Source organism: Muntiacus reevesi, chromosome 7 (assembly GCF_963930625.1).
Source record: "Muntiacus reevesi chromosome 7, mMunRee1.1, whole genome shotgun sequence".
NCBI lineage: Eukaryota > Metazoa > Chordata > Mammalia > Artiodactyla > Cervidae > Muntiacus > Muntiacus reevesi.
Window position 1 is genome coordinate 45,517,139 of NC_089255.1, and position 71,656 is coordinate 45,588,794.

Here is a 71,656-nt window from a genome sequence, read left to right on the forward strand (position 1 = left end):
AAAGAAACGCACAATAATGAGCAAAAAACTTGGTGGTGAGAGTAAATAGTGAGATCAAAGCAGATCTAAACTAACAGAGCTCTTGTTTCTAAGGTTTGAGAGGTAAGGGTGAGTCGTGCATGACTGTGACTGGAATACTCGAGAAAATTATACAGCATGCCCAGAAAAGCCTTTCCCATTGGTTTTAGGTGCTTAAAAATCTTCCAGGAAGGGGGAACAATGCCTGTTTTCCATGCACTTCTGTATAATTTACTCTCATTTTGCCAGACAATCATATCCTATTATTATTATTTCTTAACATGTCTGCATTGCCTCCTGTAGATTACAGACTCTTTGCGGCCAAAAATTCTATACTTTTCCCTCCAACCTCCAACCTATAGTCCCTAAAATAATAGGAGTGCTTCTTAAGTGGAAATGGAAATTCTTAGTCCTGTAAGCCAAATTACTGATGTATTTTTTGGTAAGTTTCTTTTTTATTTGGACCATTTAAAAAAAAGTTTTTAATGAATTTGTTACAACATTGCTTCTGTTTTATGTTTTGGTTTTTTGGCCATGAGGCATGTGGGATCTTGGCTCCCTGACTACGGGTCCAACCCACACACCCTGCATGGGTAGGCAAATTCGTAACCATTGGACTACCAGGAAAATCCCTACTTACAATTTTAATCTCCACATACTCTCTAGCCACTAGAAGACGACAGAGAAACCCTTTCTATGTTTGAAAGTGAGCAGAATAAGAGATTATAATGACAAACTACAGCTGAAGGGGAAAGAGAGAACATAAGCCAGAAACAGGAGAAGATCCAGATAGGAGTCTTCAAGCAGAGGATCAGGGATGGAAGAGATGTCAACAGTTCTGCCAGGATTTGAGATCAGAGACACTTCAGAGTCACATTTTCTTTATATTGATTACATCTCTATTTCTAGGACAATTACCCGCCACATTCCTTTTTAATTTCTTGGGAAGGTGCTAAGGCAGACAGTTCTGGAGTATCCTGGATAAAAAGAGTATTTGTGAGAAAAGAACAGGAAGACACATGATGGAAATGATGGTCATTAGGCTCAAGGAAGCCGCTGATGAATCACTTTCCAGCTGGGTTCTGAGACGCAGAGAAGCCAGTCATCTCCATGAAGCTAGCACTTACCTTGAGGAGGAAAATGAAAAACCCTATTGCCTGGGTGCTGGGTCACACTTCTAATATGCTGATTGCTGGACTTTCAGCAACAATGCCAATCCCTTTGGGATAGCAATGGTGCTCACTTGGGATAATGGTGTCTGTGACCACAGCATGACTCAAGGACTTACCTGTGAAACATGCTTTTCAGAGGAAATGGGCTTGGGACAGGGTGGGTGAGTGGAGGTCCTAAAGCAGGATGTGGCCAGCACATCAAAACCTGGTTCATTAGAAGGCCATTGGGTTATAGGATCCATTGCATCTACTGGGGAATTTAATTTTCCATTTATGAGTCCAAGCAACGAGTTCCACTGAACAGGCAGCATTTCAAACCCTGAGTTGACAGCAGGTCAGGACTCACTATCATCAACTGTACTCCCCTCTTACTTCCATCCCTAGGCAGCATCCATCCAGGGGAGCCCACTCCTTTGTGCCTCTGGCCCAGGCATGTCCAGTTGGCTCCTTGCGAACAGAACAGTATTCTGTGTGTTCCTGGGCCACATACAGAAGGGCTTTTCACCTTTTTCTCATCACGAGCTTTCCTCTGGAGATAGGGATCTACTGCAGTTCCTCAAGAACAAACGAGGACTGATCTGTCTTCACTTACATTTGCTGCAAGGCCAACCATCAGGATCCGATGTTCTGTTCCCTTTCACTCAGCAACACGTCCAAATGCAGTTCAAGAAATGGAGCAAAAGAAATTTTCAAGAGCCAGTATTTTGCTTAAAAATGAGATATGACTCTTGCTACTCTGAAACATTCTTCACCTTCTATGCACAGGTGATTACGCTGAAATTGTTACCTGAGCATTTGTGTCTGGGTCAATCAACAACTATATTGTGAGTGCCTTTTATGTGGGAGTACCACTGCAAAGCCATGAACAGTCTACTGGAGATTGGTGCTCAGGATTTTCATTTCAAAAGGAAAAAGTTATTTCAGTTTCCCCAAGGGCCCAATGCAAGAGGAAGAAAAGGCTTGGTGTCAAGGACCAGAACTGGAGGCAGAGGCAGGGTGGGGGTGGGGAGTCCACACACATCACCTCGTTTAGTTTTTGGCCTTGTGAGGAAGTGCACAGGCAAAGCATCTTTAAGGTTGGAGAAATTGCTGCACAAATGGTTAAGATTAACCAGGGGTTGCTCAGTAAGTGGTGGAGGACTTGAAGCAGGTCCCCCTGGTTTCCAAGCCCCACCCTCTGCTGCCTAGCCTGGAGGGGAACTGGGGTTGAACTCAAGCAATGGTGACCTTGAGCAAGCCACCGAGCTTTCCCTCCAGCCTTGAGGATGATAAGCCTCCTTCCGGCTTCACATCAGCATTTCAGTTATGGCACTAGCCTTGGCAGGCCCTGATAAGGCCTTGACTCCCCTCTTTGTTCCCCATGGCCTTGGTAACAGCCGGAAAGCAAGGACACAGGCAGCAGGAACCAGTCTTATCTTCTAGGTCGATGCCTATTCGTCAAGAAATTGGCAAAAGTTGCAATCACATTAGTAAGCCCTCAACATATCTTCATTCATCGTTTGACACAAAATTTATGACATCTGTCAGAGGAATGTAGCCCTGAAAACCCTCAATGTCAAAAAGTGTATATAATGGAAGTGTATATAATGTAAAACTTCTTGCATTGCCTGCCATTCCTAGCAATTTCTTTCCAAATCCGTCTCCAATTTTCGACATGGTGGCTCCCTGAACACCTCAGCATTTTGTTTTGACTGGAGAATTCAGAGGGCTTTTTTGGTACGTACATCTGAGGGCATTTTTTTTTTTTTTTAATCACATTTATGAATAGTGTTGAAAAGGTAAAAAAAATGGTTAACATAGATTCAAGCAGTCTTTTGAAGTGAAAAAGACTTTTCTTGGAGAAAAAAAAATCAGGCCCAAGGTTTTAAACTCTAGAGGATACATAACAGCATACACAAAAGTTAGATTTTGTTTCTGCTAATGATATCTCTAAGAGCAGTGAGTACTGTTCTCCTCAATGCCAGCCTCAAAAGTTTCAGAATGTACTCACAAAGTGCTTTTCTTTTTTCCTTAATAAGACGTCATAGAATTCCCAGCACAAAATTAAGTATCTTTGGAAGATGCTTATATGCTTACTTTGTAACCTTTCTCTGTGGGGTTTCACATTGTTTTACACTGAACAAAGTAACATCTCTGGCTGTGCATTCTGAAATCTGGGCCTGCTAAGTCTTGACAATGGAATTCAGGGTATGAACCTTGAATTCTTTGTCTGCGCTACATGGTTTTCTAAATGGTGACTGTATCAGCGTCCAGCCTTGGTATTGGCACTCTGAAGACCTGTCACTGCTCTCCCCTGACCTCACAGAACAGCACGTTCAGAGATAATCACGCTGGGTCTGACCTAAGACGTGTGCCTCGTGGGGACAGGGCGTTCTTCCTTTTCTACGTATCAGAGCCATCAGTTAATAACAATTCTATGAACTGGCATGAGGCCACAGTAATCCACTGATTTCATCTGGTCCCTGGAACCCAGGGAGGAAGTCAGGCCCTAAACCACCCACGGGGGTCAGGGCAGCTGCAGGCTGACTCAGCCTCTGGCCTCATCCTCCCACAACTGTACCTGCCTCCTCATCTGGTTCTATCCATGTCCAGGAGCTGCTTTTCTTCTGCTGCAAAACGTCTGAAACAAGCGGAAGAAGAGCCCAAACAGGGCTTTGGAGCTGCACAGGCCTGAATTTGATGTCTGACCACACTGCTTGCGAGCTCTAGACCTGAGAGCAGGTTCGCTCAGCCTCCCTGAGCCTGTTGTGTAAGTGAAATGGGGCTGAGGTGAAGCTGAAAGGACAGCTGTAAGGCGCTCACAACAGGTTGTGGCCCGAGGTATCTAAGAGTGTCCTCATAGCTACGATCGGCACGTCGGGCAGTTAGTGTCCCAGCAACTGCCAGTCCTCTGTGGTGGTCTCTGGGCACAAGGGGCAGCAGCAGGAGTGGTCATTGAGTCTGCCTGAGGTACTGTGATGCATACCCATCACCTGGTTCACACATTCCAGTCCCATGATAGTAACCTGTGCGCTAGGTACCCATTACATAGATGGAGAATCTGATTTAGGGACCTGACAGGCTAGGCAGCTAGGAAATGTGAAGTCAGATCTGGCTCCCCAGGTGAAAAGATGCTGGCATAGGAAAGCTTTTGAGTGGAGGCAGGGGTATCTGTGTCTAGCTGGGAGTGGGCAGGGGAGTGTCCAGGGCTGGTGAAGATGCGAGAAGGCTGAGACACAGAGTTCATATTTGCTTTTAGCAAGAGGACAGCTTTTTATTTAAATACCAAAAACATTTTGTATCGGGGTATAGATGATTAACAATATCGTGACAGTTTCAGGTGAACAGTGAATGGACTCAGCCATACATACACACGTATCCATCCTCCCCAAACCCCCCTCCCACCCAGGCTGGCACAGAACATTTGAGCAGAGTTCCATGTGCTATACAATAGGTTTTTGTTGGTTACCATTTTAAATATAGCAGTGTGTACATGACCTTCCCAAAGTCCTAACTATCCCTTTCCCTGGCAATCACAAGTTCAGTTTTCTAAGCCTGCGAGTCTTTGTTTTATAAGTAAGTTCATTTGCATTTCTTTTTAGATTCCACATATAAGGGACGTCATATGATATTTCTCCTTCTCTGACTTCACTCAGTATGACACTCTCTAGGTCCGTCCATGTTGCTGCAAATGGCCTTATTTCGTTCTTTTTAACGGCTGAGTAATTTTCCATTGTATATATCCACTGCATCTTTTTTATCCACTAAAAGGACAACTTTTTAGAGGTGGGAACTGTAACTCAGATGCCAGGCTTCTCTTTGGACCTCTGCAGAGAATACCTGACCAGAGTGTGGAAGAACGGCTAGAGATACTGGATCCTTTTCGATGAAAACATCTGTGCATCCAAATGAATTTGTTTTCATTTTACTGTGTTTGCTTTATATGAGAATGTCCTCTTTGTCCCCCTGTAGTACAAGTTTAGCCAATTAACAGTGTAATCTGTTTTTCTTTCTTTAATGTCTTCAAGACTGGCCAGTGATGTTTTCAGTTTCCAAGTCCAATAAAAAGAGGTACTGGAATTCAGAACTCAAACACGAGTTAGAAAGCAGAAAATCACCGAGATTTTCTGTGTAAAGTAAAATCACCTTTACTTCTACTTTAAAAAAAAAAGTTTTATTCATTTATTTGGCTGTGCCAAGTCTTCGTTATGGCATGTGAGATCTTAGTTCTCCAACCAGGGATCAAACACAGGGCCCCTGCATTGGAAGCCCAGAGTCTTAGCCGCTGAACCTCCAGGGAAGTTTTTTTAAACACCTCTACTTTTAAATACAATTACTCTGCTGGGGAACAACACATTTGACACATTAACTTGCAATTTTTTGTTGTGTATGATCGCCACTGCTAAAGACTTAGCTAAGAGTTGAGGAAAACTCCCCAACTGGTAGAACCACAGCAAAAGGCCTATATGTATGTATGTGCAGATATAACCCATAATCTGGAGAAAGGCTGGGACTTGGGAAGGGTCTTCTGTTACTTGTTTTTGCTTAGTCGTTCAGTTGTGTCTGACTCTTTGTGACCCTATGGACTGTAGCCTGCCAGGCTCCTCTGTCAGTGGAATTTCCTAGGCTGCCATTTCCTCCTCCAGGGAATCTTTCTGACCTCGGGATCAAAACCATGCCTCTTGCATTGGCAGGTGGATTCTTTACTACTGAGCTACTGTGGAAGCCCCTTTGCTGCTTGCTGTAACTTTAACAGACAAAAGGGATCCTGCTTTGAGTGCTTCTGGGAAGATGACACAAGAAACCCACTCCCTCCCAGACACTGGGGTATTAATAAGCTTTAAGGAACATGCGTGAGGGAAGGTAGGTCAATTATGTGATCTGAAGTTCACAAAGTAAAAACATACAAACGACAGGACCACCCTGTTTAGAAAATGTCCTACAATGTGCATTTATTCCATATCATTGTACAAGGTTTCCATACAGTTGTAACTCCTAAGACAATGTGTTTTCTTCACCACTGTATGTGGTGCCCACATATTTCACTTGAACATGCTGGAAATCCACATCACATGCTATCCCACAAGTTGTAACGAACTGCAAATGTGCCAATTTAGAAGAGCACGGTGGCTTACAAAGCTTCGGCTTTAGTGATTTCTGGCAGACAGGATCCACAGTGTCACCTCATTGTAAAACTCACGACAAAATAAATTAGTGTTGGACAGACTTCTAAATCATACAATATTTAAGGAGAGACCACAGTGGGACCTTTTGTTTAAAGTAGCACCAATCCATACCCGATCGTGTCTCCAACCTGGTCCCTCCCTTCCCCAGGTTACCCTTCCTGGTCATGCATCATTGGCACTTTGAGTGGAAATCTTTCTGCTTCCTCAAGGATTCCTGGACTGATTAAGCATACTGTGTCACTAAACTCTCTACGGCGTGGCAATGTCAACTTGGGAAATGGCACATTTAAATCATTGTCACCTTGAACACGGGCTTGCCTGTGTGTATGTGTGTGTGTCTTCCCCACTCCCAATCTAGCTGGTATCTTGTGGATGTTTCTGTGACAGTGGTCAAAGTAAATAAAAAATGCATAGGGGTTTCATGGTAAGCATGGTGTTTAAAAACAAAACGAAACAAAAAAACAAAAACAACATGAAAGAATGTGGTCGCAGCTAAGGAGGTTTTCACATGTTGTTTAACTCCAGTAAAGTCTGATCCAGCATCTGGTGCATACTAAGGTTTTCTTCTTTGGCATGAGCCACTTTCTCTGTGGTGGGATTAGAAAATTAAGTCATGAATAGCTGAGCTTTGGACACAGCAGTGGTTTGTACACTTAGGCAGGCAAACATCAATCACAAACACAGGATGAGATGATTAGGACCAGGCATGCTCGTAAGACATGACTCATTTCCAGACAGGGACCTACAAAGGGGAAGCTGTCTTGGACCTGAAGAAATTACAGGCACTGCAGGCTCTCACAGAGCAGCCGGGTGAATCTCCACCAGTAAACCACAGGGAACAAAATACAGGTGGGGCTGGTGGATGTTCACTGGTCATGCGCTGTGGGAACTGGGAGAGGTGCTTGCAGCACTCAAGTTGTAACAGCAGCAGACATTTCTGAGTTACAGGCAGTTAAGGTCTGAGAGTTGCATTGTAACACAATCTCAGAGAAAACACAGATGACATTACTAGGCCTTCTGACAATGTTTCAAGGATTTATTTCTGTTGCTCGTTAAAAAAAAAAATAACCAACATGTTTCATGCACACTCCAGTAGGACATTCTCTTATTATTCTCACAGTGTTCTATTTATTATTAGCATGACATTCTCACCAGATTCCAACAACACTGTTAAGACTAAATAAAAGCATACCTTTCAGACAATCGGGGACTTCTGACATGAACTCCTGTTTTCAAAAGCTATTTTGCCCAAGCATAGGTACATTTAATCATATTTCAAACACTATACCAGATACTTAGAAGTTAGAAATATGAATATGTAATAGGAATATATATTATATATATCACATCCTATATATAATATATATATATATATGCTGATACACACCCCTCTGCTTTGACTTTCTAATTTTAAGCAAGACTCAGTTCTCTGTAAGAAATAGAAAACATTTTTTTTGTTCTCATTATGCATCAGTCCAAATAAGAGGACCTGCTATTGCAAAGATGAGTGCTGAACTGATTATAAACATTGACCCATACACACAGATGTAATTTTACCATAAAAGCAGTTTGGGGATTAAAGAGAACTTAATTATTCCAGATATAAGAGGAAAATGCAGGCAAGCCCAACCTTTCAACTGATTCATGTTGAATTCTGCAGAATTCTGCAGAAAGCAATCATTTTCAATCCTACTATCTGAAGGTATGGCAGTCTTATACTTCCTGACACGGGCTGCATTCCTAGAATTCAGCCCAGGTTCTTCCCCACTTAAGTTTAATCCTCATTCAGGGCCAGCTTTAGTTGGTTAGTTAGGCGGCGGTTTTGCTCAAGTTGCTGGTAGAGTTGATCTGTACAGGTCAGCAAGCAGGTTAGCAGAAGAGAAGAGGCAGAAGGAAGAGAGGTTAGCTGGAGTTGGTGAGAGGGAGTAAACAGAACACAGAGATACCTCAGGTGCTGGTCACTTGCTGAGCAGGTTCCCCTCACCCCATGAGAAGCTGTCCTGTGCCCAGGGAAGGCCTGGCTGACCAAGGAAGAGCCAGGACTCCGCTATTGGCAGGAGGAAAGGGAAACAAGAGGAGGAAAGGGATCCTCCTCCTCGGCAGGATCTGAGGAGGAGAGAGGGGGCATGTTCCTTATGCATCTCACTAAAACCACCATGTGAACTGGGCCCAATGAAGCTTCTGGCAACAGCCTCAGGAACTGGGGCAGGGCTGGAGGTGAGCCTAGTACGCCATCCACTCCTTGTAGGGCTCAGTGACTGAGAGCTTCTTGCAAAAGCTTAACCTACCGTTTCTGCTCATCCCTTCCTGGAACCCTTTCATCTCCACTCCTAGGGCTGGCTTTCCTCTCAGGCGGCCCCTAGAGGGGCCACTGTATTAACAGTTTTGGAAATGCAGAACTAAGCCCCATGTCTCTACCATAGTCACTGTGTTACACAGTGTAAACTCTCATCCAGCTTAGAGATAGGGTGTGTTACTCTACACAAACAGCAAAAGAATAAGCACTTACTCCGCTCAAAACTGATTTAACTGCTGACTTTCTAAAAAGGATGGCATTCTCTGGTGCTAAACGGACATGTATAAAATCCCAAACGTTCACATGGAGACTGGAGTGAAGTACATTTTGCACAAGGGCATGTAATCTTCTCACTTGGCAAAGAAGGCAGCTACTAGTCAGCTTTTATCTGATGGGGATACCAGGGGATGCCCAAACAAGGATAAGAAACTGGCCCTTATCACGGAAAGCTGGAGGTTACAGAACTGTCTTGCATGCCAGAGACAACCTAAACCCACAATCTCTAACTTAATGATCCTGAAGAGCTGACAATCCTACACCTGGGGAGAATAAAAATGTTCAGTTTCTAGTTCCCAGGTCTGTTGGGAAATCAATTAATTCTCATTTTAATATTCTCTCATGTATAAAGAATCTGCCTACAATGCAGAACTGGGTTTGATCCCTGGGTAAGGAAGATCCCCTGGAGTAGGAAATGGCAACCCACTCCAGTGTTCTTGCCTGGAGAATTCCATGGGCAGGGGAGCTGGAAAGGCTACAGTCCGTGGTCACAAAGAGTCGGACATGACTAGACGGCTAACACTTTCACTTTCACATATGGTAGGAGATGAGGAATACCTTATATTCATTGTGTTTTTTTAGCTTGGAATATCTCCACCTTGTCTTCTTTGCTGATCCAAATGTTCTGAATATGTAAAACCCCAGTCAAATGTCATCTTCTCCAGGTAGCTCCCAGTCAGAATTACTGTCTCTATTCCTCATGGACTCTAAATGTACACCATCTGCTTCACAGGTCAGACCTGCTTCACTCATCTATCTTCCCACAAGATGGCCAGCTCACTGAGAACAAAGAACATTTCCAGTTCATCTCCTGACCACATCCTCCCTGCCTTTCACGATGTCCTGCATGCTTGGGGGTTGCAAAATTTAACCCCACTAGCAGCACATTCACACTCTCACGTGCGAGACATCACCATGGGCATGTAGATGTCTTAGCTTCCTGAACCAATGTATAGTCAAGCTGGGATGAAAGAACTCTGCAGAAACCCCAGAGAGTCGATGTGAATACAGTTTAAATGAAAGTATCCTTACAACGTCCTCGTTTGGACGTGCTCTACTTTGGCTGCCACAGAACTGGTATGCCTGGGGGACCTGGGAGTATTATATGTTTGAAAATATTTTTCCCTCCTGTTCTACCTCCCCAGTATCTGAGGCGTCAACTGCCAAGCAATGTTTTTGGGGTTTGGTCCAACCAAGGTTATTGCAGCCGCTGCCTCTATGATGGCATGATCTGCTGAGCTAGAAGCCTGGGCCCCAACAATTTTTTGATAAAATCAACTAGCTATTTATCCTCTTGTGTGCCCATACCTTCTTGGGCTGTTTCAGATTTTTTTTTTTTTAATTTGACTAAACCCTGTGGCATGTGTGATATTAGTTTCCCGACTAGGGACTGAACCTGGGCTCCCTGCACCGGAAGACAGAGTCTTAATCACTGGGCTGCCAGGGAAGTCCTTGGGCTATTCCAGATTTGCCTTTGCAGTCCATCAACTTCCCATTTCTCCCTATAGAATATACCTAGAGAAAGTGTGAGAGTCTCTGGAATGGTTCCCCCAAAACTGGTGTGCCTCCATAATTAACTAAACATCTGCTCCGCACAACTTTCAGACCTGTCATTTCTTTCTATGGCAGGAAGCAGGGTTACTCAGAGAAGGGCCCACTTTTATTACTCTGAATTTTAAAAGAACAAAGTAGGAATCATAGTCAAAAGCAGGCCCAAGGAGCCTTAGGAAAAGAAAAGTAAGAAATTACAGGGAGAGAGACTGTCTAGATTATAAATTTTAAAAAGTCTATTATACCACTACTAAATTCACAGCCCTCTTAAAAGGAGTACTTTTACTCTGTTCTGAAGTCTTTGTAGAGTGACTGACATTTTCAGTTTGCTCAAATTTATTAGAATATAGGGATATATAAGTACTTAGGTTCAGAAAAACTATACATAGATAACAATCACTCACATTTAAAACACAGGAGAAATATAGCCATATTGTTGAGGATGAGAAGTGTTGGGCATTGAGAGAGAAAACTCCACATCATTTTAAAGTTCTAATTTTGTGATGTGTTTTTAAAAAAATCACTTACATGTTATTCTTTAATTTACAAATATAACCAATAAGATAAACTATAACTGAACAATTTCTATTATTTTTAGGGGGTAAAAAAAAGAACCAACTTTAATAGCTATGCTTTAAAAATATTCACAAATAAAAAAAAGTTATCACAAAGATTATGTAAGTATAATCCCTCCTAAGAATACATGATGTGCTTAAGAGCAAAAAAATAAATCTTGACTTGAACATACTCATATGTTCGTAAAACCTAAGAATGTCATTTCATGATCAAAACGAAAGTGGCTGAGGAATGAATATACTTTTCTTTGTGCTGTAAAAGGATGATCAATAATGATCTCAATTTACATTGTTTTTGTATCCACATCCTGTTCATCTTTTCGGATATTCTAGCAGTGTGGGCTGGCAGCCTTTCCTTAGTTAGCTCCCCACTCTCAAGCAGGAGAGTGCTTTTACATTTAGATGTAAATACCAACACAGCAGGCTCACCACATCCCAAACTCAACATCTGCACATGAAGGCCCTGCTCAAGGCAGACCTTCTGGCTTCAACAAGCAAAATCCCCTGTGTGGAGGTTCTCAACCCATTTCACACACCAGTACCAACCCAATCCCTAAAAAGCACAGCTGCCTGGACCTAACTCTAACCTTTGCAAACCAAAACCCAGAGAATGACCCAGGCATGTGTATTTTGAAAAAGTTCCACAAGAAACTACCACTTTAGAGACTGCCGATACTAAAGAATGATGTTTAGGGGAAAAAAAAAAAAAAGCAAAGCAGCAGCCAAAAATTAACCCTCCTGTGTGTGAAGCAGATTTGTGGTTTTATTCAGCATTGAAACTAAAATATCAATAAATAAGAAGTAAAAAGAATAGCAAACAGAAACAGCTTACATAGTGTTTATTTTACACTGAAACGAGGAGCTTCTGTACAAGAGGAAGCACAGTGTGTACCTGGCCCTAAGGCAGGATGTGAAAAGAAAGAATCAGGGTCAGCTGGAGAACAGACAAACTGCAGAGCTCAGAGAGGTGGGACATCCAGCTCGATGAAGGGGTCTTGGGAGAAGTGAAGCAAAGATACTTATCTGCATGAAGAGAAAAGGTGGGAGAAACAGAAAAAAAAAAAAAGTGGCACAATGGAAAACGGAAGCCAAAGGAACAGATGAGAGCAGCTCTCAAAACAAAGGTGAGAAGCAGACATGCAAAACCTGCGGGAGGATGTAAATCCTTGCCCACCAGGGTCTGGGCCGCAGGCCAGCACCAGCCTCTTCTGCGGGAGGGATCATGGTAAGACGACCCATGAGCAGAACTCAGAACCAGATTTTAAGCTAAGCCCACCTTTCAGAGTACATAACCAAACGTGATGCTGCAAGTTTTCCTCATAGAATCACCACATTTTAGCAATCAGAGACAGATGATCTGATCTACCCCCTCATTTATAAATGAGCGGAGAGAGGACGGAATTTTCTCCAGTTTCCATGGTAACAGTCACGTCTCCAGGGGTAGCATGATGATTCTATAAAGTGTAAGGCAGCAGACACATGCCAACACTCTTAAGGCTACCATTTTTCTGCATGGGTAAACGAATGACAGGTGGGCCTGGAAAGCGAAATTCCCAGCTTATGTGGAATTCAGTGCCATCTTATGAGATTAAAAGGCAGCCTCTGTGAAACACTCCAAGTTAGAATTTAGTGGGGCAGAACCGGTTCAGTGTTCAGGCTTGGTTAGTAATATGAAAGTTAGTTGTGTATGCTCCAGGTTCTCGTGCGATTAAGACTATCTACTCCACCCTTACTGCCCAGCAGTAGTAAAAGTCGGGCCATTAACCCTCAAACCCATATCACACAATCTGTGCTTTATGTCCATTTCTTTGACACAGGTTGTGGTGTTTGTATATTACTTTTTATATAAACAGAAAATTAAGCCCCTCCTAAAGAATACATGATGTGCTTAAGAGCACACAACCTATGCTTTATGTCCCATTTCTTTGACATAGGTTGTGGTGTTTGTATGTTAATTTTTTATATAAACAGAAAATTAAAGGCTTGGATACTCAGCAAAAGGTTCATTTTTGTCTAAAATTCTTAAAAGAAAGGTGATGTTTTACAGCAACATCCTTTATGCTGTTCTGGATCAATTTCCCTTCTCTCAGAGCCTCAGTCATCTGAGGGTGAAGGGGTCCTTAAATTTGTAATTTTTTTTATAAAAAAAATGTTCACGTTATATTTAATTGAATCACAGGAAACTGACTTTTGCTATTTCTTGGGCAATTCTTGCACAACTGCATGGCTTACTGATTTTACTTGAGCCTAGTTTACGTTCCTAAAAGTATAGTGCCCGAGTCACTTCTATGCGAGCTCACTGCATGGTGGGAACGATCTAGCTCAGGCACTGTGAAATGAATGGATTCTGAGAGGAAGACGGTTTGTATAGACAATCTACTTGGCCTGTATACTAGTAGAATGTGAAGAAAAAACAATGACTATCCTAGATTGTGCAAAGAGAGTGAGTAGAAACGTGTAAAGGCGGAGATTCTGGAGATACAAGAGGGAGTGGTGGCGAATTGCTCATACTAGCATGTGGGCACGGATGTGAGCAGGCAGGGTGGATGAACATTTACATGGAAGTCATGTCGTTGAGAGCGTGGTCCAGCTCCTCGCTGATGGCTTTGTACTTCAGTTTCTGAGCGTACAGCTCGTCTATGACCAGGAAGTGGAAGGCAGAGGTGCAAGGACATGGAGAGTGATCAAGAGATGGAAGGTGAATGAGGGTGGCAGGGACACCATCCCAACACAGCAGCAAGAAAAGGGCAATGCATGAAGGAAGTGATGCCGCAGCAGGTGGCCAATGCAGGAGACGTGCGTTTTGTTTTGTTTTGTTTTTTTAATAAAATTGAAACAAAAACAGAAAGAACAAAACCCATTAGAAAATAAAAATAAGAAACTCAATATGAAAATTGTAACAAATATGGTAGTAAACCATGTTAAAGCCCTAAACAAAACCACAGAAGGCTGTCTCCCGGTTGGGGGAGGAGCAACAGGACAGCTTTTCTTTTATAGAGCTATAATTTAACTACACTGGAGTAGTCAGCCACCTGCAACTATAAACAGTGGAAAAAACAGCCACGGGCATTGTTTTGGAGGAACAATTTGTGACTACAGTCTGTAATCCTTATCTGGCTCCACCTTCAAACCACTGACTTCCTGACCAAGTTAGACCACTGGGAAATGGATTTCTTGGTGCTATCCAGACTCTTCCTTGCGGCCTTCGCACTCAAGCTTCCTTCACTGGTCCAGGAGGCTTGAAAAATGAGGAGAGCCATGCTCCTCACAGTGTCACTGTGTCAAGTTTGTACTTCGGTTTTTCTAAAGATGGTGTCATACCTTGCTGCACTTTGGAGCCTGTTTTGCCCCCACGTGTCATTTTCTCTTTTCCACCAGCGTGGTTATCATCTGAACCAACACCCAATCCCTTCTCTAGCACCCCCCTTCACCTTTGATGTATATATTTCACATATTTTTTTCTTTCTTTTTTCACAGCCTTGGAGCTCAACATTTGGAATTTCTGAGAGACAGAGAGGGTGTTACCAAAATAAAACCTAAATATCAGCGAAGAAATGTTTACGTATAATGTCCAAGTGCAATAAGGCCCTGTTACCCTCCACCCCCCCATTTCAGGGCACAGAGCATATGCCAAGATGATTAGTAACTTAGAAAAATAAATTCAAACCCTTACATTGAATTCACACTTGGGGAAAGATTAAGTTGTGCCTAAAAACCAAATCCTTACCATTCTGACAATAAGAAGGTATCACTGAAGACAGAAAACACACCAGTCATTCTCACCTACAACCGCCTCACTCACAGTGAAAGATAAACCAGCCACACTTCTAGGAGTGTGCCTTGGAGCCACTTGGCATCTGCTGTTACAAAAAGAAGACGGGCCCCGTCTGGTGGCTAGCGGTCATCTGGTGAGCAGAGAGCTTAAGAGCCCAGAACTCCAAAGGGCAGACCAGAAAAATGTGCAAGCGCAAAGGAGTGTGTCAAGGAGGATGCCATGATTGGAAAGTCACTTTGCCACGTCAGTATTCAGCCATAAGGGCTAAGTTAGAAACAAGACTTCAGATCTTACCTTCCAAGTCATCAATGCTTTTCTCCAATTTAGTTACTGACCTCTCCGCAAACTCAGCCCGAGTCTCAGCCTGCAACAATTCAATTTATTTCAATCAAAATTGGGAAGTTTTAGGTGGCCAGTAGCTACAAAGATAGGGAAACTGAAAGTCAAGCCTGGCACCCACAAAGTGGTCTGAAACCACCCACCAGTGAATCACCACAGTGAGAGGGTGGCTGGCTACCACTGCTGGCTCTCCAAGCCCACCCGGAATACCTCTGGATCATTGTAATATTAAAATGAAAAACGGCTCCACAGAGACAAACTCAATCCAGTTGCCTTTGTTTAAAACACCCCTAATATTACCTCCTTCAGCTTGTCAGAAAGGACCTTGATCTCTTCCTCGTATTTGTCTTCCTTCTGCGAGTACTGTAATCAGAAAGAATGTTCCAGATGTCAAGCCACAGCTCACCCTATACTTGTGTCTTCTAATACAAAGAAAGTGCCAGCCCAGCCAACAGATGTTGAGCATCTCTCGGGAGGTAATGGAGCCTCTGGGATCAAATGGCACACCACAAAGCGGTCTCTGCTTTCCTGCCTATTGTTTTACATGGGATAAGAACAAGATCACTTATCCACTTGGCACTTGGTTTAAATTAAATTGTTATGGATGACTCACATACTCAACACAAAATGGATTTTCCATTGAATAAAAAAAAAAAAAAAAAAACGAATCTGGTATCAATAACCATCAGGAAATCGCCTCAAAATGAGGCCTCTGGCTAAAGTGTCTAATGGACTATCCCTCTGACTGGCAGGGCCTCAGAAGGGAAAAAGGGGGTGTCTCTTGAGTAGCTCTTAAAACGATGCCTCTCCCCCACATGGTGCTCCTGGCCTACCTTCTCAGCCTGAGCCTCCAGTGATTTCAAGTTGTTCGTCACAGTTTTCAACTCTTCTTCAAGCTCGGCACATTTGCTAATGTTTTCGATCAGAGGTAGAAAGGGTGGGAGACAGGCCAGAGGAAGGAGGAGAGAAAAAGGAGAGGGATGGGAAAAAAATGAAAACCAAGTCCTAGAGAACAAAGGGCTGCCTTAAAGAAGCCAAACCATCAGGGGCTGAGATGTCCAATTTCACCATGGACACTGCCCCGGACCTTCCTTCCAACAGCAGAGAGGTGGAGAGACAAAATTCAACAGCTTCAAAGTGTGATGATTTGGCTTCTTTTTTGGCTGCACCAAAGAGCATTTATGAAGGAAAAACAAAAGAGTATAAAGGACCCAAAGAAAGCACTTAAAGCAAGATATAAGATAGCAGAGGGTGTAGTGAAGGTGCAGTCGTTATAAAAACGGACCAGTAGGCATTGGAAGCTGAAAGATGCCTGGGTTGCAGTTAAACCTAAAACCCATACGTGAGCCATCAGTACCTTATCCTCTGCAGCCATTAATGCTTTCAAGGTCTGATCCATTATTCTTAATTGTTCTTCCAGCTGTCGAACTTGGCTGTTAGTGGACACAGGAAATGCACAAGGCCATTCTCAAAATCAGTGTGCAGGTAAGGCATGCAGTGATACACGCATTCATACACAGACACCCCACACAAGTCCTCCATGTTCCAAACTCGTGGCTCATCCACGTCGAATGAGCACATGAGGAGCCCGGAGCTGAAACAGGTAAATGTGCAGCTGCCAGAAGGTCATGCTGTTTAGTCACTGCTCCGCAGCACCCCACACAGGGCCTCCTGGCGCCGGGCCCGCTTACCCTTCTGAGAGCTCAGCCCGCTCCTCTGCACGCTCCAGGTCACTCTCAATGATGACCAGCTTACGGGCCACCTGCATCAGGACAAACACAAAACACATACACCATGGGGCTTCCAAGCTCTGAGTATGGTGTGTGTGGGGGGTGGGGGGGAAGGCAGGGGCTAAACTCAGGCCCTGGGAGTTCTTGCCTACAAATAAGATGATCCTCTCTCCCGTGGACTGGAGGGGAAGCAACTCTCCACCAGGAATGCCCATGGAGAGGAGACCATCTGCTCACAAAGATCCAGAGTGGTCAGTTATGAGTAGGCAGGCACATCTGAAGTCTGACCCAAGTAAAGCCTGTATAATTACACAGCAGCCAGACCAACTGTGGAAAGAGGGGGAGAGATGAAATTCACCATCTCTGAAATAGCAGGATGATGAGACACGATGCCTTTTATGCTGAAAAGGTGGGAGCTGCAAGGCAAGACTGAAAATAACCCTAAAAGAACTTCATCAATTTAGAGCTCTGTACCTCCACTTCCTTTTGGTGGAGGAGGTTAAAAATGCCAACAGAAATAGCAAGAAATGCTAACATGAGAAGTTGGTAAGATGACTAATGAGGTCGAAGGAAGAAAGCACCAGGAAGAAGGGATCCTATGAAGCATTTCAAAATTAGTGAGCATAGCGTAACCTGGAGAGGATGATGATGATGAAGAGTCAGTGGTGTTTCAGGAGAGCTAAAGGGAAAAACTAAAACCTTAAAGAGTCATGTGGGCTCTTAACACAGGAGGGTGCTTTCATGGGGACATGACCAGGAGGTGATTCACCTGTGAGTTGTGAGGAGAGAGGACAGACTGAGAGGTGCCTCCATGAATCCAGAGAGCAAATGTGTGGTCTGTGTCTCTACACCGCCTAAACTGGGTTGCACCAGGCGGATCTCACGAGGGGTAACTGCCTGCGTGGTGAGAGCATGAGAGGCTCCTTTCACAAAAAACAAGCGACCCAACCTTCCCTGCTGTCTGGCCAAAGACCTGTCCTAGTCTTTGAGGGCGGGGGACAACAAAAGCCCTGGTCTTTCCCAGTGCGAATGACTCCCTAGTAGGATCAAAACTAAGAACCATCTTCTGGGGACAAAGGAACTCTCCTTCTCAAACACACCCATTTTTGCTAAGGAAACAGATGGTTTCATTGCTCCCCCAGTCCCCGCTTCTGGGCCGTGGCTGGGGATCCATGAGGCCTTAAGCTCCAGGATCTGACCTCTTCATACTTGCGGTCGGCATCCTCAGCAATGTGCTTGGCCTCTTTCAGCTGGATCTCCTGAATCTCCATCTTCTCCTCATCCTTTTGGGCTCGGCTCTCAATGACTTTCATGCCTCTGAAAAGGAAGATTGGCAGGAAAAGCCATGATTTAGAGGTGCCTTCCATGAACTCCCATTGCACAGCCATGGTTTGTGAGGTTCAGTGTGACTGACAGACTGAAACATAGCTGCTTTCATCTTCCAAGCCATGAAGTGAGACTTTCCAGAACTGAAAGCAGGAAAAGACATCCATTTCCCTCTCCCTGTTTGTTGTGAAGGAAAGCTTACACTCTTGGTACTGCTGACACTGTCCAGGCAGCTCATGTTAAATGAAAGGCACCAGGACATGGTCTTTTTTTTTGAATCTGGAAGAGGTGGAATCAGAAAAGCCAACATGCTTTACTTGCTGTATAAATAATGGGATTTCTTCCTTTTTCCAGTGTGAAGCCTCAGCCTGAAAATGGACCAAGGTTAGAACAAAAACAAATTTACCTTTGTGTACTTTCTTTCCACAAAGAAAGTAACTGTTCTTACCCCTTTAGCCACAAATGTAACTATTAGAGTGAACCAAATGAAACTGCTGATATTTGACCATATCCGACCTGTAAAAATGGCAATTTCATGTGGACAACTTTGGAGAAGAAACTGAGTTTTGCCTATAATGACGCTTTTATATTAGAGGGGTTGAGAGCCAAGACCAACACCATCTTCTGTGTTGATATGTATGTGTGGATCCTTCAGCGTGGCGTAAGCTATGGAAACTGTTAACTGACCTATGATATACTGCAGATTTATGCAATAAAGTTACATTAAAATGAGATTCATTTATCAAAATCTAAGTAAGATAAATCAATTAAAAAAATAAAGACTACAATGCCATTGCAACACAGAATGCTCAGAGAACCTGAATTTTTCAACTCTGAAGGTCTGAACTTTGCTGCTGGCCACTGCTGGGTTAGTCTGGTATTTCAAAGGGATATTGGGTGCTGCAAATAGGAACTGAAGGGGTAAACTTATTAAACCCATTAAATCTATTAAAAAAAAAAGTAAAGACCACAATATATCTTAGGAGACTGGAATCCTGCCTCGGCCATATATTCGGTTCAGGCAGGCCACACCTGTCTCTGAACCCTAGTTTTCTCATTGGTAAAATCAGAGGACTGGAGTAAGTGACTTCTAAAATACTTTTTTTACTATAAAGTTTAACGCTGCCAGATTGCCTTTCAGGTTCACTAACAAGTGTATTTCAGGAAGAAACCAGCCACAAAACCACTAGTTATGTGTATATCATAAGAGATGGTAAGTCATCTTTAAAAATTCCCAAACTCTTAGTTAGAAAAGAGACAAGATGCAATAGTGAATAAAAAGCTGAAAAACTTCAGCTAATAAGCCTTTTTAATCCGAAAATCTGAAATCACTTTTCCCATGGTGGCAGGGAGCAGAAATGCACCTCAAAAACGGAGAAAGGGACAAAATCAGTGACTGCATGTATCTGCCAGGTCACAGCACAGATACGCACTGCCAGTGTCTGAGACACTATACTGCTTCCTCATCTCTCTAAGGACACAACTCTCTCCAGTCTTAAGGAGTCTTTCTTGGAGTGCTTCCAAGCAACAGGAGTATATTAACTTGAGCAGCTGAGCATGAGAGAAAATGCCTGCTGGAATAACATGATGGCTGATATGGCCCTGGTCTTCCTTTACTACCACAAGGCTGGATCTTGCAGTCATTAAGTCAGGGAGAGCCAGGTCACGGGGTGAGTGGGCTCAGAGGACATGCAGATCTGACTGTATTTACTTGTGCACGCATGTCTTACCGGCTTTACTAAGTCCAACACAACTTACTTTTGTGGATTATATTTCTGTTTTATCTCTGCTTTCTCTTTCACTCATTTGTTGGGCTATTTGACAACTGACAGCCCATACTTTATTTACCTCGGCCTAAGCCTTTTGGGTGTATTTTAACATAAAGTTATCTTTTAAACAAAATGCAGAATTGCTCCATGGTCAGCAGGAATGAAAGAACCAAATTACATCCCTAGAACCGCCCGTTTAAACATCCATCTCCCTCGCTGGGTGGTGAGCTCTAGGAGGGCAGGAACAGAGTCTTTTTTTTCTTTGCAACCTTGAGATTTAAAACAAAAGTGTTTCACTAGTGTTAAACAAATAAAACCAGTAGTTACACCTGGATCAAGTGAGGAAATGATGGCACCAAGGTACTGTGAAATCCTCAGACGCCCAAGATCAGAGAGCCCTTTGGTTCCATCAGGAGGAAAGGTTGTGCTAACAGGTGGGCTGGACGATGGGGCCTCACCTCTCACTCTCATCTGCTGCCTTCTCGGCCTCCTCTAGCTTCTGTAGAGCTGTTGCCAGACGCTCCTGGGCACGATCCAACTCTTCCTCAACCAGCTGGATGCGTCTGTTCAGAGAAGCTACGTCGGCTTCAGCCTGGGCAAAGAGAATGAGAGGTGTTTTAGTGTTGGAGAGGACGTGAGGGTAGTGCGTGCATTCAAAAGTGGCTGGACTGAAACGCTGGTTCAACAAGGAAGCCTGGCTTTGTGGTGAGCTACCCTAAAGTGTGCTACAAGCCGTGGTCAATTCTGGGGTTGTTGGATATGTTCATCCATTGATTTATCCAGTGGTGTCCACCTTGGGGTATATGCAAATCCACCTGCATCATCCTCGTGGGACAGAGGGACCATCAGCAACACTTTCTCATTTGGTTCCTTTCTAACACAGATTTCAACATGCTGGCTTTACCTGACTCTCAGAGGGGAGCGTCATCACAGCCACCTCACATGGTGAGGGCTGAGGTGTGGATAGAGGCAACAGGACTGACCCAGGCTCCCTCACACACAATGAGAGGAGCTCAGCGAGAACTTGGGACTCAGGAGTCTCAATTCTCCTTTCTTCTGATCACATTCTCAAAGGGGCATTATTAAATATTTTAGGAACTAAAAGATTTTTAAGTTCAGTGGTTCTAAAATATAAAACCATACAGAGACACAACAAAACCCAGTAAGCCCCCGTGCCCTTCGGCACCTCTTGAGGATAACAGGTCACACTGGAATAGCGCCAAAACAAATTTCCCAAGCGTCTGTGACCTAAGCCTATAGGCATTTCTCACAAGTCAGGGTTGCTACAAGAAGAGTTTCAAGCTCCTTAGAAGAAAAGCAGTACAGATACTGTTTTTACTTGGTATCTACCTCTGAAATATGCTCCTTTTTTGGGGATGTGATGTTTACCTATAGTTAAAAGCATTTGTTACTATGAGCCTCAGGACACTTGCAAGACTGGCTGGGTCCATTACATACACTTGCATTGGTGGCTGTTTAAATATTACGCATGGAAGTGAAAGATGAAATTTGCTAATCTGGCAGCGTTTCCTCATCTACTTTGAAAGTGTGCTTATCCTGCAATGATGGGGTTTTCAGGACACTTGGGAGTTTTCTAAAAATTACAACCTGCACTTAGGGATGATGCTAGCTCTCTACCTACAGTGCTGTCTTCCTTACTCACATTCCTTCTTATGTGCAAGGAATCATGATTCTCTATATGGAGTATGGGCTCCATAAATGTCTACTGAACAAAATAAGCAAAACCAACTTACACAAAAGCAACTTTCTGAGTCCTGGACCCATGGTACATGGGCTTGACATGTACAAGTAGCGAGAGTCTTCGATCACAGCCTTGAACTAAAGGAACACGAGAACACTCTGCTCTCTGCTCATCTAGATTTGCAAAATTTTAAAAGCCAAGTTCTCTCTGGGAAAGAGAGGTGATTAGAGCATCTCCAACCACGGTGAAGGACTCTATAAAAACATTCAAATACACTTTTATCGCGTCAAAAATTAACTAACTATGTAGTAACAACTGGCTGACGGAGGCAGGGAGTAGGGGTAAATGTGAAATGAATCCAAGGTCAGTTTACAACTGTACCCACCCACAAAGTCAATCATTATAGATGCACAGCGAGTAATGGGCCCCACCGGGTCTCAATGGCCAGTGAACGTTGGTTTTTTTTAGGGGGTGGGGGAGGGATGAGGGTAATATGGATAACACATTTCTTAAGTACGGGAACTTTCAAAAGTTTTTAGCCCTGTATTAAAAAACAAAAACAAAAAACTGGAAGAAGGTATACATTAAGGGCATATCTTTGGGTCAGGTCAGATTTCTGTATTTTCCAGTTCCAGAAAAACTCTATTCCGTCCCCCCCACCCCAACAATAATTATAATATTTATTTAAAGCAATACATTTACAGCCCAAACAGTTCTACATTGTACATTTCAGGTTTAACCAACTTCATAAAAATACTTGAGAACAGCTGTATCCACAGATTTAGACTATTAAATTATTTCTTTGCCCATTTCCCCCTCTCTTTTCTTTCCTGAATAACCTCTTCCAGATATCGTTCAAGGTAGAATTTATCTGCCTCATATTTTGCCCACTGCTCTTTAGGCAGGATCTGCTGCCTCATGCTCAGGTCCAGCGCTCTCTTAATGCGAAACACTCTGTTATTATAAAGGTTCTCAGGAAGCCTTCTTATGGCTCTTTCACATCATCATTCTCATATATTGTATCATCTGGCATTAAGCCCAGTTTATTGAATCCAGCAGCCTTGTATACCATTTTTGAATACCCTCCAGCTCCACCTGCTTGATGCTGAAACGGCTGGCCTGCTCGCCATGTTGACCTGAGATAGAAGGAAAATTCTATTCTTTTTATGAACTGGGATGGGAGGACAAGCAAGCAACTCTGAAAGCTGAAAACTAAAATGAAGAGCAAAACAAACCCACCCCCTAAAATACCACCAAGAAAAAAATTCAGTAGAGTGTCTAGGTCATGTACTCAAAAGTATTTTCTTCCTCTTTCTTAAATATGCTTGTTATAGGTGCTGTGGCCAGAGAAATGTCAACAAGATTTTCAAAACAATTTCTGTAGCCACCACACTAGAAGTTTCCAGCTCTGTTTTCAATCTGGGCCCTGACCTCAAGGACTTTGTACTCACAGAAAGGAGACTGTTTATGCTCCAGGGAAAGGACCTTTCAGGTGACAGGCCACTCTGGGTCCCCAGGCTCCCATGTACCTGGGGCGTCAGAGACAGCACTCCATGTTCATTCCTGCCTCTGCACAAAAGATCTCCCTCCCGAGAGGACCCCCATTGATCCAAGTCTTTGCTCTTCCAGCCTCCACTCTGCTGTTTCTTTAGCTCTGGGTGCTGTTTTATAAATGGAACTTCTTTCCCCATTGGAGCATTTTGTAGAATCTACATTAGGGGTTGTGTCCTGTAGGAATACCAGTCAACAGGCCCCATAAAGGGCACCCAAACAACGGCCAGGAATGGAGACTAGTTCCAGGAGCCAGGACTGGGTCAATCCAGAGAACAGACCTGTGAGTGATCCACAGAAACGGGGTCTCAGATGTTTAGCTCAAAGGGTCCTGAGTTCCCATAAGTGGCTGTCTGAGTTCACCTGAAGACACATGTTAAAAGTACACATTTCCAGGCCCCATCCCTAGAGATTTTGATCCAAGAGGTCAAGAGAGGAAGGTGGGAATCTGCACTATAAAAAAGCAACCACCCACCAAAGACGCTGGCAAAACCTACAGGAACCACTGATGGAGCTCTTTGTTGAGAAAATAGGAAGAGGCAGGGACCTCTGACCCTGAGGGCTGAAGCACGCTTGGGTCACACAGCCAACAGTGGGAGGCAGGACGAGCATCCTAGTTCCCTGCTCCTCCTGCAGGCTCACCTGCCTCACTTCTCAAGGCCTCCTGGAGCCTCAGGGAAGCCCTGGGATTGTTGGCTCTCACCTGTGGGGTCTTTCCACCTTCTGACATCAGCGCAGCAGGTTCTCTACAGTCACCCCCAATTCAAACCCCGGACTAAAAGAAAAGCCTTTGGGACAAAACCTAGCCAGGACTAGAACTGTACTCATTATCATCTGCTGAGCAAGTCCTCTCAATGGTTTTTGAAAAAAGGCGTGGTAAAAAATTAAAAAACATCATCAAGTAACACCAGGGGGGGAACAGCTCACACAAGGACACGGAGCATTTGCTCTCAACCCCAGAAGCCAACACCTGCTGCCCCGGGAGGTTTCACAGCAAGATGGGCAAAGGTGCTTGTAGGTTATGACCTGGATTTGAAAGCAGTATCTGGGGAGTATGTATCCCTACAAAAGCTTCCCCAGGGAAAAACCTGGACTCTTACAGGCTTCTCAGGCCTTACAATACTGGTCTGATCACAATTTAATTTGGCTCCCTAGAACAGAAGATACATTCTGTTTCATCAATTAAGGGCACTCTTTTCACTATTTTTTTTTTTTTTTTTTGGATTATGCTGTGTTCAAAAGGCCCACATCTCTCACCTTCACTAGCTTTTATTTCTGGTATGCATTCTCTGAGTTCTGAGGCTTCTTCAGGTATTTTCTAAGGTTGTTTTCATCCCAATACCTGGGCAGTCTACTTAAGACTTCATTGGCTGTTGCCTCAGTACAAACCTCACAGTCACCGGACCATTTGTTATTTAAAAAGCAGATATAAACAACAAGGTGTTTGGGAAGGGTCACGACCCCAGACACAAATTATTTCCAGGCATGAAAATCACCCTCAGTGTCCTAGGTTACCTTCTAACAACAGCCCACTGTTGACACTGCTGGCAAAGTCTTTGTTTGGGATGTTAGTTTCTTTTATTTCAAAAATGCTATTGTGTCTCAACATGTTATGAGCTACTCAGAAAAGAGACTGCTACATTAGTAAAGGCTACCAACTGTCATCCTAGAGAATTGTTGTTAAGCAGCCACCAGGTACCCTGCACGTGTGAGGTGCCTTGGAGCTGTATGTGCCTTGCCCCATCCCCTTCCTCAAGGTGTGTGCTCGCTGTTCAGTCATGTCCAATCTTTGCGACCCCATGGGCTATAGCATGCCAGGCTCCTCTGTCCATGGGATTCTCCAAGCAAGAATACTGGAGTGGGTTGCCATTTCCTGCTCCAGGGAATCTTCTCGACCCAGAGATCAAACCCAACCCTTTTTTGTCTCTTGTGTTGGCAGGTGCATCCTTCACCACTGAGCCACCTGGGAAGCCCTCTTCCACAAGGTACCAGCTACCTATACACAAAATAAGGGCAGGAGCACACCATTCCTATGCACCTCTACAAGATGCTACAAAGCCATCAAAGGCATGGCCACACAATACAGCAAAAATATTTCTCCGAGTCAGATCTGAAAGAAAACTTTTATAGGGCCTAGATTTTCACAAAATCCAGATGTTACAGTCAGTATACCTAGAGACAATTTAAAAATAGCAATGATTTTTACTTTAAAAACAAGTATTCCTGTTAAGACTGTTAAGAAATAATGGTAGGAGAATAATATATTCTAAGAACAAATCCTCTGGAATATATTTTCCAAGTCCTCCTGAACTGGAGTGCAGCATGGGATGATCACAGGTCAGGTCTTTTTATTTCATGCAGACTGTAGTTGTCCAGAGAAGGTTTCACCCTTTACTGTGTAATACCAAGCCACTAAAGCCAAGTTAAACTTCTGCCCTTATATGGTAAGGAAAGTGGAAAAAAAACATAGATGACATTAAGGGGCACTCCCATGGATAAGAGATAAAAACAACCTCTCTATCCACACGAAAGCCTATAATTCCTGAGGCATATTTGTACAATGAGCAAGAAGGGATGTGAACAGGGCATTGTAGTACCTTAGCCTCGTCTATATATGAAAGCAGAAAGCCAGAGAGTACATACACTCCTGTTATTGACACCCTGGGGCGGGGGGGGCAATGTGAGCACAAAATACACTTTTAGAATCCTGGTCTCAGAAATATTTACCAATTCTAAAGAGGGAAAAGGCTGGGATTTTTGTAAGTTGGTTTTTCCTATGATTTAAAAAAGTTACCAATTAAGAACCTACAGGTTGCAACTCTAAGTCCCTTTGCTTGCTGGGTGCCATCCAGAAAGGAGAGAGGAGGACTGGCTTCTTCTCGCTCCCTCTTTTCCTTTGATAAGGACAAAAGACAAATAAAACCCCAGTGGGTCACAAGACCTAGAGTCAACCATTACATCCAGCAAAGTAGCTGCATTCCAACATTTTGAAGGGCCCACACACCTTGGGAAAAACAAACCAGTAGAAAAAGATAGATGACTGCTTTTTCCAAGCTAAGTGCTGGTGCAACAGGGCCAATTAACTAACTACAGCCTGTCTGAACCTTTGAGATTCTGAATGTAGAGCCAAGTCTCCATATTTTTTTTTTGCAGTGGCTCACAACTTTGTCACTAAACTTTTACCTCTGCTGCCAAGAAAAACTGTGACTGCTAGCTTAACTCACAGTTATGTCTGACAACTACCAAGAAACCACCTTAAATTAGCGATCTTCAAGTTTCAGTTTTGTAAGTTAGGAACACCTCTCAATCTGAAATTCTCTCTTCAGTGGTCTGACCCAGGCTTTAAGTTGTTGTCATAAAAAAAGCTCTGTGTCCGTCTGTTCAATCTTCCAGATAGACTATTTTCAAAAATTACTTAAAAAATTGAAGCTATTTAAACCACTTTTTAACATAAGGCTTTGAAAAGAATGAAAGCACTACCTTTAGCCAACTGGCCCAGGAAGAGTACTGTTATAAAAACTAAGCCCAAAAGAGAAGGTGAGTATAATGGTAACAATGTGCCCTTCGTAAAATTTATCTTCTGTGTTTAACATCAATCACCAGGACAGGAGTGCGTAAGAGGCTCTCCTTCACAGGACCACATATATTTAGCAGGGGGAGGGGAGCTCTACCAACTTTAACCACTAACACCGCTTTGACCCACCAAACATTCCTTCCGGCCTGCCTGTGTCCTCTCTGTTCAAGCTGAAACAAGAATTATTGATTCGAAGCATTGAAATGGAGTGTTTTAAGATGCAGTGAAATGAGCATCCCATTTTCAAAGCCCTTTGACCGCTGGAGAACTGAAAGCAAGGAAATAATGAGCGATGCAGAGTGCAAAGCCGTTCTGATACTGACACAAGGCACCAGTGTGCTAAGTACCACGGCAACTTCTTTACACACACTCTTTCCATCCTCACAACAGGCAGGTACTCCCATTATACACATTGTACAGTCCAGGAACTGAGGGGCTGAGAAGTTCAATGATCCGCAGCCTGAATCAAAAGTTCTTATCCATCATCCTCTTCTATCGGTTCTAATGGCTCAAGGACAACAGCGAGTCAGAGGAGGAGCTGGAATTCATTCACTGCCTGGCCAAATGCAGGAACAGCCATGGGACCTTTGCTGTCTTGTCCTCCACAGAAAATGATCTCTTGACTATTAATTTCCTAGTTCCTGCCCATTTTATCTGAAACTGCATCTAGTTAGGCTTTCCTCTTAAGAGGATTCATTTGCTTCTAGGTACTTTATGCAACACAGGTCCCATAGCTTCTACAGCCAACCATAACACCACTACATACACTTTTCATCTCAGTAAAGGCCTCTATTAAGTACTGCAGGCTACAGTCCATGGGGTCGCAGAGTTGGACACGACAGAGCGCACACAGGCCACACGTACGCGCAAGCCCACGCTCCCACCCAAACAAGCAGAAGCACGACCGTGTGTGAGCGCTTGTCCTAAAATTCCCAAGGTGTCTGAGTATCCTGATATAAAACACACACACTCAAAAACCAAACAGCAAACGCCTAAACTACCTCTGAAATCCTGTTCCTGTTTGCTGGATGCGTTTGCCTTAGGAAAAAGGAAGGAAGCCAGGTATTACACTCAAAGTGGGGGAGGGGGCAGCCGGCGGGAGAAAACACCCAATAATCGTAGCCATTTAGCCAACTTTTTCAAGACTCGGTAACAAAGGAACATCTATCTGTACAGGAGAACTTGGGAGGAGGGCTGGTTAAGAAGGGGAAGGGCATAGGGCCGCATACTAAGTCAGAACACGCGCTGTCAGTGTCTCACCCACCCCAGAGAAACAGGCTTTCAAGAAACCGAGGCTGGACAGAGATGGGCGAGTTGAGCATCCCCGAGGCCTCAAAGGCTGGCAATGCCTCAGACGTGATCCGTTAGCGTCCTTCCCAAAAGAACAGATTTCCAAAAGGAGGGACCGCTTTTGTCCCCACCTTCCGAGTAAATAATGCCAGGAGGGCAAAGGGCACATCCCCAGGGACCCGAGACGCCGGGTCGAACGCAAACACCCCAGAGAGAGCCCCTTCTGGGAAAGTGCTGCTTCCAGAACCTTCTCAACACCACTCCTGCTTTCCCCCTCGGTTCTCTGCCTGCAGAGCAGCGAGATGAAAAGGGCCGAGGTGAAGGGGCAGGGCCCCTCCCCAGACGACACCTGCGGGCCCAGGTGCGCCAGGTGCGCCCGAGGCGGGGGGAGGGGTAGAGAAGGTGGGCTCCCGGAGGCCCTGCGGGGCGCCGGGGGAGGCCGACCGGGGAGAAGGCGCCTCTGGTGGTGGGTGATGGGGGGGTCCCTTACGGTCTCCCTCAGCTTCCTCTCGTAGTCCAGTTCGCGCTGCAGGCTGCCCGCGCGCTCCTCCGCGGCGTCCGCCTGCTCCTGCAGGCTCCGAATCTTCCTCCGCACCGCCTCCAGCGAGCTGCTCCCCGCCATCGCGCCGGGCGGCGGCGGGCCGGCAAGCGGGCGGGCTGCGGTGGGAGAGGCGGGCTGCCGCGCTCCTGCTGCTGCTGCTGCCGCTGCCGCACTCCGAACGCCCGCCCCGCCCAGGCCGCAGCGCGCGACGGCGGCGCCCCCTGCGGCCCAGGCTCAGCCCGGAAGTCTCGGCCTCCCGGGCAGCTCAGGCGAACCGCAAGCGGGTGCGCGAGCGCCGGGGGCGGACCCAGCGGGCAGGGCGGGTCGCGCGCCGCGGACCCCGGGAATTCGCCAACCGCGGGAGGCACCGCGCATGCTCGTGGCTGCGGGGCCACCAGGTGGGCAGGAGAGGGGGCTCCTCGGCGCCTAGGATGTTACTTCGACTCCCAGCGCCCAGCCCTGGCACCACGGAGAACCCGGAGTAACGGATTTGGCTGCAAGGGGCGACGGTGCCGCCTACTGGCGGCTGGAGCGCTCCGCTCCGGACTGCCAGATTTCCCCTGCCCAAGAGGGAGAGAAGCCGAGCGAAGCCCCACATTTGGAGCTTGAATGTGTCCCCGAAGCGACTGTAAAGAACCCCAGAACACCAGATCCTAACCCAACAACCCTCCTCCCCTCCAGACTCAGGCCGTGAAAACCACTAACATACTGTACAGAGGTTAAACCTCCTAAATGCTCTCTTGCTAGGTTACAATCTGGGTTTTGGTTCTCTCCTGGCTGTGTGACTTGGAAAACAACGTGACTTCATCTGTAAAAGCGCGGTTAATAGTTGTACGTGAGGATTATGAAATAAAAGAAAGCGCTGAGCACAATACGAGGTAAGTACGTAACTCAATGATAGCTTTAGTTAATAACAGGCATTGACTTAGAGGAGAAATACCGTATGAAACTCCTTAAATGAACTTACAAAACAGAAAGAGACTCACAGACTTAGAGAATCAACTTATGGTTGAGGGGAAGGGATAGTTATGGAGATTGGGATGGACATGTACACTCCACTATATTTTAAGTGGATAACCAACAAGGACAGGAAGCTCCGCTCAATCTCATGTGGCAGCATGGAGGGGAGGGGAATTTGGTGGAGAATGGATACATATATATTTGGCTGAGTCCCTTCCCTGTTCACCTCAAACTATCACACAATATTGTCAATAAGCTATATTCCAATATAAAAAAATTTTTTAAAACACACAAACACTGTCTTAAGAGTCAAGCTATGGCCCATAACCAGCTATGGGACCTCAGACCTGCCTGCCTCTCTGGAACTTATTTTCTTTTCCATAAAAAATTGTCTCAAGGGTCCCTTCTAGTTACAACCTTCTCTGATTGTAGGAAGGTTGTAATCTGTAATATGACCAAGTCAGGGCTGGACTGAGATGCTTTTTAAAAGCAGACCAAGGTAAAGAATGTGACTGCCAATGCAGGTGGGTTCGACCCCTGGATCAGGAAGATCCTCTGGAGAAGGAAATGGCAACCTCTTCCAGTATTTTTGCCTGAGAAATCCCTTGGACAGAGGAGCCTGGCAGGCTACAGTTCATGAGGCTGCCAAGAGTCAGACACTAACTTAGTGACTACACAACAGCAATAAACGCAGACAAGATACTGAACATTTCCTTTACCCCAAGGATCCCTCAAATTGCCTTTTTGAAGTCATGTTCACTTATCTCCTGCCTCATCCCTTATATAAGCCGTGGCATCTACTATTTTTCTTCTCTATAATTTTATAATTGTTAGAATGTTATATAAATGCAACAATACAGTATGTAACCTTTGAGAAGTTAAAAAAAAAAAAAGCACACCAAGGAAGCCAACAAAACCCTATGAGAGCGTCCGGGTGTGGCTGGATGAAAACCAAAGTGGACACAATCTCTGGGAACCAGTCTATGGCCATACTTCCCTTGGGCTATGTTTTTAAATGTCTTCTAAGTCTCAGGACTTTCTTTCCTCACCTTTCTCACAGAAGGCCCTTCAAGTCAGTTCCAATGTGTTTAAGTGTGGGAATAATGAAGAGAAAGAAAACACAGTTGACAACCCCCCCCTCCTCCAAAGCCGTAACAACTGAAGGTGCCTTTCTGACTCATTTGCTAAGGACATTATCACAGTCTCTGCTGAGACTCACAGGGCCCAGCATGGGCTCTCGCATCCTGTAGGTGGAGCCTCTTGCTTGGTTTCCACACAGCTTGTCTCCTCAGGAGGGTGGTCACAGCCGCTTCCCTAAGAGTATAGACAGCAGGTCTCCAACTTTGAGGGTGGGAGAGGGGGCATCTGGGAACCTTCAGGAGCCCTGGAAAACTCTGGACACGTGCACATGCGCCAAGCAGCCAACTAGTGACTTAATGTCTTGTTTTTCAAACACCTGGGAAAGTCAGTTTCAGGTGAGTTCACTTTCATGCTGATGTCATTATACAAAAGAGCTTAGGCCAGTTGCTCTCAGCCTTGGCTGCACACTGGAATCACCTGAATATTTAACAGATACTAACACCTGGGTCCCACTCCCAGCGATTCTAATTGGCCTAGGGTGCAGCCTGGATTTTAAGTTTTTAAACCATCCATGTTTAGTTAAGGTTGAGAATCACTGATTTAGGAAGAAAAGACCTACAGGGAATAAAGGCTCACATATTGCAGATGTCATAGACATCACAGTTATTGAGGAAGGGGGTTGAGGCCAGAAAAAATGGAGCCTTTGATCCCCTCCAGCCTCACTTAGGTGGACTGACCACAAGAAACTCAAAACAAAGCCCTGATTTGACCATGCGAATTACAACCTTTCAAGCTAGGAAGAGCCCATTTCTGGAATAGGATTTGTAAATTGGTAGGAAAATGTTTTTAGCAGTAGAAAAATGTGAAAATAGTTTACACTGGTGAGTAATGACAATACAATGCCCTAGTCCCAAATGTAATATGATTCGACCTCAGGAAGCTGACCTCTCTCCTACCTCCTCCTTCCCCTTGTGACATCTGTCTCTTCCTCCTCAGGTCTTGACTATTTTTACTAGTTAGGAATCATTCTAAATAAAGCATTTCTTCACAATGTCTTCTACATCCCTACAGGTTGCAAACAACTTAAAAGGGGAAGATAATATACTACCCCCCCCCCCAAAAAAAAGTGTACCATATTAGGGACAGTTTCTTCTACATCCCTACAGGTTGCAAACAACCTAAAAGGGGAAGATAATATAGTACCCCCCCCCCAAAAAAAAAGTGTACCATATTAGGGACAGTTTTCCAGTGGGAGAGGGAAAACAGTTTCAGAAACCTCCCCCTCCTCATGGCTCCACCCACTCCCCCCCTCCAACTAGCTTTAAATATCCTCTCTGCTACTTCTGCCTCATCTCATTCCAAAGCTCCCTTAAACAAGATTTTTCAATAAAGACATGATAGCACCACGTAGTTACACAATAATTATGATTTTTTTCCCCCTTAAGAATTGTAGTAGCTTTTTTCTCCTCTTGCTTTCAGTCTTACTGGGCTATTTTCAAATTCTCTGCATTCTTTTCCTTATAAGGAATATCTCTCCTTGATCTATCAGCGGCTCTTTTGAAAAAGCTAAATAAACGTCCTGCTGGAGAATCTGGGGGAGACAGGCATCCTCCATTTAACCATATACGGAGCAGACATCTGATCTACATTATACAAAACTGGTGCAGAGTTATATGTGTTTTCTGGCTCTTTTTCTAAAGCCAGGTAGTTTGTAACTTAAATATTTTAGCTAAATCAGTGCTTCCTTGAACCCCCTCTCCAGGGACCTTGCTCTTCACTGAAACTTTTTCTTTTTGTCAGATTCTAAATGTCCTGTGTCTGGATCTCTCATTTACAAAGCACGCTTGGAGATTACATTTCACACCTTTCACATCACAGAAAGCCTTTACTGATTTCAAAACCCAGACCCTCCATCAATGTACACTTTACTCCCATACAAAAAATTCTGCCGTTGCCCTTGGTCGTTCAACTTTCTGGGCATAGCTTTCCCTGGTACTCATACATTCTTGAAATTGTTGCTCCCTTCCCCAGGAATTCTTGCCTAATTGGGCCTCTAGGCTTAATTAGCTTCCAGAATGGTGTGAAAAAGAAGTCATTCCTTTGGAAATCGAATGCCTGTCTTGACTTATGCAGCAGAAGAGGCAAGCTCTTCAGCTAAGAGATTTCAGAGGGCAGTGGACAAAATGCTGGCAGAGTTTTTGTGGCGTGTGCATCACCCTTGAAACTATGTGGTGGTTGTCGGAGGCTGACAGGTCGGGGTGGGGCGAGCAGGGGAATCAGGGGGCAGCTAGCACACTATACCATATAAAGCACTGAGCTATATATAACTCCCAGCTTACTTTCTGGATCTAGTGCCCTCAGAGTGCAGACCCAAGCAAGTATCATCTTCCCAGGCAGATCTGAAGGGCTGGATTAAGACTTCCCTGGTAAGGAGGCCTCAAGGGTTTCTGAGGTCCACCGTCAAGCTTAACCCTCTCAGAATAAGTAGCACGCACTATGTCATTCTTTCAATATAGAGGCCAGGTCCTCTGAATCCTGACTAGATTGGTCACTGAAAACCAGGCCTTCCCACCCACCAGAGATGGCAAAAAGAAAGAAAGTGGAGAAAACTAGGCATTCTGCTTGCACAAACCTTGGTGATGACACCTCTGAGGTTTTCTGCCACCACGGGGAAGGGTTCACCTCCAGAGTCCAATTTCAGTTGCTGTGTTCTCCCAGATTCTCACCACCCCCACCCCCTTCCAACCCCAGGGGTGAAGGAAAGAAGGAGAAAAAAGAGAGAGGAATGGATGAAATAAAAATGAACGTGTGCGGTAGCAGTTGAGGGCAGCATCCAGTGCTCTGGGCCATGGCAGGCTGTGCGCACGTGTCCAGCTAAGAGGAGGTGACCCTCCTCCGTGGTTCTGCGGCCCCTGTGATGACCCCCAGAGCCCGGCACAAAGGCAGGAGGTGAGCGGGGCAGTGTGTGCGTGCACTTACGTCGGTGGCCTTTTTCTCCGCCAGCTCCAGCTTCTCCTGGGCATCTTTGAGAGCCTCGGAGTATTTGTCCAGTTCATCTTCGGTGGCCTTGAGTTTCTTTTGCAGCGACACCAGCTCATCTTCCAGCTGGGAGTTGGCCGTGGGGGACGGGGACGGGACGGGGTGGGGGTGGGGTGCGGTAGGCAGCGTGATCCCGCAAGGGAGGGTTGTGGGTGCGCAGAGCCAGAAGGACAGGGACAGCGGGAGAGAGAAAGGGAAAGACAGGGAGGGAGAGAGAGAGAGAGACAGAGTTAGCCATTCGTGCGCTGCGCCGCGCGCGCCCGAGGTACCTTGGCGGCGGCCTCGTCGGCGGCCAGGAGGCTGTCCTCTGCCTTGTGCAACTCCTCCAGCACCCGGTCCCGCTCGTCCTCCGACACCCGCAGCAGCTTCTCCTTGGCCGCTATGTCCTCCTCGAGCTGGGGGGCGGCGGCGGGCGGGCGCGGGCGGCCGGCAAGGACCGGGTGTTAGACACACACACACAACACGGGCACCGGGTTGGCTGGGGCCCTTCAGTTTGGGGGCGCCACCGAGTTGTGGCTCAAGGGTCCCTAGGTAACCCCCTCTTGTCCCGAGGCTACTTCATACCCCTCCACCGCTCCCGGGGACGAGGCTCCTACCGAGGTCTCGGTGGACTCAAGCCCACAACTTGGCGTTGCAGAATAAATGGATGGCCACGATTCCGAGCCCGCCATACCCTCTCTTCTGTCCCATCTTTGTTTTAACCAAAAAACTCCGTGACTGTCGCTCCCTCCTCCCTGACTTCCCCCCTTCCCCAGTTGAATGTTTTATATTCCCCGGTCAAAAGTCCAGAAGAACTTCTAACACTTTCTGGACTTGATTCCCTTCAACCCTCCTCCTCTCCCCCACCCCCAGATCCAAAATTGCGTTCTGATCCTCAGAACCAAGTGCCTCTAGCACCTGATGGGACTTCACGGGCTCCCGCAACCCGAGAAGGGAAATAAGCGTCCCCAGGTAAGAGAAAAAGTTAGAATGAGCCAGTCTTGCTCTTCCCCTCCCGCTTCTCAGACGCCCTGGAGTGGGGGGTGGCTCCCGGAGTCCTCGGGTTGAGGGGCCAGGAAGGGGTGCCAGGCCGGGTCCCGGGCCCCAGGGCGGGCGGAGCGCGGGCGACCCGCGGGCGCACGGTTGGGGAGGCGCAGACCTGCTTGCTCCTGTCTTCCGCTGCCTTCTTATCGGCCTCCGCCTGCTCCGCTCGATCCAAGGCGTTCTCCTTGTCGAGCTTGAGCATCTGCATCTTCTTCTTGATGGCGTCCATGGTGGCGGAGGCGAGGGGCCCTGGGGCTGCGGCGGGAGCAGGGAGGAGAGCGCGCGGTGAAGCTGCGGAGCTGGAGTGCGAGCGCAGAGCCGCCTGCTGCTCCCAGATATGTACTTTCCCAAGGGGGCGACCGCATTCCTCAAGACAGCCAATACTTTTTTGGAAGAGCTTTTTTCTCCTGCCCCCTTTCCCCCTTCTCCTCCCTCCGCCCCCCGCGCCCTCCCCGCTGCTCCCGCGGGGGCTGCTCGCCCATTCGCTGCCGCCTGCCGGCCTCCCAGTTGACGGTGGATATGACTATATATGGGGACCCGAGCAGCCAGCCGAGGCAGCCGCCGGGCGAGGCCTCCCGTTTTCCAAACCTGCACGCCAGGGAGAGGGCAGAGGGGCCTCTCCGGGGCCGGGGGCCTCGGTGCTACCCTCCGCCCTCTGCGCCCCCTCCTCCCGGGGTTCACGCTCCGGCCCTGGGGTCCCCTACCGAGCCGTCCTGAGTCACAGGAGGCCTGAGGAGCGAGCCGGGCAGGTAGAAGATGCGCGTCGCTTCCTGGGCCGCCAGACTCAGTGGCGCGCTAAGCATCGGGACCTGGGGTCCCCGCAGCCACCAAAACGACGCCCAGGCCCATGTGCTCCCGGCGCCCGCCCTGCCTACAGGGTGTCAGCCCGGGCTGGCTCTCATGTTCTGGAAACTCAATTGGAGCAGAGAAAGGACAAGTTGGGAGGGAGGCCTGGGGTGCTGTATATGACTGCTGGTGTGGGCCAGAACATCTGCGAAATCTGTCTTAATGCGGCTCCCTGTCCTCCAGGGGAGAGGCAGTTGTATACCTTAGGGGCATAGGACCCGGTTCTGTGTGTGCCTGTATGTGGTACTTCCCCCAAAGGGTGGGGTGTGTTTGTTGGTGTGTGGGTGGGAGCTTGCGAGTTTAACGGGAAAGGCTATTGAGTTGAGAGTCAGGCAACTTAGTTTTTTGGTCTCTATCACCAGCAACTCTGTAACCTTGACAAGCAAGTTGGCCTCTGTGCTACATCTTTAAACCTGGGGATGAGGGGTAGATGATCCCTATGGTGCCGCCAGATCTAACTTTTAATCATTTTCCTTGCACTGAGTTTAGGGAGTTGGCCTCTTTCCATGCTAGGCACTCAGGTACTAGGTTACCAAAACAGAGGGATAAATGTTATCCCAGCCAAGTCATTGTATCCACAGCTATAACTCTGAGGAGGGAACAGGCCCTGCTCTGTACAGTAAGCTCTGCTCAGAGGCAGGAGGATTTCCCCCTATACATCTTACTCCTCCCAGTCCCCATGGGGAAAAGCCTGCTCTTTTCAGACTTTTGATGGGAAGGGAAGAAAGGGGGCTGTCCCCAAACCCCGCTCGAGACTGGCTGAGGCAGAGCTGGTGAGGGTCTTGTTAGGTCTTGTTCACAGTCCCCGTGGAATAATTCACAATATGTCCTACATGGATACTGAATATTCCCTGGACAGTATCTGAACAGATCAGGCAGGTCAAACAACTTGTAAGTCCTTCAGAGAATGATCAAGTTCCTCCCAGGATTTTATCAGGTTTCTTCCACTAACCCAACTGCCCAGGAGGGAAAAAAAAAAAAAACAAACCAAAAACCCCTGACCTAATGGTCAGAACACTAGATTTGTGTGCACAGACACTGCATGGTACAGAAATTCACCAGGACCCTTTAGTCACCACATGTGAACCCAGCCACTGGAACACTGACAGAGTTCAAGGCCTCTGGGTGACATACAGATGTGTGGGCCCCAGGGAGCTGGCTTCCTAACTTGGAGCTCAGCATAAGGGGTATGAGTAGGGACCCCAGAGTTAGACCCTGGAATCCAAACGTGGCCTGGCTACCTCCTTGCAAGATGGCCTTAACCATGTTATAATCTCTTTAAGCTGCAGTTTTCTCTTCTGTAAGGTAGGTATACAACTTCTTCCCTCTTAGGGTTGTTACAAGGATGAAAATGAGATAACGAATGAAAAGCGTTTTGTCTAGCACATAGCAAAGTACTCAGTAAATTGTGGCTGCTCGGGTGGCAGAGGGCAAGTCATCTCTTGTCTGTGGGCCTCAGTTTTCTCATCTATAAAATGAGGCAACTGAACTAGAGAAACTCTTGGAGGGACCAGGTATTAGTGAATTTTCTCCACTGTGCCAAACATTGAGAAACACGCTTAAGTCTCCTTAAATGAAGCAGTGTTATAGACCATCTATTCAAACACACCACTGGTGAGCACCTGTTGTATACCGGGCAGGCACTAGACTCCAGGATCCCCAATTAAGTAAGACACATCCATGTCCTCCAGGTATTCAGCATGAGCAGGGGAGAAAGAAGAAGAAATGACCAGGTCAGAGCATACAGATAAAAACTATTCTGAAAAGTGGTGGTTTTTAAACTGATTTTACAGGAAGGATAGCAATTAGATAGAGAGGAGGGTATTATACGAGCCAAGGGTAGAAAAGAGAATACTTGATGGTGGTTGGACAGAGGGTTCACTTGGGGGTGAACAGGGACATGAGACTGGAAAGGTAGATAGGAGGGAAATATGGTGAAGGGGCTTGAATTTAGGGATTCAGACATTCAGGTCTTATTGCTTAAGTTTAAACCATCCATTTTTTCTTCCCCTCCCTGCCTCTCTTACCCCCTTAGAAGTCAAAGACTCTGGTGTCCAGTATGGAAATGGAGTTGCACAAAGCCAATTTAAAAAATTCCTTGGTACCATATCACTAATCTCTAGACTGATAGGTTAACATAGCCGGTCCCTGGACTCAGTCATTTCCTTTTCACCACTGGTGAGATTCTGCCCCATGAATAGCCTGACAATCAACCAGGTTCAACCCAACTTCATGGACTGCACTATCCACTACCCTTCTATAATCAAGGATTAAGACCAGGCAAAATATCTTCACTTAAACAGGAATTTCTCCTATATTGGTTAGATCTCCTGGTCCTTGGATAGCATCAAGGGTGTGGGCTGGGGACGTCCTTGGTGGTCCAGTGGTTAAGACTCCATGCTCTCAATGTAGGGGGGATAGGTTTGATCCCCAGCCAAAAAAAAGAAAAAGAGGGGCAGGCTAGACAGTCATGGGATATACAGTATATTCCTGTTCCCTATCTGAGTGGCTGTGACTTAAGCACAGATCCATAGGCTAGCCAAGGACCTAGTGTTGTGGCCTGTTAGGCAGAGATGGACTGTGCCTCTGGGCTTCTCTTTGACTGTAGTTTGAACTAAGGAGCATGGAAAATATGAATCTAGAGCTGAAGCAGCTGAAACAAAAAGGGGTTATGATCCTGGGCTGGAGATGCCTTGTATGAGGGTGATTAAGGCTGGTTAGAAATATTTGGGCTTTCTTCCAAATCAGTTCTTGGTAGGATTGCACATCCCCACCCAATTAAGTGTGGTCATTTGACATGTCTTGGCCAAGGAAATGTGAACAGAGGTAACTTATGGAGATACTAGGAGTTAGTATGGCTCACTGTGTTCTTTTTCAAAGTTGTCGCTGTTTTGTAGTCTGGATTTCCAAGTGGCTGTGGTAAGTAGAGTTCCCCTCTCTCCAGAACTAACCCTTGGTGGACATGTAGCACAAGCAAGATATAAACTTTTGCTGTTTTAGGCCATTGAGAACTGGAGGCTGTTTGTTACTGAAGCATTGCTAGCTTCTCCTGACTAATATATCATGACAGGCCATGTATCATTTAAGGTATGAGGAAGCAGAGAAGTTGGTTGTAGAAAAAAACAATGGGGTAGACATATCATGGTAAACAGAAGCATCATTAGGAAAAAAAGACTGGGAAACAATGACCAAATCTCAGGTCCGGGGGTCCTTATAATTACACCCTTTCTTTCCTGAGGTCACATGAGACAGTCAATGTTCCTTGAAAGTTAAACAAAAAACTGACCAGATCATGGTGGTATGGGGCCCCACACAGTATCCTTGGTCTGGATGTTCTGTGTGAACACCAAGAACATCCTTGGAATTTCCAGAAGATTTCTCCAGTGCTTGGTATTCAGTCATCTCTCCATAAATGTTTGTTGAATGACTGTTTTCTTGGCTGTTAAGCATACAAGTAGGAGAAACAGTTCCTGGGAAGGAACCACAAGAAAACTAGACTCAAAAGACTTAATTCCATTCAAAATAGAGATTCTATGTTATACTGTCTCAAGAATGGATATAAGTGTTGTGAAAAATGTTTGTTGAATGACTGTTTTCTTGGCTGTTAAGCATACAAGTAGGAGAAACAGTTTCTGGGAAGGAACCACAAGAAAACTAGACTCAAAAGACTTAATTCCATTCAAAATAGAGATTCTATGTTATACTGTCTCAAGAATGGATATAAGTGTTGTGATAGGATAGGACAAATGTCCCACAAATATTTACTGAGCCCCTTTTGTGTGCATGGCACTTAACTAGAGTTTATAGGATCAAGGGAGGAGGGTAAGAGATGGATCTTTTCCTCCAGGAAAAGCATCTATGTATGTTACAGGGTAAAACTCTCTTTTGGTGGGGGGTAGGGTGGGGGATGCAAAAGTAGGAAGTCAAGAAACACCTGGAGTAACAGGCAAATTTGGCCTTGGAGTACAGAATGAAGCAGGGCAAAGGCTAATAGAGTTTTGCCAAGAGAACGCACTGGTCATAGCAAACACCCTCTTCCAACAACACAAGAGAAGACTCTACACATGGACATCACCAGATGGTCAACACTGAAATCAGATTGATTATATTCTTTGCAGCCAAAGATGGACAAGCTCTATACAGTCAGCAAAAACAAGACCGGGAGCTGACTGTGGCTCAGATCATGAACTCCTTATTGCCAAATTCAGACTTAAATTGAAGAAAGTGGGGAAAACCACTACACCATTCAGGTATGACCTAAATCAAATCCCTTATGACTATACAGTGGAAGTGAGAAATAGATTTAAGGGACTAGATCTGATAGACAGAGTACCTGATGAACTATGGATCAAGGTTCGTGACATTGTACAGGAGACAGGGATCAAGACCATCCCCAAGAAAAAGAAATGCAAAAAGGCAGAATGGTTGTCTGAGGAGGCCTTACAAATAGCTGTGAAAAGAAGAGAAGTGAAAAGCCAAGGAGAAAAGGAAAGATATTTCCATTTGAATGCAGAGTTCCAAAGAATAGCAAGGAGAGATAAGAAAGCCTTTCTCAGCAATCAATGCAAAGAAATAGAGGAAAACAGAATGGGAAAGACTAGAGATCTCTTCAAGAAAATTAGAGATATCAAGGGAATATTTCATGCAAAGATGGGTTTGATAAAGGACAGAAATGGTATGGACCTAAGAGAAGCAGAAGATATTAAGAAGAGGTGGCAAGAATACACAGAAGAACTGTACAAAAAAGATCTTCATGACCCAGATAATCACGATGGTGTGATCACTCACCTGGAGTCAGACATCCTGGAATGTGAAGTCAAGTGGGCCTTAGGAAGCATCACTACGACAAAGCTAGTGGAGGTGATGGAATTCCAGTTGAGTTACTTCAAATCTTGAAAGATGATGCTGTGAAAGTGCTGCACTCAATATGCCAGCAAATTTGGAAAACTCAGCAGTGGCCACAGGACTGGAAAAGGTCAGTTTTCATTCCAATCCCAAAGAAAGGCAATGCCAAAGAATGCTCAAACTATAACACAACTGTACTCATCTCACATGCTAGTAAAGTAATGGTCAAAATTCTCCAAGCCAGGCTTCAGCAATACGTGAACCATGAACTTCCAGATGTTCAAGCTGGTTTTAGAAAAGGCAGAGGAACCAGAGATCAAATTGCCAACATCCCCTGGATCATCGAAAAAGCAAGAGAGTTCCAGAAAAACATCTATTTCTGCTTTATTGACTATGCCAAAACCTTTGACTGTGTGGCTCACAATAAACTGTGGAAAATTCTGAAAGAGATGGGAATACCAGACCACCTGACCTGCCTCGTGAGAAACCTGTATGCAGGTCAGGAAGCAACAGTTAGAACTGGACATGGAACAACAGACTGGTTCCCAATAGGAAAAGGAGTACGTCAAGGCTGTATGTTATCACCCTGCTTATTTAACTTATGTGCAGAGTACATCATGAGAAACTCTGGGCTGGAGGAAGCACAAGCTGGAATCAAGATTGCTGGGAGAAATATCAATAACCTCAGATATGCAGATGACACCACCCTTGTGGCAGAGAGTGAAGAGGAACTAAAAAGCCTCTTGATGAAAATGAAAGAGGAGAGTGAAAAAGCTGACTTAAAGCTCGGACTATGTTTCCCAATATTTGATTGGAAATATTACTAATATTTCTACTGTTTCTATTTTTTACTAATGTGACATCTTTAAAAGGAACACTCACTTGAATATGTACATCAAGGTCTGTTTGTTTACAAAAACAAAACAAAACAAAAACCTTATTACCTAATAGTCCCATCCTATTTAACAACAATGCCTCTCTACGTATGTTACTGTGACTCCCCCAGAGTCCACAGTGCTGACTCAAGCAATTAAGGGAAAGTGAAGAATCTGTAATTAAGCTGATAGACAATGGTTTCTTGCACTGGGTTTTGGAATGCAGCATGTCATGTCCCACGGAACAAGATACAGCGTGTTCTTCTCATACACAAGAACATTTTCTTTCTCGAGGATTTGTGATACTACCCTCAAGAACTCAAAGAAAACATGCCCTGTTTCCAGGGAGGGTTTGGAGCTCTGAGAAAGGTCTTTAGGATATCGTGGACACCTTCCTTAATTGTTTAGTGACACACTGCTGGTCCTGATTCTGTGGCAAGCTCCCTGAATACTCTTGCTATCTGGAGGGTTTGTATGGGCAAAATGGTTCTCCCAGTACAAAAAAAAAGACCATGAGTTTTTCCTGTCTTATATCTTAATTCTCTTTCAATAGCAGCAACTACATATAGATTTAATCATGCTGACTCGTGAAATTGAGCTGTCTCAAGAATGTCAATACTGGAATATCCCTGGCTGTCCAGTGTTTAAGAATTTGCTTTCCAATGCAGGGGATGCAGGTTCGATCCCTGGATGGGGAACTCAGATCCAACATGCCTTGGGGAAACTGAGCCCAACTAGAGAAGCTCATGTGCTGCCACTGCTGAGCCTATGCTGAGCAGCAAGAGAAGCCTGAGCATGAAAAGCCCTTGTGCTGCAACTTAGAGAAGCCTCTGCACACTTCAGTAAAGACCCAGTTGAAAGAAAAAAAGAAAAAACAGCAGCATTCTCTATGGATGTAAAATTTAGAAGGCACCTAAAAAGCTTATTGTCTCTTCCTCACAACTTCTTATGTCAGCATCAGGATGAGTGCTATTCTCCCGTCTATAGATTAGAAAACCAAAGGTGGTGATGACTCAACATCACCCACCTGGGAGGTAGTTGTGCAGGAATAAGGATGTGAATGTCCCAGTTCCCAGCAATGGAGCTTCTTTCATTAACCATTCCCAACTGTTTTTATATTAATACTTGATTTTGTATTTAAAAGCAACGCATTGTAAGGTGAAAAGGAGAGGAAAAGGGGCCACCAGAGGTCTTGTCTACATATCATGGTGGTACTCAGACACTCACTCAGTCATGACCAACTCTCTTGTGACCCCATGGACTATAGCCCACCAGGCTCCTCTGTCCATTGGATTTTCCAGGCAAGAATACTGGAGTGGGTTACCATTTCCTCCTCCATGTGATCTTCCTGACCCAGGGATCAAACCTGTGTCTCTTACGTCTCCTCTATTGGTAGGCAGATTCTTTACAAATAGTGCCACCATATGAACATGGTTAAAAGGTAATAGTAACAAGGCTGGGACTGAAGGCTCACCCTGCATGGCCCAGCTCAGGACTGCACCCTAGGCTCCTAAAGGCACCCTCATTCCCCAGTGGTAGGAGAACTTGGTGAGAAAGTATGGTTGGGCCAAGGCAACCAATCTTCCTGCCTACTCTTGTGTTTATGGCCCAAGATGGGACAAGAAGAACGTCTTTATGAAGGCAGAAGGACAAGTACAATCATTTTGTTCTCAGTAGCTTCAAAGGAGAGTTTGAGGTAACTTAGAAACCTACACCTCCTTCTTTTAAACCTTTGGGTCAGCAAAAGAATGAGCTACCAGTCCATCCAGGCAGTGTGTTTGAGGAAAAATGAAGACAAAATATGTGGTCAGGTCAGCACTGAGTGCTTCCCCAAGCCGGAGTCAGGGCAGAAATTAAAGCATCTACAGGCTTCACCCTCTAGAGACCTGAGCCAGCTTCGGGGGCCACATCAAGGCTTTGGCATGGTTTTAATCATTGCTTCCCAGCAATTCCTACATTCCTTCATATTGGATGCCACCTATTCATTTTTATATTTTTATACTTGGTTCTCAAGTTTCTACTGATGTCCTTAACAGGAACATATGTGAAAGCGACCTTTGCAGCCTCCCAAGTGGTGAGCAGAGCTCCACGCTTACTCTGCAGACTGTGAAATCTGATGCAAAACTGCCGTGGATGTGGACAACCCTGGTGCCTCCTGCTCGAGCTGAGGTCTGGCTCCCAACCGTCTGGGCTCCAGGAGAGCCGCTGCATTAGGTTAGTTCGAAATTGGGGTTTCTAAAATTTTATTTCTGGGCCTATGCCCACTCACTGCCAACAGCTTCATCTTCAGTTGAGATGATCTGGTTTGGTGGCCTAGGGTTCTGAAAATAGGCAATAGACTTCCTTATTTTTGTAACTACCCTTTCTTCCCTGACTAGCAAAATCCTTCTCTCCAAGTGCTTTCTACCAGGACCCTGGCTTCTCCTTAACAGAGACTGTTGTCATGATTTAGTAGAAATTGCTATTTCTCAGTAGAAGTGCTTCTTTCAGTATGTTTTCTCCAGAGGACCATTTCCACCTCAGTAACTTCAGTGGAGGCAGGAGCCAGACCTTTCTTACTGCTTGAGGCGAAGGAAACTCTCTGTTCTTTTTCTGAAGTCCTGGAACTGGAGGATGGAGCTCTGGCTGCTGGCTGAGTTCCAGAAGAAGCTGGGTATTTTTAGCGTGGCCTTCTTTACTTCCCAGCACCTGCCATGATCTGTAACCCAAGGGGCTACTTAAATGCCAGCGAGATGACTGAGGACAAGGCAGCCTGAGCTAATGTCCTAAAATACCACCCAAGGGAGGCTTTTCTTGTGGGATATATTGCATTACCCGCTCTGTTCCTCTTCTTGTTCCTCCCCAAACTGTGGAGCTTCTACGGATCCTGGCTGGGATGTGTGACATCTGCCTTGGGAAGAGGTTGGAGAAAACCACTAGATCCATCTACCTCAATGCCAGCCAATGTCATTTTGATGATTTTATTCTTGGCTCCCAACTTCATTCTTTCTCTCTACTGCTCATGCCAGATGGAAGCAACAGGATAATGTCTGCACACATTTCCCTGAAGCAAAATCCTCTTTTGATATCTATGAAAATATGTGGAGATGAGAGACAAACCCTAGCTAATGTTCTAGATCAGATGATGATAACAGGGATATCATTTTTTTTCTCATAGAAGGTATAACTCACTGGATTAATTATCTCCTAAAGATGAGGCAAACTGGAAATAGAAATAGGTTCTTAAGATGCCTGGTACATATATGGAGGATAGTACAGCATGGGTCATAAAAGATAATGGGAATGGTTTGGATGTCTGTAATCCTGGAGTTTGATCTCAGCCCATGCTACGCACCGCATACCTATGTGCCACTGTCAGACTTACAGTAATAAGTTGGTCAATTCTAGGGCAGCAAGGAAATTGAAACAGCCAATCCTAAAGGAAATGAACCCTGAACATTCATTGGAAGGACTGATGCTGAAGCTCCAATACTTTGGCCACCAGATGTGAAGAGCCAACTCATTGGAAAAGACTCTGATGGTGGGAAAGATTGAGGGTAGGAGGAGAAGGGGATGGCAGAGGATGAACTGGTTGAATGGCATCACCGATTCAATGGACATGGATCTGAGCAAACTCAGGGAGATAGTGAAGGACAGGGAGGCCTAGAGTGCTGCAGTCCTTGGGGTCTCAAAGAGTCGGACACGACCGAGCGACTGAACAACAATGCTAGGGCTAGCCCAGAGTGGAAGTTCTTCAGTGCCTCTGCTGATTTCTCTGGCTATTCTTAATTCTCCCAAATGCCTGGTCATAAAGTTAAGAACTTATTTCAAAAAGAAGTGAGCTGGAACTTAAATATTTAAATGAGTTTGCCCCTTTAAAGTGGTCACTTTTCATTTAGTTGAGTGAAAAATGCAAGCAGTGAATCACACATACTATGTACAATTTAGTAAAAAATATGTTTGCTATAAACAGTATTTATGTATAATACAGGGGCTTCCCTGGTGGCTCAGAGGTTAAAGCGTATGCCCGCAATGCAGGAGACCTGGGTTCGATCCCTGGGTCAGGAAGATCCCGTGGAGAAGGAAATGGCAACCCACTCCAGTATTCTTGCCTGGAGAATCCCATGGACGGAGGAGCCTGGAGGGCTACAGTCCATGGGGTTGCGAAGAGTCAGACACTGAGAGACTTCAAGACAAGATGTATAATACATATGTATACATACAAACATAAGCAATTTTGGAAATTTGCACATCAAATTTTGGAAATTTGAATTCACTTCCTCTGGGGAGGGAGTCTAGGATTGGATATGGTGGTTAAAAAGGAGTGTAGCCATATCTTTAAGGTTTAATTTGCATAAATGAATATTTTTATGAATTATACAATTAAAGTATTAACAATTTCTCATTTTTCTTACTGTTGCTTTAAAATATATTCCTGAATGTATCACAAAAAATTCTAGAAGTCTTATCATAGCCCAAGTCTCTTAGAGGACAGAAAATCCACTTTGGCATGTATACAGTCGAAAGCCACACACCAATTAAAAATCAATTAAGGGACTTCTCTGGTGGCTCAATGGTAAAGACTCTACCTGCCAATGCAGTAGACACAGGTTTGATCCCTGGTCCAGGAAGAATTTACAGGATGCAGAACAACTAAGCCTGTGTACCACAACTACTGAGTCCGCCTTTAGGACCAGGAAACTGCAACTGCTGAAGCCTGCTGCACCCTAGAGCCCATGCTCCACAACAGCAGAAACCACTGCGATGAGAAGCCAGAGCACTGCAACTAGAGAGTATCCCACACGCTACAACTACAGAAAAAAGCCCATGCAGCAACGAAAACCAAGAACAGTCAACAAATACAAATTTTTAAAAATCAATTTAAAACAATGGAGAATTACCTGGAGGTCCAGTGGTTAGGACTCTGAGCTTCCACTGCTGGGAACATGGTTCTGATCCCTGGTCAGGGAACTAAGATCCTGCAGGGTGTACAGCATGGCCAAAAAAAAAAAAAAATCAATTAAAAAATTAAGTGGTCTAGCCCAGCATTCTGGCCTTCCATGAGATCCTTTATTGCTAAGCCACTGTTGTGGCAAACTCAAATTTCAAGCTACTGACTGGAATGGTCGTTAGTGCTATTTTACAAGCCACTTCATAAAATTAGTTTCATAACTTTACCATCTGTGTTTGGAGTGAAAGCAGCATGGCTTCAGCTCAATCACTAACCAAATTTCTGGTTCCTGGCAACTTAAGACTGTTCCAGAATGCCAACCTACCTTCAAAGGATAAAGATTTGCCTCATGAGGTAAATTCCGAAGAATGTGCTATCGAGTCTAAGGGAATAGAGGCTCCTAGTGTGGAGCTCAAAAATATTTCTGGAAAAATTACAAATAAAAGGGTATATGGCAAGATATGTTTGCTGTATATTTCTTAGATGGTGGAATTATGAGACATTTCTGAAATACTTTCTGTACTTTTCAAAGTTTCAAAAATGAACATATTTTAATTTTATAATAGTAATTAAAAATCAATAAATGTTCAAAGACTCCTTTAACCACAGGCAACAATGCTTTATATGTAAATATGAGACCTCCCAAAGGGACAATTTTGTAAGGGACAGGGCTTATAACTCTGGATAATCTGTTAGGTTCCTTGCCATGTTCTCCATGTTTCTTATTTCACAATCACAGGCTATTTGTGTACTTGTTTTAATGCCTCTCCCAGCAGGAACACTCCTTGAATACTACTCTCCTTCCCCAGGACCCAGCTTAGGACTTGCTCTGTGTCTTATAATAATAGCAGCAGATTCTCACTAGACTAGGTTGACCAAGGCTAGGACTTGAACCCACTTCTGACAGACACCAGAGTTCACCTTCTTGACCACTAGACTGTATCACCTCTCCCTATACTTAAGGACAGTAGACCCACAACACACATTTATTGAGTGAACAAATGTTGCACGGATGTATTAAAAAAAAAGTGCAGTTGCTTCCCTGGTGGTCCTTGGCTGGAAATCCACCTGCTAATGCAGGGGACATGGGTTCGCTCTCCGGTGTGGGAAAAGTCCCCATGCCACGGGGTAGCTAAGCCCATGTGCCACAACTACTGAGCCCACGTGCCTTAGAGCCCATGCTTCACAACAAGAGAGGGCGCTGCAATGCGAAGCCCTTGAACCGCAACTAGAGAGTAGCCCCCACTCACCACCACCAGAGAAAACCCACATGCAGCAGTGGGACCAAAGACCCTGTGAATCAAAATAAATAATAAAAAATAAATGAAATTAAAGAAAAAGTACAGTTACAATAACTTGTACTTATAGATTATTAACAGCAATAGGAAAGTCAGCTAGCATCTTCTCAGCTAAGAGAAAAAAAGAAGACAAAGATCACTCTAGCCTGTTTTTATCTCTGCTCACTCTCCATCCACTTCACTGTCTAAGCAGGCATCTGGCTGCGAAGGATGTGCTTCCCCCAGGTGTATGTTCAGTGGGGGAGCCATTACTCACATCTTTCTGTCTTCTGGGGAGGCCAACTTCTCAGACATCAGTCAGTTCCTCCAAGGCACAAATGCTGGTGCTTGCTCTCTGGGCTTCTCCAATACAGGGAGCCCACTGTGGGTTCAATGTGACTCTTTTTTGGTACTTGATGCGTTGGTAGGCCTGGGAACCCTGGAATTGTTGGAGATAAACAGAAGCCCTAAGTGTCACAACCCACTCCCTGAGCACACCTGATCAGGGCAAAGCCAGGCCACATATGAGCCTTCTTGTTCAACCCAGTAGCTGAATGGGTCCCATCTTAGAAGTCAGTGCCAGGAGACAGACTGCCTTGTTTGGGGATAAAAATGCCTTTCTGGTCTTTGGCATCAACCAGAGTAACAATCTAAGTAGGGATCAAAGCCCTTTAATCTGTCTTAGCCTCAGTTTCCCCTTCTGCAAACTATAGAATATCCACCTTATAAAAGTTTTAGGAGGATTAAGTGTCATAACAGAACCATCATGTCTGTTGTTCCCCCTTCAACAGTTATACATGGGAAAATGATCAGGGAATCTTATTTATTCCTCAAAACAAACAAGCTTACTTGTCTTGCTACCAGGTATGTCATTAGTATAAACCATTGATGAATGAAAGAGGACATGTCTTGTCTTATATTTCACACATCAGAATCAAGGGCACACACTTCTACTTGCATTTTTTTAGGGAGTTGGAAAGTACTATTTGAAAAACATAGACTTTGGAATTAACCCAACCTGATTTTGCCACTTATTAGCTGTGTGACATTAGGGAAGTCACTGAACCTCTCTGTGCCTCAGTTTCTTCACCTGAAAAATGAGAGTAAATAATTGTTAGTACCCATTTCATCAGGTTGTTGTGACAATTGAGCTAATTGATAAATGTAAACCAGTGCTCCCCAACTGCCATTTGATGGGCATTTCTGACTCTAGCACAGCATCCAGCTACAGTCCTTTCATCTGGTTCTGAGAATCAACTCTGGTTTTATAGACACGTGCTCTGCAGTCTCTCGCCCTGAGGAGGGTGTCTTATCACAGCACAGACATGGCCTCCAAAACTAATTTCCTGGAGGCAGGGACCACCAACTGTTTATGATGATAATTATTATTGCAGATCCTTGGAATTCCTGCCCAGATTTCAGAAGTTACCCACATGCAGGAGTGTTCACAGCAGCACCCTGAGTCCTGCATAATTCATGGTCAGAGTAAAGAGCATAAAGCTGGATGTATGGTCCTAACTCTGCTCATATCACATGTGTGGGGCAGAGCCAGAGGCAGGGAACTGTGCTAAGTGTACTTTACATACATGAATTCATTTAATCCTTGCTGCAAATTCAAGAGGGAGATGCCATTACTCCTCATTTTTTGGATGTGCAAACTGAGGCAGAGAGTGTTAAGTGTAACACAACTAAAGACCATTATCATTTGTGAGTGCTTTCCTCCTTGTTATCTCACTTCATCCTCAAGAAGCCTCATTTTGTAGATGAGCTGCTTATGGCTCAGTTTCCCAATTTTGCACAAGTCATAAGTGGTGGAGGCTGAACACAGACTCAGAACACTCCTATCCCCCAAGGTAAATTCTCAAATAACTGTAATAAGAAGCATATGGAGAAGAATGCCTTTCGATGATCCAGGTGAAATTCTGTGGCATTACAGAGACTGGTGAGCTCATATACAGATGGAAGAAATTGAGGAAGGATTGAAAGAGAAGGCGAGTTTTAGACCTAGTGCTTAAGAGTAGGCGGGCAGTTGCTGGACAAGCATAATTGGAGGAAGAACATTCCAGGAGGACTCTACATGAGCCAAAGCCTGGAGAAGAGGAGTGTTCAGGAAACAGTGGGAAGTCTTTTGATGGATCCCCGACTCAATGGCTATGAGTTTGAGCAAACTCTGGGAGATGGTGAAGGATAGGGAAGCCTGGCGTGCTGCAGTTCATGGGGTTGCAATGAGTTGGACTGAACAATAGTAACTGGACAACAACGATCAACTTTTGATGTACTGGGGAGACTGGTGGGCAGAGTGGGGAATGAGATAAGAAAGCCAGGGTGCCTCTCACCTGGGCCATGGTACCTGTCACCTTGGCAAGTTGGGACAGACGGGGTGGTGGGTCGAGAACCCAGAGGTAGAGCTTGTGTCCTCAGAATCCCCTGACTGAGCTTCCTTGGCTTCCCTGGGGGCCTATGGTTAGGGACAGGGTGAGGGCAGCAGTTGGGGCGCCATGTTATTTACAAAGTGCTGGGGAGATTCAGCAACTTTCTAAAAGCAGAAACAATAAAACTTTTATAGACTGTTACAGAGTCAGTTGCCCTTTAAGACGTAGTAAGATTGTGGGTGTGGGTTGGGAAATTTGCACGTCAGGGAGGGTAGGGACCAAGCTAGGGAGGGGGTACAGCTGAGCATGGTCTCCTCTGGTCCCATGTAGGTTTCCACTTCCAGACACATAGCTTATGGGAGGACACCAACTCTTCTCTGAGCCTCAGTTTCCTCATCTACAAGATGGGAGATCAGAATACCTGTCACTCAGGATTGCTGCAGGAATCCAGTGAGATGTACCAATGTGTCTTGGGATATTACTTTCACTGTTATTTTATACTATTATTAACCTTTTCTCATGGGTGAATATCTTTTCACCTAGAGAAGGAAAGTCTTCAGGAGTCAGAGCCACATCATCTATTTCTTTTTATCAATTTAAATTTATTTTAATTAGAGGATAATTGCTTTACAATATTGTGTTGGTTTCTACCTTATATCAACATGAATCAGTCATAGGTATATGTATGTCCCCTCCCTCATGGACCTCCCTCCCACCTCCCACCCCTCTAGGCTGTCACAGAGGACTGGGTTTGAGCTCCCTGTGTCACACAGCAAATATCCAATGGCTGTCTAATTTTACATATGGTAATGTATATATTTCAATGCTATATGTTTTGATGCTTTCAAACTGTGGTGCTGGAGAAGACTCTTGAGAGTCCCTTGGACAGAAAGGAGATCAATCCAGTCAATCCTAAGGAAAATTAACCCTGAATACTCATTGGAAGGACTGATGCTGAAGTTGAAGCTTCAATACTTTGGCCATTGGATGTGAAGAGCCAACTCATTGGAAAAGACCCTGATGCTGGGAGACTGAGGGCATGAGGAAAAGGGGATGACAGAGGATGAGATGGTTGAATGGCATCACGGACTCAGTGGACTTGAGTTTGCATAAACTCCGGGAGATGGTGAAGGACAGGGAAGCCTGGCCTGCTGCAGTCCATGGGGTTGCAAAGAATCAGACTCAACTGAATAACAATAACAATATTTCAGTGCTACTCTTTCAATTCTTCACACCCTCTCCTTCCCCCATCCCATGTCCATCTTTGACAGTGCCAAACAAACATGCAACAAATTGTTTCAACAAACCAAACAGACAAATGTTTAGTATAGTTTTGGAAGTCTTAGCTTATTCCCTCAAACTGTACTGTGCCGGAACTGCAAGAAGCAAGGCAAGTTTCACATCATTCTTCAATACCCGCCAACCAAGCTTCATTGAACCCTTGACTTGTGAGTTCTATTCCGTGGACCTTCTGCTCTAAAGGTGTAGATTATTTTAGAATCAAGAACATGGAAAGGTGATTGCAAATGAATGATCAAGTTATGACAAATGAGAGCTGTCTTTGTGATGCTGTGGGCTCATCAGCAGAAGAGAGAGTTAGTTCTCTCTTGAGCTTCACTGGATAGGGCAGCCAGTGAGCTGCCTTTTGTTGAGTCCTGCACATCTTCCCCTGGAGGATGAGAATGGGGTGGAGGGTTGATAACAAACTGCTTCATTGTGTATGTGTGTGTGTGTGTGTGTGTGTAATTCCAGGAGCCAACATCTGGGATGTTTTAGAAGATCTGGTTAAGAGGAAGTCTTGGTTGTCCTAGGGGAGAAGGGGTCAGGAGCTTTGGGTTTGGATTGGAGAGATGATGGGAGACCTTCATTCCTGAGGGTGGCAGGACCCAGGGTGGGATGGCTGCTTGGATGCTAAAGGACCTAGGTGCAAACACCATACTTAAACAACTTTGGTTTCTGTCCCATGCCTGAGCATGGCACAGTGGTCATGGATATGTCTGTGGAGCAGCTCACCTTTAAAGTGACTCCACAAGCTTGGACCATGGACCTCAATAGTGACCATGAGGGACCACAACTAAAGGACTTGCTTATGGGTCATGAAAGCCCCAAGGAGACGGCAGTTCAGTTCAGTTGCTCAGTCATGTCCGACTCTTTGTGACCCCATGAATTGCAGCACGCCAGGCCTCCCTGTCCATCACCAACTTCCGGAGTTTACTCAAACTCATGCCCATCGAGTCGGTGATGCCATCCAGCCATCTCATCCTCTGTTGTCCCCTCCTTCTCCTGCCCCCATTCCCTCCCAGCATCAGGATCTTTTCCAATGAGTCAGCTCTTCACATGAGGTGGCCAAAGTACTGGAGTTCAGCTTCAGCATCAGTCCTTCCAATGAACACCCAGGACTGATCTCCTTTAGCATGGACTGGTTGGATCTCCTTGCAGTCCAAGGGACTCTCAAGAGTCTTCTCCAACACCAGAGGAACTACCAAAAAATGACCAAAATCAGACTTTAAACTGAGTTTGGATTGTGAGGAACCAGAGCCCAATTTGATTTAGTTCAGAAACACTTCCAGTAATAACAATTCTTGCAGCTCAAGGAGGCACAATGGACTTGTGCTAGTTCAGTTCACACTGGTGAATATTGTTAGAGAAACTGCTGTAGAAAAACTCCCATGAAGAGTAGAAAGGGCAGAGGTTTACATGAAGAACTCAGGACAAGTCTACATAGCATCTGGGAGATTTGGGTGGGGGGAGGAATTTAGTTTTGGAAAGAATACCCGGAAAATTTTATAAATTTGAAAAAGTAAGAGATGCTGCAAAACCACAAGCAGTCTCTAGAGTGGGAAGAAGGAATTTGGATGGGACTGTGTCATTTCACATTGTATTATCCTTTTTGTGGTTAGAGGATCAAGTTATAGAAGGCAAAGATATTTTGGGAAATGAGGACTTTATTTTGGTTACTCTGTATTTTGTTTCCATTTGATTATCCCCAGAGCTCTTGGGCTAAGTCCTCTTGCCAGTGAAGTTTCTTGACTTGACTCCTTATTGGACTCTCAGTCTGGTCTCATCACTAGAGTTTCATTGTTATCTGTTTGAGAGACATTGTCCATTGTCCACAGGCCACAAGAGGTGGGGACAAAAAGCTGTGATGGTATGGTTAAGCAGAGACAGCTTCCCTTGAGATTTTGGCATGGAAGGATGTGTGAAAGGCCCCCCTCATGGCAAATCTAGGTAAACTCAGACCTAGGAACTAGAAGATGTTGAGGTGAGTATAGTGAACACTCTAATTGTGGGACCGGTGCTCGGCTAAGAAGGTCCAACTGCTGGGTGAGCAGGGAAGGGTGTTACTTATGGCAGCAGCTCAAGGATGCTTTGCTAGATTGAGGATGAAGACTCATAGTTGGGGGAAAGATTAAAACAAAACAAAACAAAACAAGCGGCAGTGGGATGAACTGGGAGATTGGGATTAATGTACATGCACAGCCACGTGTAAAATAGATAGTTAGTGGGAACCTGCAGCATAGTATGGGGAGCTCAGCTCAGTGCTCTGTGAAGACCTAGATGGATGGGATCTGGGGAGGGAGGTCCAAGAGGGAGGGAATATATGTATACATATAGCTGGGCTTCCCTGGTGGCTCAGACGGTAAAGCCTCTGTCTGCAATGCTGGAGACCCGGGTTCGATCCCTGGGTCAGGAAGATCCCCTGGAGAAGGAAATGGCAACCCAGTCCAGTACTCTTACCTGGAAAATCTCATGAACAGAGGAGCCTGGTAGGCTACAGTCTGTGGGGTTGCAAAGAGTCGGACACGACTGAGCCACTTTACAGCAGAAACTAACAGAACGTTGTAAAGCAACTATACCCCCCCCTGCAAAAAAAAAAAAAAAAAAAAAAAAAACAAGGGGGCCATAATGGGTGCCAAATCCAAAAGGTAGCTGAGGTGGCAGAGGAGAGAGAGCAGAGAGGTGAGGGTGCGATTGGGAGGAGAGATTGGGCTGAAGAGTCAGGACGTTCTGTGAAGGCAGTCATGTGCTCGAGTGCCCTTGGCACCTGGTGGCTGGTTCATTCTGCAGAGGAGAGTGTTGATCTTAAACACTCACCCCAGAGTCCCTTGAGAGTCTGTGGACGTCATCTGCATGCTTGTCTGCTTTCCTTAACCATCCTGCTGCCTAGACTATTCTCTAGGCTGCTGGAATCCATCTATTTAGTCGACCCTCAACCCCCAAGTGGCCAGGGAGAAGGAGGCACAGAGAAACCACAAGAGTCCACATGGTCACCAACCAGTAACAGTAATGAAACAACAATTCCAATAGAGGCTCAGAAGTTGAAATAAGCAAACATTTCAGCTCAGGGTTTGGTTTATGTCTCTCTACTTTGAGGAAAGAGATTTAACAGTTTATACCAGCTGGATCCCTCCCCTAACTCACAGATGGATCTGATTTCTGCCCAATCCTCTCTCTACTTCACCAGACAGGGAGCCTCTTTAACTATCTCTGCTGCACGCTGTACTGTTTTGGGCTCCTGGATCAAGCAAGATCTCAGATGGGGGAATGGCAGGACCTAGAGCTGCAGTCCTGTAGACATGTGCCGAGTCAGTCTGGCAGCTGGTCTATAGCTTTGTTCAAGCTGGATGGAGCTCCAGGTGTGAGCTTCCGACTCATTCACCATTTCTACCTTGATTCCCTAAGCTTCTGACACTGGGTTTCTTTATCTTGCCCCTCATGCTTCACGTTACAGCCATCTCTTAGTCTGAAGTCTTGCCTTTGAGTCCCAGTACCTATCTTCTCTCCAAACTATACCTAATGCTTCCCTCCCTCCAATATAGACCTTCTAGTCTGGATCTGCCTGACTAACCAGGAGGATGTCCACTGGCTATCTCCAAACCTCCCATAGGCCAGCCCATCCCTCTGGACTTCTAGATCACTTATTGCTGAGACCATTCTTCACCACCTGACTTGCTTTGGTGGGTCTCTTGTGTCTTGGCCAAACTTGTGTGACCTATTCCTTTCCCTCTAAGCCACTGTTGTGCTCAGTGGTTTTAAAATCATTAACCCAACAGCCAGGAAGGACTTATTTATGAAGCACCATCTACATGGTTGGTGCTGTGGGAGCAATGTTGCCCAGGCAAATGACAAATGAGAGGCAATAAACATCAGTTTGTAGTGATGTGAAGCCAAATGTGGCCTTGTTCATTTACCATTATGGGAGAATCATTTGATCAAGACTCTTCGTTATCTGTTGCTATATAACAAATTAGCTCAACATCTAGGGGCTTAAAATAAGAGAAAAATAATCTCTCACAGGTTCTGTGGGTCAAGTATTAAGAAGTGGTTATGTTGGGCAACTATGACTCAGGACTTCTCATGAGGCCGTAGTTAAGATGTCAGATGGATTGCAATTATCTAAAGGTTCGTCTGGTGCTGAAGGGTTTCCTTCCAATGTAATGCATACAGTTTGGTGGTGAGTGCTGAGAACACCATACTTCTCCCCATAGGCCTCTATGTAGCTTCATAAGTGTTCCCATGACATGGTGGCTGGCTTTCTCCAGAGCAAGTAATCCAAGAGACCAAGGATGGAGCAGCAAGGTCTTTTATGACTTAACCTTGGAAGCCGCAGATGTCACTTCTACCATATTTTATTGGTCACATAGGTCAGATTCAGTGCAGTGGGGGCAACATAAGGGCACAGATAAAAAGAGTTGAGGGTCACTGGGGACCATCTTGGAGACTGACCACCATGCCAAAGAACACTTCAGCTTAGAGGTCAGGAAGAAAATCAGTTTTATCTATTATGAAGATAATATTTGTTTAATGCTTTATCTCTAATATTGGAACAATGCCTAGCACATAGTAGGTACTCAATAAACATTGAAGGAATGCATGATTGTGTGAACTATATATGTGTATATATTACTTTCACAAAGTACTTTGTAGTTTATAAAGTACTTTTCTAGATCTTTTACAATCTGATTATCACCTCTGTGCAGTGGATCAGACTAGCATTATTAACCATGTTGTAGAGTGTGTAGAAGTATCGATATTAATATGCAGCATTACTAATACCATTTTATTTCTGGTATGTAAAACATCACCCAAGTCACACAGTTTGAATCTGATGCTCTTTCTCCCCTAGTCTAGTCATACCCCAGGATCATGCTGTAACCCCAGTTCACCAGGCTATTTCCATCTCATTGCCTCTAAGGTAAGTTTTTTGAAGTATAGGTGAGATGACCCTTGGAACTCTGAGCCAACTGCCTTTTGTAGTTTACAGGGCAGATTCACTGTGAAACTAGTGACACGTGAGGCTCTTCATGTGCACTGGCCTTTCCAGGGCAATTCCAAACACTTTGGCAAGTAAGAACCATTTGTCTGTGGCTTCATGTAACAAACTGAAACCATTCCAGAAGATGGTAACCTGCTGTTAGGCAACATTTACAGTCACTCCTGACAATGCAGCTGTAAGCATTTGTGAAAACATCAGTGGGTTCTCAGAATAGATGTGATGGCCAGCTGATTTCCTTACTCTCACAGGAGAAATCTCTCTTCCCTGACACCTGAAGTTGCTGACAGTTTCAGTGTTTCCAACAGTTACATTTTTTTTTTCAGGTATGTCTCCTGGGTGGAATATTTTAAACACAGATACTAACTTAGATTTTTTTCCTTAAAGAAACTCACTTTTCTTTAGCTAAATAATTGAGAATATTCAGATAAAAATGAATCAGCTATGGACTTCCCTGATGGTACAGTGGATACGAATCAGCCTGCAAGTGCAGGAGTCACATGTTCAATCCCTGGTCGGGGAGATTCCACATGCCACAGGGCAACAAAGCCCATGTGCTACAACTGGTAAGGATAACTGCAGTACTTCACAACTACTGAAGTCTGTGTGCCTAGAGTCTGCAACAAGACAAGCCCCTACTGGCCATAACTAGAAAAAGCCCACATGTAGTAACAAAGACCCAGTGCAACAACAACAAAAAAGAATCCACTCTGAAATCAATGAAATACACATAAATTAGTCTGATATCAAGAAATAAATTGTAACAAGAGAAATTTCAGTGCCCAAAGCAGTAATTCATTAGGAAGAAGTACATTTTTGAAGATAAATAATAAAAATAGGGTCTCAGACTTTTGATAATTCCATCTCTAGGGAGGGGCTCATCTGGTTGGATGGATGTTCCCCCAAGAAGAAATATTCCATTCTCTGTCCAGGGTCTGTGGGCTACAGTTCCTAACAACCATAGCCAGACAGGGGACCCCAGTGACCTTGGCCTTCTTCTGCAAGCCTGCAGAAGCTCATGACTGCCCAGCTCCTCCTATGACCCATGCGACCCAGCTTCTCTCTAACAAGCCAGTTAGGAGTTCTTAGACATCACCAGATAAAAAGAAACCCAGAAGAAACTTTTAGTATTTATATAAAGTAAATATTTGCGTCCCCTGGCTACTCTATTCTCCTCCAGTTTCAGGAGAACCTTTGTCTCTGGACTAGTCCAGCTGAAGTTATTTTTTTCACCATCTGTAAGGGGGACTTTTCAATTTTTTTCTAACAAGAAAATAACCCTTGGGCCAAAGGAACTGTGAAAATGTTTAGTCTCCAGAAAGGCATGCAGACTCTCAGGGCGGCAGAAGCCCTGCAACTCAATTTTGAAGAGTGCCATTTTGTCATTGATGAAATAGCCTCTCTTGCTTTGCCTTGGCACACTCACTGTCAAATTTCTGGCCCACAGTTCACAATAACTGTTCTTTAGGATGTCATGGAGAGATGACAGGATGGGGTGCTGCAGGAATGCACAATTATTTAACTAGGTGGTGTAGAGCAAGAGAAGGGATGCTGGGCTGAGTGTCTAGAAAGCTGGCTCTAGTTCCAGTGTTCTTGTTGTGTGATCACAAGCAAGTAATTTCCTCCCCATGTGCCTTAGTTTACCTAATTGTAAAAAGTGTGATGAACTGGTCAATATCCTTTCTAGTCTTAATGGTTTATGAGTTACTCTGAGAGGGGGCCTTGTGAGGCCAGGGTCAGGGTGGCCTGTACAAATGGTTTATATATGAAATGAGTGATGAAGGAGACCTTTCTCTATATATTCTGGCAAGAGCAGTTTTACAGCATATACTGAGTTGGCCAAAAAGTTCGTTTAGCTTTTTCCGTAACATCTTACTTTTTTGCCAACCCAATATTTGTACTAGTGAACTGTATCACACCAGGCCAGTGGATGTGAGGGATACTTGTTGGGAAGGAGGGAGTGATGGTGATGATCAAAGCCAAGTTGACAAAGACTTGGTTCAGGAGGACAGTGCTCACACTGACAATCAAGGCAATCCGCCAGCTGGGTGAATAGTTAGGTACCAAGGGACAGTCAGAAGGCCAAGGTTAAAGCAAGACGAAGTGAGGAAATGAACAGCATACACAGTGGCGCTGAAACAGCTTGTAAGAGAGGCCCCTCCTGTCCCATTGAGAGAGCCTTTTATGCGCTTCCTGCTGGATCAGGTGCCGAGGGTAAGCGCTCCAAACTTGGACAACCCAGCTTTCCAGCTCAAGTTGTGGGGAGAAAAGTGAGTGTGACTGGAGTGGGATGTGAGCCCATCCAGTGTTTTTATGTGCCTGAATACTTATGCAAATAAACATGCAAAATAATCTGTTGAAATATAAAATATAAATGATAATCAATTCATATCAACTTTGAAAATCAACATTAAGGTAAAATTTTACCTTAACACTAAGGTGGAGTTGCTACTTAATCTCTTGAAAATGCAATTGAATGTTTAAAAATGTTTTTATGGATATAAAAATAAAACTATGATACCTGAAATAAAATGTGCAGGTGGAAACACAAGTAGATAACATGATTCTAGCTTTCAGTGTCTGTCTGTGGTAAACATAAAGAATTAGTCTGATGCCTCTGGTATGTTATGGCTGGGCCTGCCAATAAGCAAAAGTATTATGATTTGTTTACTATCACAAAATAACCCCTGTGTAACTGTTATGAATACAGCATTGATTTTTAAAACTGAGGTGCAATTGACATATTACATTATAATACTTTCAAGTGTATAACATAGTGATTCAAAATTTGTGTATGTGTTAATTCTTGAGTGCCTCCGGGACCACCCACTGGAACATGGAGAGAAACAAGAAACAGACATTCAGCAAGACAAGGAGAGGCAACTTCACTCTGTATAAATCTGTTACATTCATATCTAAGAGCAAGAATATAATGTCTTAGCCTTGACTCTCGGAGAAGGCAATGGCAACCCACTCCAGTACTCTTGCCTGGAAAATCCCATGGACGGAGGAGCCTGGTAGATTGCAGTCCATGGGGTTGCTAGGAGTCGGACACAACTGAGCGACTTCACTTTCACTTTTCACTTTCATGCATTCGAGAAGGAAATGGCAACCCACTCAAGTATTCTTGCCTGGAGAATCCCAGGGACGGGGGAGCCTGGTGGGCTACCGTCTTTGGGGTTGTACAGAGTTGGACAAGACTGAAGCAACTTAGCAGCAGCAGCAGCCTTGACTCTTACCTAAGTGTATCCACTGCTCACATCCTGTCTATGCTCTGAAGGGAGTTCATCTCCAAGATTGGTGGCAGCACAGCCACAAAGCTTCCTGACTTGTGGACACAGTTTCTTTTTGATTGACAAACACAGGGCAAGAGATGTGAAGTGTTTTCCTGGGCCTGAGTGGTGTTACTCATGAGAATGGATGTTTAGGGTTATCGGCTGTGTGGTGCCAATGCTGAACTCTGGATCCCTAGTGACAGAAGCAAGCTCATGATCTTTAATACATCCATTTACTTTGCATATGAGACCTGGTAAAGCAAGGACTCAGAGAGGGAGCCCCTTTGGCCTGGGTCTTGCCAAGTTGATGGATGTCTTAGCCAAGAGATGCCAATGGGGATGGATGATGACTAAAGATTGCCTGTTCAAGATAGAAAAGAAACTGAACCATAGGGAAAGAAAGTTCTATTTTTTTAGGTTCCTTTGGGCAGTTTTCCTGAAACTCTCTTCCTCCCTTAAATACAAAATGAATCACCATTGTTTGACGACTCTATACGTATTTATAATGACTACAAATAACATCTTATATAATTTTATTGAAATATTTTAAAAGATTCTCTTTTGATATGAACCATTTTAAAGTATTTATTGAATTTGTTACAATATTTGCTTCCATTTTATGTTTTGGTTTTTTGACTGCAAGGCATGTGGGATCTGAGCTCCCCAACGAGGGATCGAACCTGTACCCTCTTCATTGGAAGGCAGTCTTAACCACTGGATCACCAGGGAACTCCCTATAATTTTAAAAACATGTTAATCTTTGCTTTCCTGGCTGGGTTGAAAACTTGGGAGTCAAGTAAGTGTCTTAAGTGTCCCTGCCTGCAGCAGCGTGACAGCTATAGCCCAGGCATGCAGGCCGGAGAGGCCCATGAGTAGTAAGAGCTGTGCTTTGGAGCCAGATGCTCCTGAATTTGAATCCTGGTGGTACCACTTCCCAGCTAGGTGACTCTGGAAGTGTCTCAACACCCCTAAGCCTCCATTTATTCATCTGAAAATGGGGATAGTGACATTCCCACCTTCTATGGTTGTCCTGAGGCTTACTTATGGTGGTATGTATGAAATATATAGCACAGTGTTCGGTGTTGTGGTTATTCTATTATTTACCTACACGGAACCGTCTCCTTGTCTTGCCTCAGCGTTGCCAGGTAGACACACCAGGCTGTGTACACCAGGGCACTTGCAAGGCTATTGCCAGGAGGTGTAATTGTTAGGTCACTTTCTAAACTTAAACAGGACACAGTGTGTGGAAGGCCTGCAGTTCTCTGAGCTGACTGGGAGAGAGGAAGGATTAAGGAACCCATCAAAGCTAAAAGAGTCCTGGGACACATGAAACGTAGATCTTCAGTTGTCATTCTCCTCCTGGAGGGTGACGCTCTCTGGCAAATATTTCCTGCACTAATAGGGTGGTGGTGATGGCCCTGTCCTGAAGCAGCTCCCATCAAAGGCTGGGGAGCTGGGAAGGGAGGTGTAACTTGAGACCTCACTCCAGAAGGCCTGGAATCTCAGGGGAAACAGCCCCAGCCTGCAGACCAACAGATTGCCAGGCTTGCCTCTGTCTCTGGGGTGGCCTCCAGGACAGGTTCTGCTTACAGCCTGGAGAAACACATGGGGCTGTAGTGTTCCGACCAGTCAGCTGACTCTCAATTGCCTGCATGGGCTCTGAGAGGCACCCTGCTTTCCACTGCCCCACTGACCACAATATTTGCTATTTTAGGTCTTGGGAGGCAGGGCCTGCAGCCTGTGTGCTATGCCATCAGTGGAGCAGTCGCTCGACAAACATTTGTACCCTCTGATTCATCTCCGGGTGCGGGGCTGGGTGTGCAGAGGACAGGAAGACGGTCAGAAGGCTCTTCATTCCACAGCTTACACACTGGTTGGGAAAAGATATGGCTGTTCTCCAGCTGTTAATGTAATAAATGCATGTCCTAAATGTAACATTACTATTTTGGAGGGCAAGGGAGAGGCCCGGACAGTTGACTGGGGTGATCGAGGAGGGAGTCTCAGAGTAAGGGGGCTTGCTTTCCAGGTAGGATGACTCCCTGGACTTGCAGTTGCCCATCTCTCTGCAGGCCTTGCAGAGCCAGCTTAGGTGCCCAGCTGCCAGGATTTGGGGGAGGAGGTGGGGGGGGGGGTGTCAGCCTTTTGCCCAGACTCGTATGATAGTGTAATTCTTCCAGCAACCTGGGGTGAGGTTTGCAGATCACTTCTCATGAATACCCCAGGCTCTGGGGCAGCTTTTAGAAAAGGCAAAACACCATGAACACTTGCCCAGCTTATAGAAGAGAGGGGAGGAAAGAGAGTTCCTGCAGGGGTGGGAGAGAAGCCACCTGTCAACTCCCAACAATGACCTGGCAGCCAGGTGATGGAGCCACCTTGGTATCAGATCTTCCAGCCCTCATCAAGCCTTCAGGTGGCTGCAGCCCCAGCCAACATCTTTTTTTTTTTCTTTCCATTTCTCTTTTAAAAATTTATTATTGAATGAAGAATACAAAGAGATAAGGTAAAATACGTTTTGACATGAGAAAATGTCCGTGATACATTACTAAGTGTGACTACAAAACTGAATATTAAGTGTGATCATATAGATCAGGGGTTCCCAACCTCAGCCATGTTAACATTTTGGGCCAGGTGATTCTTTGTTGTAGGGGACTGCCCTGTGCATTGTAGGATGTTTAACACCATCTCTGGCCCCAATACATCAAAGGTCATTAGTATTCCCAATGGTACTTCTCTCCCGACCCAGCAGTGACAACCAACAAGTCTGCAGACAATGCCAGATGTCCCCTGGAGGTCACAGTGACCCTGGATTGAGAACCACTAATATAGGTGTGGGGCTTCCCAGGTGGCACAGTGGTAAAGAATTCACCTGCCCAGCCAACATCTTGACGGCATCAAAGACTCAAACCTGAACCACCAACCTAAGCAACTCCTTAGATTCCCAAACCACAGAAACTGTGAGAGATAAGAACTATTCACTGTTTTAAGGCACCATGTTTTGGGGTAATCTGCTACATAGGAAGAGATAGTGAATGCAGGAGGGTAGATATCTCTTGGGCTCAGGACTGGTGGGATTCCACTTGACATTTCTACTGTCCATCCTGTTAGAAAGTCCTTCATCATGACAGAGATAAAGAGAGAGAAAGAGAGAGAGAGAAAAGAGCCATGGTACCCCTTTGTCTTCTGCAGAGCTGGGAATAGAGAACAGACAACTCAGGCTGCCTCTTTGGCTCTCAGCTATGCTAGCCAGCAATGCTTTGACCATTTTACCAGGAGTCAGCAAACTCTCCCTTAGAAGGCCTGATAGTATTTTAGGCCTTGCAGGGCATACACAATATCTCTTGTTGTTGTTTAGTCATTCAGTAGTGTCTGACTTTTTGCAACTCCATGGACTATAGCCCACCAGACTCCTCTGTCCATAAGATTTCCCAGGCAAGAATACTGGAGTGACTTGCCATTTCCTTCTCCAGGGGATCTTCCCAACCCAGGAAACAAAACCTGTGTCTCCCATGTCTCCTGCATTGGTGGACAGATTCTTTATCACTGAGCCACCACGGAAGCCCTGATATCTCTGTCACAACTACTCAGCACTGCTCTTGTAGCAAATAAAAAGCATTAGACAATACACAAATGAACGAGCATGGCTGAGTTCTAATACAATTTTACTTACAAAAACAGGGGAGTGATTCATGGGCTGTAGTGTTCTAATCCCAGATTTTCACAAAGGAAAAACACATTACAGGAAGGTCTGTGGCCAGACAGGCTCAGAGAGCCAGCAGAACACTTCCCATAAAGGGGAAGGAGCTCCTAGCTGCAGGAGCCAAGATATTTAGCCTTTCTTGCAAACAAAGCTACATGTGAAGAATATGTAAGGGACCTCCAGGTTTACTGACAGTTTGAGCATCTGTTAGGTATTTACTGAGGAAACGGTCACACCTGCTGGAAAGTCCCTTTCAGCCCCTGGAAGAACTGTGTGCCAGGCACTGCTCCAGTGGTTACTGCTTTCACACCTATTACCTCCCCTTTTCCTTAACTCCAGTTATTGTTGTATAGCAAATAGCCCCAGACTCAATGGCTTACTCACATGGCTAGAAAGTTGGTTCCCCTCCACATCATTGTCTCCAGGAGGCTGCTTGAGCGTCCTCACAATATGGTGACTGGCTTTCTCCACAGCTACCTATCAAGAAGACCAAGGAGCTGCAATGTTTCTATGACCCACTCTGGAAAGTCACACACCAGCATATCCATTGCATTCTATTGTTAACCTAGGTCAGCCCTGATTCAATGTGAAAGGGACCTTACAAAGAGCAAGAATACCAGGAGATAAGGATCACTGGGGCAATCTTGAAGGCTGGGTAGAATGAGTGAGTCCTAAGATTAGTGTCACACTAACAGTGTGTGTATGTGTGTGCGCGCTCAGTTGCATCCGACTCTTTGTGACCGTTTTGGACTATAGCTTACCAGACTCCTCTGTCCATGGGATTTTTCAGGCAAGAATACTGAATGGGTTGCCATTTCCTTCTCCAGGGGATCTTTATAACCTGGGGATTCAACTTGGGTCTCCTGCATTGCAGACAAATTCTTTACCGCTGAGCCATTGGGAAACTACAAAATCTTGCTCACTTAAGTTTGGTGGTTGTATGAGGAGGAGTAAATGGAATGGACTCTTATCACCTGTTTGCTCAAGTCTATATAGGTGACTTGTTTTTCCAGGCCCTTAATATTGAGGGCAATAAGGGTAGGTACCAATGACTGTGGTTTTTAGCTACATTTGACCAGAAGTTTTCATTACTGGGATTCTATCCTTGAGGCTCTGCCATTCCTGAGAGTCTACAGTAAATGTTTGTCTTTCTGTTTTGGATTCCCAGCATCTGAATATCTTCCTAGATGAATTTCCCATTGTGTGAGTCTTGGTAGGGGTGGGTTCCTGCCTGCTTCTTCAGTTTGTTAATCTTTGATTTACCCTACGTCTCTCCCAAACCCCTTTGATATTTAAGTTGGCTATTCAGTTTCTGGTTTACAACCAGGTATCCTGGCTGTCCCTGGAACTCCAGGAGCTGCACTCAGAGGAAGCTCATTTGGTGCCAAAGCCACTGCATCTCTAATGCTATTATAGAAACAGTTGACAGAGTAGAACACAGACCTCAGTTCAGTTCAGTTCAGTCACTCAGTTGTGTCCGACTCTTTGCGACCCCATGAATCGCAGCATGCCAGGCCTCCCTGTCCATCACCAACTCCCGGAGTTTACTCAAACTCATGTCCATCGAGTCGGTGATGCCATCCATACATCTCATCCTCTGTCGTCCCCTCCTCCTGCTGCCCGTAATCCCTCCCAGCATCAGGGTCTTTTCCAATAAGTCAACTCTTCACATGAGGTGGCCAAAGTACTGGAGTTTCAGCTTCAGCATCAGTCCTTCCAATGAACACCCAGGACTGATCTGCTTTAGGATGGACTGGTTGGATCTCCTTACAGTCCAAGGGACTCTCAAGAGTCTTCTCCAACACCACAGTTCAAAAGCATCAATTTTTTGGCACTCAGCTTTCTTCACAGTCCAACTCTCACATCCATACATGACTACTGGAAAAACCATAGCCTTGACTAGATAGACCTTTGTTGGCAAAGTAATGTGTCTGCTTTTTAATATGCTATCTAGGTTGGTCATAACTTTCCTTCCAAGGAGTAAGTGTCTTTTAATTTCATGGCTGCAATCACCATCTGCAGTGATTTTGGAGTCCCAAAAAATAAAGTCTGACACTGTTTCCACTGTCTCCCCATCTATTTCCCATGAGGTGATGGGACCAGATGCCATGATCTTAGTTTTCTGAATGTTAAGCTTTAAGCCAACTTTTTCACTCTCTTCTTTCACTTTCATTAAGAGGCTTTTTAGTTCCTCTTCACTCTCTGCCATAAGGGTGGTGTCATCTGCATATCTGAGGTTATTGATATTTCTCCTGGCAATCTTGATTCCAGCTTGTGCTTCTTCCAGCCCAGCGTTTCTCATGATGTACTCTGCATATAGGTTAAATAAGCAGGGTGACAATATATAGCCTTGACATACTCCTTTTCTTATTTGGAACCAGTCTGTTGTTCCATGTCCAGTTCTAACTGTTGCTTCCTGACCTGCATACAAGTTTCTCAAGAGGCAGGTCAGGCGGTCTGGTATTCCCATCTCCTTCAGACCTCAGAGTTAGACAAATCTAGATCTGAATCCTAACTGTGCCACTTTAATGCAACAAGTTAACTTTCAACAAGTTTTTTAACTGCTCTGAACTTGCATTCCTTTACCCATAAAATTAAGAAAGCAACATTTAGCTTGCAAGATTGACCTGAGGGTAGCATATAGCATTGTGCCTGACACTTAGTAGGCACAATGCCTGATGCTTAATAACTGCCCTTGTATAGTAAATGATAATGGTTCCCAGGAGGTGCAATGGTAAAGAATCTGCCTGGTGATGCAAGAGATGTGGGTTTGATACCTGGCTTGGGAAGATCCCCTGGAGCAGGAAATGGCAATCCACTCCAGTATTCTTGCCTGGAAAATCCGATGGACAGAGGAGTCTGGCAGACTACAGCTCATGGGGTCACAAACAGTTGGACATGACTGACACACACACACTATGACCACCACCATGCAGACATGACAGTAGTTACATAGCAGGCAGCAAGAAAAGCATTTCTCTCACTCTGGCCTCAGGGTACTTGCCAGCCTCCTCACTGTGTGGACACATCTAGAACACACCACAGGCCATCAAGACTCATCTCTGGCTTTCATGCTCTATATGGACTCTACTGGAACAAAGAAACTGCTCTTATATAATAATGGTAGCAACGATGGACATGTGCTGTGCTTCCTCCTTATGTAACCCCTTTCACGGTTTCTTGAGGATGCAAATTTACTCCTATCTGATGACAGGTCTTTGGAACTTGAACTTCCCAATCTCTCAATAATAACTGCTCTTTAGAGTTCTCAAAGCTGATCCTACCTGCGGAGTTGAATAGACTCTTCTGATAAAGAACTTGCTACAAGTCCTCTAGGAACAGTTCACAGCATGACTGAAAGATGCCCCCAGTTTCATCAGCAGTGCTTTGCAAATGGAACTCTTTGTGGGCTGCTCTGAGAGCCTAGAGCATCCATGGTGGGCCTGTTACTTCAGGCCCAGTTGTGGTCCTTGCACTGTGGTCTCAGATCATTCAGGACTTTGGCCTGGGTCCCCAGCCTGATACAGCCTCGAGGCTACTAGAGACTGACTCGATGGAAAGGCACATTCTGAGATGCTCAGCTACAGTAGGAACTCTGATTTCTCCAGTCCCTTCTTTGAGTGGGAAAGCTGGTCTGTGGTGTTTCCCCTTGTCGATCATGGCTGCTGAGTCAGTACTGGTTGTTCATAGATGGTTTCAGTCCCACCCTATGTGGGTCTCTCTGAAGTTTGCTTGAGTTGCTACATCAGGCACTGACTTTCCCAAGAGAAAGCACACCATCTTTCTGTAACATCCTCTTAGCTATCTATCCTCTTGTGTAGGCAAGGAGGGACCACATACTGGGTGAATACCTAGAGGCAAGAGTCATGTGGGCCCTTTTGGAGGCTGGATACCACACATCTCACTCCAAATAAGAGTGCTCATGGGTGGTAGAAAGTGTCCTGTATATAAAGAAAGAGATGGAGGCTCTTACTGGTCTCCATATGGTGGGCTGGAGAGGACTAGGGGTTGGCAGTTAGGACCTGGGCTTCAGTATTGGCTCTGCCCTGGCCTCCCGTGTGTCCTTGAATGAGTCACATCCCCTGGTGGAGCTCTAGTTATCTTAACCATGGATAAGAAAGGCTTTTGAACTTGGGTCAGTGTGGCATAGGGGCCCAATCCCTGCCACTTAGCCAGTTCCTTCATTTCTGTGGACTTCCATTTCCTCATCTGTAAATGTGAGGATAAGAACACCATCTCCCTCCTAAGACTGATGTGGAGAATAAAAGCTGTGCCATGTACTAATCCCACCACATAGAAGGTGCTCAGTAAATGTCTGCTGCCATAATTAGCAGCAGAGATAGCAATATCACCTCTGGCTTTAAGATCTTTGATTCCACAATCTGCTCTGAGCCCTGAGAAAAAGGGGCTTCTGTATCCTCCTCCCCCCACATTGGTTCAGACTCCTGATTCCCTCTGGGACTGGCTGTGGGCAGTTACACTCAGGTCTCTGGGATAGACTGGGGGTGTGTGTCTGTTTCCTTTCCCAGCATCTGGTTCCAGGCACTTGCTAACCAGTGATAGCTGAAACCAGGAACTGAGCACCCAGAACAGCCTCATGCTGAGAGTTGGGGCCAGTCCTTGGGACAACTGTGAAATACATGATCACAGGGTGCAGAGATGGAGTGGGCCTCAGACGTCATCTGGTCTCTGATCTAACTACCCCTCCAACCTATGGGACCACCCTTCCTCCTCACCAGCTCAGTGTGAACAGCTCTCTGAAGACCCACCATCTACAGCTTGAGGTCCATGGAAGCAGCCCTCAGGAGACTGTCGGCTTGAGCCCTGCCTTCCCAGACCCAATCTGTGGCCAAGCCATTGTACAAAGGCTTCAGCTGCAAGCTTCACCCCTCTACTAGAGACCATGGGGAAGATATCCATCCTAGCAAACCCATTCTCCTCATGCTCAGCCAGGAACCACAGTCTCTTCAGGTACCCTTGGGCTCCCAGACTCCAACCCCACACTGCTCTGTTCATTTGCTTAGTTGGCCTGCCCTGCTTCCCCTATCCCCTTTATCTCCACCTCTCCATGACAGTAAGCTCCTCTGTAACTTTGGCCTTTTCTTTGGACACTCCTTTCTCTCTTCCTGCCTTCTTCTTGGGTGGGGGCTGCTCTTCTCACATACCATTCTCAAGGTCAGAGAATTAGTCTGCAGTCCTCCAGGCTCCCTTAAGCCATACTTATACTCCCTTTCATCTGATAAAAGCCTTTGCTCCTTCACACTCAAACCATTCACTCCACTTCCCATCCCTGATGCTTCCCTGGGCTTCTGGTCAACCATTTGCTCACTGACCATCTTGGCTCCTGTAGTTCTTTCCACCTCAACTTCTTCCTGATTCCTAGGCCCTTCATCCTTCATGAGGGTAATTTTTCCAAGATCTCAACCTCAACCTCATTGACATGAACATTTTCTTACCTCAGCTACCCATTCCTTTCTCATAACCAAAAGGGCATAACCCCCCAAATTCCAAATTCCAGTATCTTACTCTCGGGTCGTCATTGTTTGTCCTTCCAGCTTACTTCCTTAAGGTCCTCTGCAACAATTCTTTGACCTCATCATGCACTCAGGCCTACAGGGACCAGTTTTTCCCCACTACCCATCAGTGGCTTCATTTCCCTTTCTGTCCCAGGTTCCATGTTCCTTCACTGGACTCACTCCCTTGAACACACCTCCAACTCCCTTGCTTCTGTTGGTCTCCTTTGCCCTATACCCTTCTTGCAATAACATTTGGCCTCAGTGCAGGGCTCTTGTGTTTGTAGAGCTTCTGAAAACATATAATTTCCTTTGGACATCTGGGTGGTCACTACGCTGTAGGGCGGGTAGGAGGGCAGGAATTTCTATTCTGTCTTATGTATGAGGTACTAAGGCTGAAAGAGGTGAAGTGCCTCTTCCAGATTTGTCTAAAGCTGAGCCTCAAACCCAAGTTTCCTGGCCCCAAGGCCACCTCACCTCTCAATGGCAGCCCTTCTAGAATAGGTTGCAATTTGGATACTTGGTGACAAGTGTGTGAGTGGGGGAAGGGCACCCCAACAGAGGGGAGAATGTTCTCTAGTGACAGTGGGGGCAGGAAAGGTGGAGGTTCAGAGAGAGTGGGTCCATGGTGTTCCTTACAGGTCCCACAGTGGCTGAGACATTCTCTCAGAGGCTGTCTTGCAGAGGTGTGCCGGCCATGAAATGCAAAACCCGATGCCATTGGTAAGGCACACTGTCTGAAATAGAATTCTTCCAGCTTCCTGGCCTTCTGCAAATCCCATTTCTTTCCTTGTCAGGGCTCTGGGGCCGAGGGCCCTGCCCAGCTCTGCACATCAAAGACAACACCCATTTTCCCCACACATCTCTCAGAGGCTTTTAACCAGCCTCTGACAATAAAATCGCTTTTAAATAAAAACCAAGACTCAATATTCGGCAGGAAAGGGATTAACAGGATCAGTCAGGGGATGACATCATGCTATTTTTGTTGGCACTTACCCAGCTCAACTGTGAGGAGTCTGGGTGTGGAGGGAGAAGATACATATATACATATATATATATATATATTTTTTTTTTCTTTCTTTCTTTTTCTTTTAAACTAACTTGGCTGCTCTGAGTCTGGGTCTGGAAAATCTGGGGAGCTAGAGGGAGCTGGCAGGGCTTGGGATGATCCACTGTCGGGTCAGGGCATCTGCCAGTTGGAGGGAGGTAAGCACAGCAGGCCTGCAGGGACAGAGCAGAGACTGGGGTGGGCTTTCTGCTGTGTCATTTTCCTGGGGCCCCAGGCAATGGGCAAGGAAAGGCCCCATTTGGTGATCAGGCCCTCAACTTAGAGAAAGGTGCCCTCCAAAGTGGGCAAGTGTACAACCAGTGGTGGAGACAGATTGACCTAGAGAACTAGGGCCTGGCCCCATCACCTACAGCCCCCTGAGTGATGCCACTAGGCCACGCCAGAAAAGCAGATTCCTGAGGGCCTTGGAGGACACCTGCTCCACTGGTTCCCAAACTTAATTTTGTTTGTTTGTTTGTTAAGGAACTTCAGCTTTAGGTGGCCCACTGCATGCTGTAAAGATTGAGAGAAGATGAGCTACAAGGCTTGGAGCCTCCCCACCATCCTGGAACTCCCTTGGAATCTAACACAAAACATACAAACCCAACATTTCTGATCATTCATTTGCGAACACTTAGTGCTTGCTCCGTGCCTGACACCTACCCCATGAGGCTTAGATTTTGGTGTTGATTCATGCACGTTACATAAATAATGACAGAAATAAATGTTAACTATCTCCACCCCGACATGCATGAAGAAATTCAGTTGTTTCTTTTGTGCCAGATTGTTAGGACTCCAGGCTCTGGACCACCAAGCCTTTCCAACTTAGTCCCACATTCCCCTCCCACCTAACCCCCAGCACCGTCCAGTCCTCGATGCATTTTTCCAGGCTTAACTTGTGTTTCCCCACCTCCAGGGCTGCCGCCTCTCCTCTTTCCTCCTTTCTCCCCCACCAAGCATCACCAGTGTGCCTGGAAAACCCCGGACAGTCCCGCATGTCTGAAGTCTCCTCCACTGGAAGTGACTTTCCAGCCCTCCTCATCACCACTGCCTGGCCCTGGGAGAAGGGGAGCCACCAGCATTGGCTGAGGAGCAAGAAACCTGGACGGGATCCCCATCCTGCTGCCAAGATCTCAGATGAGTCACCCAAGTTCACAGCGAACTCACCCGTGAACTCACCTCAAGTCCAGACTTGTCTGATCATCTCAGGTGTGCCCAGCTCCTCACCTGCGGAAACTCCTTGAAGGCCAGGGTCTATTCTCTCTTTCATCTTCTCCCAGTGCTTTGAGTTCATTTGAAGCCAAACATGACACTTGTCCATTGGCTATGCATCTTATTGGGTGCTCCTGGGCCAGTGTCTCTCACTTGTTCATTTGCTGCTCAGAGCTTTCTTCTCCTGGGCAGACTGAAGAAGCTCCTGCTGGGGTCTCATTCCGACCCCCAAACATCTGTTGAGCACCTTTTGCTCTCCATATCCTGTGTTCCGACATCATCTTCTCTTCCTTTCAAAGAGTATAGGATCTAGGCAAGGAAGCAGGCAAGTAAAACCACCATGCTGTTGTTGTGGACTAGGTGGAGTCAGGGATTCCAGCCAACTATGGACCCCCTCCCTCCTCCTTTCAGAAGGTGGCATTGTCAAAACTGCAGGGGTGATCAGGAGGTTGGGTTATCCCCCTGTCCTCTCAGGGCCTCCCCTACTATTGGCATGTCTGCCTCCTGGAACCCTGAGTTACTGGGTATTTGAGAGACTATGGGTCCCTCTCCTCTGAGGCCAGCAAGTGGATGAGCACTGTTTTGTCACCCCGTTATATTGGGCTTCCTAAAATAGCCATGTCAGACTGAACAAGGCATAAGCTGAGTTCTCTACTGAAGAAAAGACCCTGATGCTGGGAAAGATTGAAGGCAGGGGGAGAAGGGGACGACAGAGGATGAGATGGTTGGATGGCATCACC

At 45.4% G+C, this 71,656-nt stretch overlaps 1 protein-coding gene and 1 pseudogene across 30 annotated transcripts; both read right to left on the reverse strand.

The window, feature by feature from the left end:
• Positions 1-6,104: 6,104 nt before the first annotated feature.
• On the reverse strand, positions 6,105-35,114 carry TPM1 (tropomyosin 1). Of its 30 annotated transcripts, none has more exons than XM_065941819.1 (10): positions 34,868-35,094; positions 33,999-34,124; positions 33,670-33,795; positions 20,451-20,584; positions 18,097-18,214; positions 16,859-16,929; positions 16,001-16,076; positions 15,468-15,530; positions 15,123-15,192; positions 6,105-6,942 (listed from the first exon to the last, which is right to left on the reverse strand). In XM_065941819.1, exons 1-10 carry the CDS (start codon positions 34,979-34,981, stop codon positions 6,860-6,862), a joined length of 981 nt encoding a protein of 326 aa, XP_065797891.1. In that variant the 5' UTR covers positions 34,982-35,094; the 3' UTR covers positions 6,105-6,859. The 30 variants fall into 30 exon arrangements, with proteins under 30 accessions (XP_065797891.1, XP_065797882.1, XP_065797880.1 ...); XM_065941809.1 differs by lacking the exons at positions 6,105-6,942; positions 16,001-16,076; positions 33,670-33,795 and adding exons at positions 11,876-12,076; positions 13,612-13,690; positions 16,525-16,600 and having other exon boundaries at positions 34,868-35,107; XM_065941807.1 differs by lacking the exons at positions 6,105-6,942; positions 16,001-16,076; positions 33,999-34,124 and adding exons at positions 11,876-12,076; positions 13,612-13,690; positions 16,525-16,600 and having other exon boundaries at positions 34,868-35,096.
• LOC136172432 (cytochrome b-c1 complex subunit 7 pseudogene) lies at positions 20,596-25,915 on the reverse strand (annotated as a pseudogene).
• Positions 35,115-71,656: the final 36,542 nt, after the last annotated feature.

Coding starts and splice junctions, on each gene's coding strand:
- TPM1 (XM_065941819.1), bottom strand. CDS start 34,981: ATGGACGCCATCAAGAAGAAGATGCAGATGCTCAAGCTCGACAAGGAG. Junction 33,796..33,998: donor CCGACGAGGCCGCCGCCAAG/GTACCTCGGGCG, acceptor GCCAACTCCCAG/CTGGAAGATGAGCTGGTGTC. Junction 15,193..15,467: donor TTTCTGACAAGCTGAAGGAG/GTAATATTAGGG, acceptor GAATTGTTGCAG/GCTGAGACTCGGGCTGAGTT.